Source organism: Bombina bombina, chromosome 1, assembly GCF_027579735.1.
Source record: "Bombina bombina isolate aBomBom1 chromosome 1, aBomBom1.pri, whole genome shotgun sequence".
Taxonomy (NCBI): domain Eukaryota; kingdom Metazoa; phylum Chordata; class Amphibia; order Anura; family Bombinatoridae; genus Bombina; species Bombina bombina.
Genome location: NC_069499.1, coordinates 853,769,421 through 853,840,006, shown reverse-complemented (window position 1 = coordinate 853,840,006; position 70,586 = coordinate 853,769,421). Strand labels below are relative to the sequence as shown.

Below are 70,586 nucleotides of genomic sequence, written 5' to 3'. Positions count from 1 at the left end.
AACGCAAACTAGAGAGGTCAGGCACCTCATCATCCTATAAGAAATACACTGCCACAGCCCCAATTTCTAAGGAGTCTGAAACACCTATGGAGATTGGGTTTATGCGTGGTCCACTTTCTACTGAAGAGAAAAGTAGAAGGCGCGCGTTAAGATTGTGCATGTATTGTGCATCCCCAGAGCATGATGTGAACGCCTGTCCTCTTCTGAAAAAGACAAAACTCGGTAAGACAATTTCTAATTCTCTTAGCCTATGATTAAACAAAAAATCTAATTTCCATATAACATTGCCACTTATTTTACAGTGGGATCTCCATCACATTGAAGTTGAAGCATTAATCGATACCGGGGCTTCAGCAAGTTACATTGATTCACAATTTGTTAAACTAAATAAAATTCCCTTCCTAGCAAAACAGTCTTCCGTCTCAATTAATTTAGTTGATGGGTCATCTCTCTCTACAGGTCCTATAACTCATGAGACTACAGGGAGTGCAGAATTATTAGGCAAATGAGTATTTTGACCACATCATCCTCTTTATGCATGTTGTCTTACTCCAAGCTGTATAGGCTCGAAAGCCTACTACCAATTAAGCATATTAGGTGATGTGCATCTCTGTAATGAGAAGGGGTGTGGTCTAATGACATCAACACCCTATATCAGGTGTGCATAATTATTAGGCAACTTCCTTTCCTTTGGCAAAATGGGTCAAAAGAAGGACTTGACAGGCTCAGAAAAGTCAAAAATAGTGAGATATCTTGCAGAGGGATGCAGCACTCTTAAAATTGCAAAGCTTCTGAAGCATGATCATCGAACAATCAAGCGTTTCATTCAAAATAGTCAACAGGGTCGCAAGAAGCGTGTGGAAAAACCAAGGCGCAAAATAACTGCCCATGAACTGAGAAAAGTCAAGCATGCAGCTGCCAAGATGCCAATTGCCACCAGTTTGGCCATATTTCAGAGCTGCAACATCACTGGAGTGCCCAAAAGCACAAGGTGTGCAATACTCAGAGACATGGCCAAGGTAAGAAAGGCTGAACAAGACACACAAGCTGAAACGTCAAGACTGGGCCAAGAAATATCTCAAGACTGATTTTTCTAAGGTTTTATGGACTGATGAAATGAGAGTGAGTCTTGATGGGCCAGATGGATGGGCCCGTGGCTGGATTGGTAAAGGGCAGAGTGCTCCAGTCCGACTCAGACGCCAGCAAGGTGGAGGTGGAGTACTGGTTTGGGCTTATATCATCAAAGATGAGCTTGTGGGGCCTTTTCGGGTTGAGGATGGAGTCAAGCTCAACTCCCAGTCCTACTGCCAGTTTCTGGAAGACACCTTCTTCAAGCAGTGGTACAGGAAGAAGTCTGCATCCTTCAAGAAAAACATGATTTTCATGCAGGACAATGCTCCATCACACGCGTCCAAGTACTCCACAGCGTGGCTGGCAAGAAAGGGTATAAAAGAAGAAAATCTAATGACATGGCTTCCTTGTTCACCTGATCTGAACCCCATTGAGAACCTGTGGTCCATCATCAAATGTGAGATTTACATGGAGGGAAAACAGTACACCTCTCTGAACAGTGTCTGGGAGGCTGTGGTTGCTGCTGCACGCAATGTTGATGGTGAACAGATCAAAACACTGACAGAATCCATGGATGGCAGGCTTTTGAGTGTCCTTGCAAAGAAAGGTGGCTATATTGGTCACTGATTTGTTTTTGAATGTCAGAAATGTATATTTGTGAATGTTGAGATGTTATATTGGTTTCACTGGTAAAAATAAATAATTGAAATGGGTATATATTTGTTTTTTGTTAAGTTGCCTAATAATTATGCACAGTAATAGTCACCTGCACACACAGATATCCCCCTAAAATAGCTATAACTAAAAACAAACTAAAAACTACTTCCAAAAATATTCATTTGATATTAATGAGTTTTTTGGGTTCATTGAGAACATGGTTGTTGTTCAATAATAAAATTAATCCTCAAAAATACAACTTGCCTAATAATTCTGCACTCCCTGTATACCCCTATTACTCTGCATTAATTCACGTCACAGAGAAGTAATTCGTTTTGACATAATTCCTAGTCCATTATATCCAATCATCCTTGGCTTATCATGGTTACAATTACACAAACCTAATTTTGACTGGCAACACTCGACAGTAAATTTATCTTCCACATATTGTACACAAACTTGTTATCCTCTTGACAACATTTTACTCACTACTACTGAAAACATACCTACTGAATATCAGGACTTTCAGGATGTATTTAATAAAACTGAGGCACAGGTTCTTCCACCACACAGGCCATACGATTGCCCCATTGACCTCCTCCCTGGTGCAACTATTCCTGTAGGTCACATATATCCGTTGTCAAAACCTGAATTAGATCATTTGAAGTTATATCTACAAGAGAATCTAGCAAAAGGTTTTATAAGACCCTCTACCTCCCCGGCTGGGGCTGGTATTTTCTTTGTTAAAAATAAAGATCAGACTCTCAGGCCTATAATAGACTATAGAGAGCTAAACAAAAGAACAAAGAAAAACCGATATCCACTCCCACTTATACCCGAACTTATAGAGAGGTTACGCACTGCCAAGATCTTTACAAAATTGGATCTCAGGGGTGCTTACAATCTCATACGAATGAGGGCTGGAGATGAATGGTTGACAGCATTTAGAACTCGGTATGGCCTTTACGAATATACTGTCATGCCATTCGGCCTTTGTAACGCTCCAGCAACATTTCAATGTTTCATTAATGACATTTTCCGTGATATCTTAGACAATTTCGTAGTTGTATATCTAGACGATATACTCATTTACTCAGACACTGAACAACAACATATCACACATGTTAGGACTGTTTTAGCACGATTACGAGAACATAAATTGTATGCTAAAGTAGAAAAGTGTGAGTTCCATAGTACAAGGGTCTCATTTTTGGAATATGTAATTTCTAACTCTGGAATCATGATGGATGATTCAAAAATTCATGCTATAACCCAATGGCCAACTCCAAATACCAAGAAACAGGTACAACGGTTTCTTGGATTCGCCAACTTTTACCGTAAGTTCATTTGTAATTTCGCACATACAGCCAGACCTCTTACTGACTTGACTAAGCTAGGAAAGCCTTTTAAGTGGACCAATGATTGTGAAAAGGTCTTCCACAAGTTAAAAAAGGACTTTACTACAGCACCCATACTGCAGTTCCTAGACACTAACAGACAGTTTATTGTCGAAGTTGACGCTTCTGATTATGCTCTGGGGGCAATCTTGTCGCAGAAAAAAGTCCTTACCGATAAAATGCATCCGGTTGCCTACCTGTCTAGGCTTCTCACACCTGCTGAACGGAATTATCCCGTTGGGGAAAGGGAATTACTGGCAGTTAAGACTGCATTTAAGCAGTGGAGACACCTACTTGAAGGTGCTACATGTCCTATTGTAGTAATAACGGACCATAAAAACTTACAGTATTTACAGCAAAATAGAACTCTTTCCACCAGACAACTTCGCTGGAACCTGTACTTTTCCCGATTTGACTTTATCATTACTTATCGACCAGGTAGTCGAAATGGTAAGGCTGACGCCCTTTCCAGAAGGGACTCCAGACCACTTGCTCCGGAAGCACCATCTACTATCATTCCGAAATCCAAAATCATAGGGTTACTTATAATCTCACATCCAGATTTCCAAAACTTCCTGTTAGGTGTCTTCCCAGGGGGGTAAGTGTCAGGTCAGGCCGAAGCCACGGGGCCAGTGTACCACCTGAGGCATATGTAGATTATCTGATAAGGGCCCCTTAGAATGACTCAGACCACGCAGCATTATGATCGAAAGCCAATTCTGTTTATTGCACAGTGCAAGCCTTTCTTATAGTGACATACAGGGTTAAGGGGATGACACGTTAGGACCGCGTCATCTTACACAGTTATACAGAGCAAAATACAAGGTAAAGCTGGAATATGAGTTTCTCATAACAATACTTACATAGTCATAATAAACTACCATCTGCAGAGACAACAAGGTTTCTGAACCATCTTGTTGACATTATCTTATTCTATCTTATTCTGGGCGTAGGGCCAGGGTACATTGACAAGGCCGAACAGCTAAGGAAACTATCATAACATGCACATAGTTCTCACTACAGAATAACCCAGTATAATAAAAGTCTAATCATTACAAAATGGATGCTAATCATCACAAGATGGCTGCGAGGAACAAGATGGCTGCCATCAGGTTCATATTACCCCTAACATACCATCCTTTTATTCTAACAGAATAACATAAAAATAGACAGGCATAGAAAGTTAGTAAAGCCTTATATTATGGTAACAGAACTCTATAAGAATACTAAAGAGAAAAATATTCCTATGTCGTGATATACTTTTATAGGCTAATTGTCACTGCATATAGGTACATCCCCTCCAATACCCTCCATCTATCTTCCAGCCTTCCCAAGACTACCGGTCTACCGGCACAGAGACCCAACCAGCCTCCCATCTACCCCCAAACAACGCTGCATTGTTTATTTCTCCACCTGCATTGCTAGCACCCCCCAATATGTCCAACAGTTCCTTTTGCACAGTAAAGCATGACATAGCAACAGCACAACTGTCTCTAGGTGGCCTCTGAACACTTTAAGAACAGTCTTTGTCCATTTGAGAGCGCTGAACCTTGACACTTTGCTATAATACAGTTCTCCAACAGTTCATTTGCAGTAGGGGTGCTTATCCACTGTTCTTCCGCAGGGAGATACTGGAAATCTGATGGTTTGTTCATGGGGTAGACAAGGCAACCAGTGGATACCCATGGCAAGCAAACACTCGAGTCACAGGGAGTCTAGGAAGCAAACAGAAACAGTACAGGATGAGTACACACCGCAATACAATCACAATTATGTCCCAATAAAACGTCACTTTCATCCTATGTCATTTAAAATCAAACAAAACATTGTTGATATATAATACAAACTAAATACATTGACATTTCTCAGAGAATAATTTACAACTTCCCTATACACTTTTAAATGATACTTCATGAATACTAAGCAAGTGAAAACCTGTCAGACTTCATCAAGGGCCTGAATGGTTATGCTAAAACCTATGCTAAGGCCTGCCCTGTAGTAAGAATGGAAAAAAGAAAACAGTCAATAAAAATAAATGAATTTCTTTACACTGTCACTTTGAACTTCTAAAAAATAAAAGAACCTTGTGTTGCTTTATTCTGCATGGCTGCTATCTATAATGTTTATAATTCTCCAACCATGATCCTAATATTCAACAATCTCATCTGATATAAACACTACTAGTTTACTAATTATTTTATGCAACCTAAATTCTCTCACACTCCTGTATGAGGAAAGCATACAAAAAGAAAATCATTTAAAACTACAAGTTCTTTTAAAGGTAAACACATCTTTATAGTAAGAATTACTCTATTTGACAAACATCAGGAATGACCAAATTCACTTTGCAGATACCATACTAATTGATAAAAGGGAAAAATACATTTGCTTTCATAAACTATAATTATGCTATTCCCTGAACAAACATTTCTCTGTATATTTACTATAAACTTCTAGCTTAGACGTGTCCTCCTTATGTTCTAAAGGGTGAAGGGTCTAAAATATTATGCTATGTTGCAGCATTTTCCTTAAACCTATTTTCTATACTCAGTGGGCCATTCAATAGAGTACAATACTGCGAAGTTCACAGTTACATTTATCTAAAGGGTTACTTTGTTAAGCACATAAACTACCATGTGCACTAATACCAATGAAGCATATGATGTCTTATACCCAATATGATCAATAAAAATAAAACAAATACAAGAGAATACAAAACAAGCAATATAAGGAATGGAGTTAAAACAATACTCCCCTAATTTAATTGGTTGACCCTGTAACAGCATAACAGGACCTCCATATAGAGCGGTAAGGCACAGTCCAGAGAAGGATAGTCTTTATGTCCTGAAGACACACATCAGAGGAAACAGTCATGGATTACCCAGAGTCCAGTTCTGGGGCTGGTACCAGCATGCAAAGCAAGAATGGAACCAAAGATAGTTCAGCAACTTTTACTGCAGTATGGTGGTTAAAACAAGCTTGACTAAAGGTCTTTCATCTTCATCTTTTCTTTCTTTAAAGGTTTACTTGCTTTCAATCTTTAATCTTTTGAAGAGTGCACTTATGGAATTTTGCCTGTACAGATTTTACCTAAATATGGAAACTCAAAAATAATTCAGTTAGTGTGTTTCAATCTCTGAAGACAGCTGCATACTCTCATCCTGCAAATACATATATAGTGTTAAGAACCAAATAGAAAAATAAAACATTTTAGGCATCTGAAATTAACACAGAAAGATAATAAAAAGATCTAATCCACCAGGGAGGGAAAAAAAAGGAGTGGGGTGTGGGTGTACAGGCTACGACCGGGGTGGCCATCAAGGTAGATGCTTTTCCGTGGCCAGATTCCCAATGAAGGAAAGTTCTAGACAATCCTAGGGACGTAGTGCATCCTGCATAGGGGTAAGACAAGGAAATTTAGGGCACAACTGGTGGTTAGACAATAACATTGTACGAGGAGATTCAAAACGTTTTAGGTTCACCTCCTAAAAACAATCACCCCCATTACATAAAGATATTCATCAATACTCATCAATACTTCCCCCATGTTTGCGTGAAACATCTCATGTGACACGCAAACACAAGATAACAAGAAACCAAAAGGCAAATCATGCACTCCACTCATGCAGAGACAATTCTCAATAGCAAGCAAAAATGAAATACACTTCACTATTCACTATGCTGTCCATACACATGCTTCCACACGTAGTCACAAAAGAGAAAAACATAACAAACAAACAGTGAAAACTAATCGTTCTTGTCTTTCACAAAACAAAACATTAGCTGCTGATACAAATTTCAAACAACCACAATTAACTTAAAATGCAACACATATTCTGACATTCACTGGAATGCAACACTCTCAGAACACTACAAACAATTAAAAACATCCACTATGTACAAAACTTTGATATCACACAAAGAAAACAATCACAGCAGATGCCCAAGAAACTTCAGTTGCAGATTGCACAAATAAAATTGCGCTTATTTGGGAACGATCAGATAACCATAGTAGCCACTGTTAAAGGGACATTCTAGGATAAATGAAAATGTCATTATTCAGATAGGACTTTTAATTTTAACCAACCTTCCTAGATTAAACCAAACATAGGTAGGCTCATATGCTAATTTTTAAGCCTTTGAGGACTGCCTCTTATCACAGGCTGTATAAATCTCATTACAACGCCAAGAGACAAAATACACGTAAGCCATATAAATAAAACTAAAACTGTGATCAGATAAATTAGCAAGTTATATAAATGCAGTAGAATCAGATAAAATGTGCATCATTTGTTTTAGGGGTATTTATTTGTAGACACCTTATAGACCACGGCTTAGCTGTTAAGCAGCAATCAAAGTCATTGCAATAATAGTGGTAGACTAGTTAATAACCGAATAACTATATATATTTTAAAGTGTCACTGAAATCACTTCATTAAATAATATCTCATTTATTTATTGAACGCAGTGGGGGTTATTTTAAATAACAAAGAGTTATATCTGTGAGATACAGTTTGACAGCCACAGAAATAAAATTATCATTTTTAAGCTATATTCTGTGACAGAATATAATATAAATACTTGTTTCTTTGTAGTGAGCAATTTATAGTTATCATTTTTATAACATAGAACACCAGTACTGCCGCTTTAAATGTAAAGTGCAAATCGTTCTCTCTGCAACAAAGCCAAACACAAGAGAGAAACCTTTTTTTTTTTTTTTAAAGAAAAGCAAAACATGCACAGTGTTATCAGTCTTTCTCAAGGATAGTAAGGCAAGCTCAAAGTTTCATTTTTACTTAAAGGAGAAACACTGTTTACTGCTTGAAAATATAAAATTCCCACTAAAACTTGATAAATGCTAATTAGTTTAACCACAACAACAAAATTATTGGATTTAATATTGTGTATAAATTGATATTCACCATTCTGCAGCTCTCCAGCCAAATATAACAACCGTATATAACACAAAAATAAGCTTTCTACAAAAGAATACTAATACAATTTCCCCTTTAAATTATTCCCAATGATCCTTATAATAAAAAATGTATACTGACATTCATTAAATAACCTAAACAAGCATAAGCAGCATAAGAACGCACTCACAGTAGGATGCAGGCTAGTTAAAGGGACATTTTGCCCAAACTAAAAATAATCTTTAATTGAAACTGCTAACACAGTGAAATATACTAGTGTTAGGCTTACAGTAAACCTCATCATCTTTTATGTAAATATTCCCTTAAATTCTCAGATGTTATATCAGTTTGCCTGTATCCCTTTAAATATTTTCACTCCTCTTTTTTTTCTCGTTTTTTTTCTTTCTGTCCGCTAGTCTCACGGATCCCTACACTAAAATTGTAGACAACTTATCACTTCAGTTTGCATTACAGAGAGAATTGAGTTATGCTGCAAAAAGAAATATCTGCTATCTAAACGGCAGATTTAAAATAAATATATACAAAGAAAGGTCTCTTAAAATACATTTAGCAAACTACTAATACAGTGTTATTGCACTGGTTCTTTAAATAATAAAATGACAATTTTCTATTGCTCCGTCTACGCACTGAGCTCTGATTTTACAGACAAATATAAGATAATGAGATATTCTTATTATCTAAAATTCAACCCATTGCAATCAACTGTGTTTTGAAAGCATAAAACCAGCTACTTCATATATATACAAATAAACTTGCAAATGCAATTTCTCCTATATGTTATACTATGCAGCTTGTATAACAAGTCATGGACAATACATTAATAGCAACACCTTGTCACAGTGAACTGTCCCTTTAAGGACTAACCATTCATCACGTAAATTACATATGTATATCCCAACCATAATTTAGGCTGCTTGTATGATTTACCACACAAATTTCACCTCTGTACTGTAGCATGACCTGCAGATTAATTTACTTGCAACAAAAACGGACGCACTTTTAGATACATTTTCAACTACAGCCTACAACTATATCTCATTAGGTGCACTAACTCCGTGCACAGACCTTACAAATACAACATATGTTAACCCATTAATCATACCCGAAACAGTTTCATATTTACCAGAGCGTGACAAAAAAAATCACACACACCATCGCACTTTCAAAGCCACTTTCAAAGCCGTTACTTCACTTGCAAAAACAATATCATATCTTTACATGCTGAAAAACAATTATCCCTTAAAACTAAAACGGCATATGAATACCACATACTTAAAACATGCTGGTGACTTTAAAATACAGGTATATAAAATAACATTTACCAAATATCTTCTAAAAACGTCTGATTTCCCAGCAGAGAAACAGAAAGAAACAGTTTTACATTTGTACAGCGATACAGACAAGCTCATTTCATCTCGCATACCAGAGATTCACTCCCTTTTTTCCTTTCTCAGAAAAGCATCTATTTCATAGCGTACGACATACATATAAAATTTACCAGATTAACTTGTCACCAAGTTCAAAATGTATTTTTTTTCAGAAACCCCGCAAAATGGACACTTTTGCACGGCTTGGGACAATCATTTTCAAATAATACATTCTGTTTTTGGTTTAAAGTAAATCTGTTACACGCATACCACAGTGAGAACCTACAGACCATCACACATTATGCATCTCAATATACAAAATTTCCTTACTGCAAGCAAACAAAAAGTCTTACAAACAGAGCTGCTGTAACAGTTTCTTCTCTCTTTTTTTTTTCCTTTTTTCTGATCTATATGCGCGCTCAGTGGTGGCCCCCCTTCTTTGCCTGCTACATTTTTTAACACAGAGATTTCTCTATTTACCACACAGCAGTACTCACTGACAGTGTTTTAAAAAAATATTTCTGTCTTTTGCAGAAACTATTAACTCTTCTTTTCTTTTACCTTATACATGTAATTTTCTCTGTGCATTCTTATCTATAAGCAGATCCCATTTCTCAACACAATAATAGCCACAATAATAACATGCACAGGCACTTAATATTTTCTACGCACAGCATCAAAAAACACAAACAAAACAAAGCAAAGCAAGCATCAGATATCAACATGAGCTTCAGGTGGGTAACAAAACTCTATTATGGGAATGAATATGGGAAACTTTAACATACGTGAGACTCACTCACTGCCACCTTGCCCGGAGGAGCTTATCTTAAAATCTCTCTGTCAACTGGCATTCATACATTTCTTGCGTGCTTATCACAGACAGGACTCACAATACCTGTCGTATCCCAGCACAGGACTGATTACCTGTCGGGAGGGGTATCCCAACTGCCGGCAGGACTATAACCTCTGCAAACCTGTGCTTCAACCATAGGAACCCCTTTAACCCTTTATCATATATTATCAACACCTATTACCAGACTAAATTTAGGTTCAGATTCACAGAAGGAAAGCATGGTAAAAGCACCCATACTTACTCACTGCGAATCCCACAAACTGACGCCAAAATTGTTAGGTGTCTTCCCAGGGGGGTAAGTGTCAGGTCAGGCCGAAGCCACGAAGCCAGTGTACCACCTGAGGCATATGTAGATTATCTGATAAGGGCCCCTTAGAATGACTCAGACCACGCAGTATTATGATCGAAAGCCAATTCTGTTTATTGCACAGTGCAAGCCTTTCTTATAGTGACATACAGGGTTAAGGGGATGACACGTTAGGACCGCGTCATCTTACACAGTTATACAGAGCAAAATACAAGGTAAAGCTGGAATATGAGTTTCTCATAACAATACTTACATAGTCATAATAAACTACCATCTGCAGAGACAACAAGGTTTCTGAACCATCTTGTTGACATTATCTTATTCTATCTTATTCTGGGCGTAGGGCCAGGGTACATTGACAAGGCCGAACAGCTAAGGAAACTATCATAACATGCACATAGTTCTCACTACAGAATAACCCAGTATAATAAAAGTCTAATCATTACAAAATGGATGCTAATCATCACAAGATGGCTGCGAGGAACAAGATGGCTGCCATCAGGTTCATATTACCCCTAACATACCATCCTTTTATTCTAACAGAATAACATAAAAATAGACAGGCATAGAAAGTTAGTAAAGCCTTATATTATGGTAACAGAACTCTATAAGAATACTAAAGAGAAAAATATTCCTATGTCATGATATACTTTTATAGGCTAATTGTCACTGCATATAGGTACATCCCCTCCAATACCCTCCATCTATCTTCCAGCCTTCCCAAGACTACCGGTCTACCGGCACAGAGACCCAACCAGCCTCCCATCTACCCCCAAACAACGCTGCATTGTTTATTTCTCCACCTGCATTGCTAGCACCCCCCAATATGTCCAACAGTTCCTTTTGCACAGTAAAGCATGACATAGCAACAGCACAACTGTCTCTAGGTGGCCTCTGAACACTTTAAGAACAGTCTTTGTCCATTTGAGAGCGCTGCACCTTGACACTTTGCTATAATACAGTTCTCCAACAGTTCATTTGCAGTAGGGGTGCTTATCCACGGTTCTTCCGCAGGGAGATACTGGAAATCTGATGGTTTGTTCATGGGGTAGACAAGGCAACCAGTGGATACCCATGGCAAGCAAACACTCGAGTCATAGGGAGTCTAGGAAGCAAACAGAAACAGTACAGGATGAGTACACACCGCAATACAATCACAATTATGTCCCAATAAAACGTCACTTTCATCCTATGTCATTTAAAATCAAACAAAACATTGTTGATATATAATACAAACTAAATACATTGACATTTCTCAGAGAATAATTTACAACTTCCCTATACACTTTTAAATACAAGGTAAAGCTGGAATATGAGTTTCTCATAACAATACTTACATAGTCATAATAAACTACCATCTGCGGAGACAACAAGGTTTCTGAACCATCTTGTTGACATTATCTTATTCTATCTTATTCTGGGCGTAGGGCCAGGGTACATTGACAAGGCCGAACAGCTAAGGAAACTATCATAACATGCACATAGTTCTCACTACAGAACCCAGTATAATAAAAGTCTAATCATTACAAAATGGATGCTAATCATCACAAGATAGCTGCGAGGAACAAGATGGCTGCCATCAGGTTCATATTACCCCTAACACTTCCAAATTAGAGATCCCTCTAAACCGCTTCACCTTCTACATACAAAACAAAATGGTTTGTACTATTACGGTAACTTACTTTACATACCTCCTAATTGTAGGTCTGAACTCCTTCACTCTTGTCATAACTCTCCACTATGTGGACATCTAGGTCTTAGGAAAACATTGGACTTGCTTCGCCGACACTATTGGTGGCCGGCAATGACCACATCAGTTCAGAATTTCATCACACAATGTACAACTTGTGCAACTTCAAAACCAAGTCATCGATTCCCAATAGGGTTGCTCCAGTCATACCCGGTTCCTGAAATTCCATGGTCACATATTGCAATGGATTACATTGTCGACCTACCAACCTCTAACTGCTATACTTCAATACTTGTAGTGGTAGACCTGTTTACAAAAATGGCACATTTTGTTCCTGCTGTTGGTTTACCTACTGCTCAAGAGACCTGTGATATGTTCATTAAAGAAGTAGTCCGTTTACACAGACTCCCCACGGTGATATTGACGGATAGGGGTCCTCAATTTACATCTCGTTTCTGGAAAACCCTCTGCCAAACCCTGCAAATCACTCAAAAACTCACTACATCCTATCACCCTCAGTCCAACGGGCAAGCAGAACGAACTAACCAATGGTTGGAACAGTATCTGCGTTGTTTCTGTTCTAACCAACAAGACACATGGGCAAAGCATCTAGCTTTGGCAGAATTCGCTTATAATAATTCCACTAACTCCTCCACCTCTTTCAGCCCATTTTACATCAACTATGGTATACATCCAAGAATATCTTACCTACCCTACACACCTTCGTCAAACCCGAAGGTGAATGACGCTGTAAACGATATCTCCCAAACCTTCACCGTTGCTCATCGTAATATTCAATCTGCTCAAGCTTCACATAAAAATATTACGATTTACGTTGTACACCCCAACCAAAATACCAAATTGGTCACCTGGTAGGAATCTACGTTTGCATACACCATAGAGGAAATTGAGTAAGCTTTTCATTGGTCCTTTCCCTATTGTGGACATTAAACATCCTACAACTGTTACTCTTCAACTACCTGATGTCTATAAGATTCATCCCACTTTTCACGTGTCCCTGGTGAAACCGTGTCTTGTCGACAACTTAACCCCCAACTCAGTGTCCCACAATGTCACTCAGGATCAGGAATATGAGGTACAATCTATTGTTGATTCCAGACGTAGGAGGGGTGTTCTCGAATATCTCATTAATTGGAAGGACTTTGATCATTCTGAAGACTCCTGGGAACCAGCTACATCCGAATCTGCTCCTAGGTGTGTATCCTTGTTTCACCATAGAAACCCCGATAGTCCTGCTCCATGAACACTCGTGGTGCGTTCCTTTTTTGGGGGGGGGGGGGCTGTGTCAGATCCTATCTGTCTCCTGTTACTGTCCCTTTAAATTTCTCCTGACTGCCTATAAAACCCCATAGCTCCACCAACACTTTCCTGGATTATTTTTCTAGACTCTGACGTTTCAAAGTCCTAGTGAGCCAATCCGGTTCTCACCTTACAGGAAGTCACTTCTCCTTGTGCACTCGCTTCTCCTTGCAAGCATCTGCATCCTATCTCACATGCTGCCTGTCTGCACACGCTGCCACGTCATCAGCTACGGCCGCAACCGTTACCGCTCTCTCAGTTCCAGGGTTCAGTGGTAAATTCAGCTGCACAATATCGCTGGCATCAGTCTGACTACTTTTACAACTACCGCAGGTCGTATATATACAAACTGTTGAAGTACACATGTACATGAACGCTGTTCCTCCTGTCATACTTACTTAAATCTGCAGTAATACTCCATATGGTTATATTGTGTTTTCTACTATTCTCCCACGCCTTAGCATATTGATACAGACTCCAGTGACTGTCTATCACTATTGCTCCTGGCAGATATCAAACTCAGATTCTTTAACTACAAAACTTCCAGTTGTTTATAGTTAACTCATCTGAAACATACTAACAATTGTTAACCAAATTAAGCAGTTGTATTTACTACTGCATTTATATAACCTCACATTCATCTTGCTGTTCTGAAGTTTTGGTAAAACATTACTGTTATTAATCAGACTTTTGTAAGGTGTGATATATATACAGTTGTATGCAAAAGTTTAGGCACCCCTGACAATTTCCATGATTTTCATTTATAAATAATTGGGTGTTTGGATCAGCAATTTCGTTTTGATCTATCAAATAACTGAAGGACACAGTAATATTTGAGTAGTGAAATGAGGTTTATTGGATTAACAGAAAATGTGCAAAATGCAAATCAAAATGAAATTAGACAGGTGCATACATTTGGGCACCCTTGTCATTTTGTTGATTTGAATACCTATAACTACCTAGCACTGATTAATTGGAACACACAATTGGTTTGGTGAGCCCATTAAGCCTTGAAATTCATAGACTGGTGCATACAATCATGAGAAAGGGTATTTAAGGTGGCCAATTGCAAGTTGTTGTTCTCTTTGACTCTCCTCTGAAGAGGGGCAACATAGGGGCCTCAAAACAACTCTCAAATGACCTGAAAACAAATATTGTTCAACATTATGGTTTAGGGGAAGGCTACAAAAAGCTATCGCAGAAATTTCAGCTATCAGTGTTGTGAGGATCATGGTGAGGAAATGGAAGACCACAGGCACAGTTCTTGTTAAGGCCATAAGTGGCAGGCCAAGTAAAATATCGGAGAGGCAAAGGCAAAGGATGGTGAGAACGGTCAAAAACAGCCCACAGACCACCTCCAAAGACCTACAACATCTTCTTGCTGCAGATGGTGTCATTGTGCATCGTTCAACAATTCAGAGCACTTTGCACAAGGAGAAGCTATATGGGAGAGTGATGGGGAAGAAGCCTTTTCTGCATACACGCCACAAACAGAGTCGATTGAGGTATGCAAACACAAATTTGGACAAACCAGCTTCATTTTGGAAGAAGGTGCTGTGGACTGATGAAACAAAGATTGAGTTATTTGGTCATAACAAGGGGCATTATGCATGGCGGCAAAATAACACAGCGTTCCAAGACAAACACTTGCTACCCACAGTAAAATTTGGTGGATGTTCCGTCATGCTGTGGGGCTGTGGGGCCAGTGCCGGTACTGGGAATCTTGTTAAAGTTGAGGGTTGCATGGATTCTGCTCAATATCATCAGATACTTGAAAATAATGTTGAGGAATCAGTCACAAAGTTGAAGTTACACCGGGGCTGGATATTTCAACAAAACAACGACCCAAAATACTGCTCAAAATCTACTCTGGCATTTATGCAGAGGAACAAGTATAATGTTCTGGAATGGCTATCCCAGTCCACAGACCTGAATATCATTAAAAAACTGTGGGGTGGGGGGGCGGAGCTTGGCCACACTTGTAGATGGCCGCACATTAATCCAGCTCTGAAGCCTCAAGACTCTTGTAATAGGTTTAGATAGCTCTCAGCAAGTTGGAACCTGTTTAAGCTGTGACATATAGCACCTAAGGTCGAGCTGGACACATATGTCTGTGATACTGGAGGTTATAGCGTGGACAGAAGGTCTGCATTAAGCAAAGTGCATTGAGGCCTTGGCTGGGGAAAAAATAAAGCAGCAGCAACGGAGAGCACATGTGACTTGCAACGGCTCATATCTAGTTTAGGCTAACACTGCCGTTTGCTGCTGACCGGATTGGGCTGGATGTGACCCGGAATCGCCGCTGCTTGACAGTCCTAGGCAGCATGAGGCGGTAATACGCTGCAACAGAGACCGGAGATACTGAGACGCACTGAGCCTCCGGCTTTCCCCTACGTCTGAGAGCGGTCCGGAAGACTGAGGTAGCCGCACAGAGGCAAGACAGAGACAGCCGGCAAATAACACAGAGCAGTGGGTCCGGAGCTGGATGGGACTCAGCAGCGGCGATTGCATTAGGAGCCGCATTAGGTGAGGAGTCCCCACGCCACACTGCAGCTAAGTGCCGGTTAACCTGCGGCTGATCCGACCCGGAATACCTCTTGGCCTGGACAACTTCACTAAGACAAAGAGGCAAAAGTGAATAGACACGTTGTAGAGAGGACCGGGAAAGCATGAAGGTTAGACCCTTATAGGGCAAGTGGCACTGTATAAGTGTTGCAGGCTTTGCTGACAGCCTGCAAAACTAAATAAGAGCTTAGGGGAACTGGAATAATAAAAGAATTTAAAACTTCCCAAGCTCATAACTCTATACAGACTCTGTTTTGTGGCAGCCTAATTTCCTTTGCTGAGTCAATTTGATTGTAACAACTAGCAGAGCCTGGCAGAGGCAATAGGACACTTATAACTAGACCCCACAGGAAGCAAAACAACTAGAGTGTACAAGCTTATCATCCCTGCTTTTATAATACTTATAGGTATACAGGCATACACTTGCTATTGTTGCACACTAAGGAACACTTCCCCGCCCTGTTGTACTGCCCTGAATCCTACAGAATGGCTAGTAGGCGTATTGTCAAGCCACCCAAGAGCTCACAATCTTCTAATATGGAGAACTATTTAATTTCAACTGATACTAACCCTGGTGCTCATAGAGAATCGCAAGACAGCGGTAAGCACTCTACAGCTGTGCAGACATCTAATCTGGAACCTCAACAATCCTCCTACCTTACCAAAGATGACATTAAGCACCTGTCATCCAAACATGACATACACGAAGCTATGATGGATGTTAAGCTCATGTTTGGGGAACTGAAAAAAGACATAACAGCAATTGATCATAGAGTTTCCCAGGTGGAAGAAGTACAAGAAAAAATGCGTTCAGATCTCCAACACCAGGCCAGTTGCATACAGTCCCAAGACGCAACGGTCCAGACCTTGACTGACCGGATCGAGGACCTGGAAAACAGGAGCAGGCGCAATAACTTGAGATTGCGCGGAGTGCCTGAAACGGTGAATCCTCCTGAAATAGGCCAATACATACAGGACTTCTTCAAATTTCTTAAAAGTGCACCTGCCGCTGCAGATATACAAGTTGAAAGAGCACACAGGGCCCTTAGGCCCAGACCTCCGGCCAGGGCCCCTCCGCGGGACATTATTATCAAATTACTCTCCTATAAAGATAAAGAAGATATCCTTCGACTGGCCAGAAACAAGCATCCTCTTACATATGAGGGAACAGAAATTCAGGTCTTCACAGATCTATGCCCTGCAACTCTCCAGAAATGGAGAGAATTACGCCACATTACTTCCTGCCTTAAAGAACAGCAAGTGCAATACAGGTGGGGATTCCCCACCTGCATTATTGCCTCGAGGAATGGCTCAACAGCGATCTACAGGTCTCCAGAGGATCTCCATATACTAAATCATACCTTTGGATTACAGATCAAAGCACCTAATATGCCGGTAGCCCCTGCCCAACCTGATCCTGAAGTTAACAGAGAGGAAGCGGCCCGGGGCCAAGTTTAGGCTATATGCAGCCTGATCTCCGGTTCCAGCGACCTGTATCTGGCATATTGGATGACCTATACCTTGCATAGACAGCCCTGCCCGGGCGGAACAGCCCCACTTTCTTCAAGAACAGATAAGTTAAAGACTACCTATTCCAATCTGTGAAATTTGCTTTATTTATAATTTTTCCCTTTCAGCTTTTTATTTTGGTGTCTAGTATTGGGTATATCTGACACCTCAGTTGGACAGTTTAAGCACTGAGAGACACGGACAGAAACTTGGTTCTGATATATTGCATATAAATATGTATCTCTATAGCGCTACACTAACTGTTTATTTGTGCTTGGTAGTCACTATTGATTTAATACAGATGTTCAAAATATCTCACACACCGAAATAATTTCTGCTTATAAATGTGATCTATGGGTCTACCGACTGTTTTTCTCTCTCTCCCCTTAGGTTTAGCAAGGTGCATATATAATAGAATAATATAGGATATAAGCACATGGTTCACACAGGGCTCGGCGGAGGAGGGAGGTAATAGACACGTGGAACTATTATCACCAGATATGAAGCATCAGACTTCTTATATAAGCTAAACTGGAGACTTAAGGTTCCATAATATATAATGACTATAATCAAAAAAAAAGAAAAAAAAAAAAAATATTAAAAAAAAATAAAAATAAACATAAGTTGAGGAAATTACTGGCCCAATTGAAGCATCTTATGGGGATAAACAAAAAAAAAAAAAAAGAATTTAGCAAATTATAAGCTGAAGCATGTTGATTGGGTTTTCTTGTTTAGGTGCTGTTCAGAATATATAAGGTACCAAGTGGGAGCTGTGTTGATAGACGGTCCTTATACTCGTCCTTAGTTTATATCTAAGTTCTGACAATGTTATATGATATGTTTTTGAGCTATTCTACCTACAAAGTTCATATATCTGTTAATATATTGTAACAAGAGTGTTGAGGCTAATACCTCCTATTGATTTATTTGTTTGACACAGAGATACTAATTCCCTTTCTTTTAGTCCTATACCCCCAGTTTCTATTGTGCTTCGTGTGAGGATCCGACCCTTCGCTGCCTGGTCCCTCGCGAAGTCCTCCTGATCTGCTTTCTTCCCTTTCTTCTTTACCTAACATTCCTCCCCTCTTTGAACCTTCCCTATCCCTCTGAATCCGCCCTTACCTCCTTGCTTCCTTCTAATCGCCCTCCTCTTTCTATACCTATAGTCTTTCCTTCCAGTCCCTCTACTAACTCCCCTCCCTTATCCCCTCTTGCTTCCCACCCACCCCCCCTTTTTTTTTTTTCTTCTCCCCCCCCCACCTATCTCAATGGCGCTCCAACAACCACGGAATAGAGCCCATAATTTGGATTTACTCACAATAAACGCTAAGGGTTTAAACAATCCGGGGAAACGTTCAATTATCACAAGAGATTTGCATAGAATGGGGGGTGATATCATTTTTGTTCAGGAAACCCACTTCTCTAAATATAGGGAACCCAAGTGGTTTAATAGATACTACCCAACAGTAGATTTCGCATCAGGACCATCCAAAAAGAATGGGGTCGGCATTTTGTTCCACCGCGGTGTCCCCTTTCAGGCGGAGCAAACGCTGAAAGACCCTAACGGAAGATATATAATTATGACAGGTAAATTGTATGGCAGACCCATGACCCTGGCCAACCTATACTTTCCAAATAAAGCTCAAGATGTGTTCTTTAAGAAAGTAATGCAGCGTATTTTAGAAGTGCAAAAGGGTGTCCTCTATCTGGGAGGCGACTTCAATGTTTCACTAAATCCCAGCCTGGACACGTCGGATGGCCTCTCAAGTGCCCCTCAAAAAGTAGCAAAACATCTGATTCGGTCTTTAAAAGACTTAGGCACCCATGATATCTGGCGTACTTTCCACCCTCTGGATAAAAACTATACTTTTTATTCTCATCCCCATAGGAAGTACACCAGAATTGACTACCTTTTTACCGACTCTGCGGGCCTAGGAGTAACAACGGGCTGCAGTATTAATGCAATCACGTGGTCGGACCATGCTCCGGTGAAATGCTCTATTAGCTGGCCAGATACTCCAATTGTCCCTTTTGTCTGGAGACTCGATGAGTACCTCCTAGACGACAAAATCTTAACACTAGACCTACATAAAAACATTGAGGAATACTTCCTCCTGAATGCTAATGACGCTATGGATAGCTCGGTTATATGGGAAGCCCACAAAAGTGTGATCAGGGGGTGCCTGATTGGTTATGGTGCTGCTAAACGCAAATCTAAAAGAGAAGCTTATCGCGGGCTACTAGCACGCGTAACCCAAACAGAACTAGCGCATAAAGAAAAGCCCGCCGACCGCACTCTGCAAACAGAGCTAGCATCAGCTAGATCGGCACTGCTACATCATCTGCAGGAAGAACAGCACAAAAAAGCGCTCATACTACGGCAAATGTTCTTTGAACATAGTAACAAAGCAGGGAGGTTCCTGGCTCGGGCACTGGCACGAAAAAGACTGTGCTCGTACGTCTATGAGTCTATAGACGAACAGGGGACAACGCATAAAGATGGTCAGGCCATAGCAAACATCTTTGGCAACTTCTATAAAACCTTATACAACATACGTACGGCAGAGGCCATACAGGGAGACCCCCAAAATAGATTAATTCTTGAGCGGGAGACCCTGGACTATATTGAAAAGGCAGAGGTACAATCGTTATCTGCTGAACAAGCGAGTCATCTTGAAGCGCCTATAGCAGTTGAAGAGATACTGGCAGCCATCAAGTGTCTTCCAGCAGGCAAGAGTCCTGGCCCCGACGGGTTTGGTATGCGTTATTACAAAAAATTTGCTGACATATTGATACCTCACCTCCTTCGGGTGTTTAACCGTCTTTTTGAAGCCCTAAGCCGGGCAAACCTGAAAACCTGCCTGGCAGTTATAGGCCAATATCGCTGCTTAACTCTGATGTTAAGATCTTGGCTAAAATAATAGCGAACCGCCTCCAAAATTTTTTGCCCCAGCTGGTCTCCACGGACCAGACAGGGTTTGTCCCAGCCAGAGAAGCGCGGGATAATACCCTCAGAGTGATCCAGCTGATCGCACATGCACAGGCCAATTCCGCTCCGTTGGTACTGATATCAACGGACGCGGAAAAAGCCTTTGACCGGGTCAATTGGACCTTCATGCGACATGCTCTAAGAAAAATGGGCTTCGGACCGCGTTTTGTAAATTGTATATTCTCTTTGTATTCCAATCCAAATGCCAAAGTGCGGGTGAATGGATTGTTCTCGGAAGCGTTTCAGATTTCAAACGGAACGCGACAGGGATGCCCCCTTTCGCCCCTGTTGTTTGCTCTGGTCATGGAGGTCCTGGCCTGCAGAATGCGCAAGAACCCTGAGATTCATGGATACCGAACAGGAGGTGTGGAACACAAATTGGCTATGTACGCCGACGACGTGCTTCTAACTTTAGCTGACAATGATATATCTTTGCGGGAGGCTCTAGCTGAGTTTGAAAAATTCGGGAGGGTGTCGGATTTTTCGCTCAATCTCTCCAAGTCTGAGATGTTGAACGTTTCAATACCTGGAGACATTTTTGCGTCCCGCAATGATCGTTACCCCCTAAAAATTGCATCAAAACATTTAAAATACTTAGGCGTCATCCTGGCCCCCTCAGTCAGAGAAATAGTAAATATAAACTACAAGCGTATAAGAGAGGAGGTAACTCGGGACTTGGCATCTTGGAAGAATAAGACCATCTCATGGATGGGTAGAATCCAAGTGGCAAAAATGAACATCTTACCCAGGGTCCTCTACATTATGCAGGCGATCCCTCTTTCATCAGCAGAGCACATAATCCAACAAATTCAGTCAGCACTAGAGGCCTATGTGTGGAATGGTCTGAAGCCAAGGATTAATAAAAGAACGATGTACCTCCCTAGAGATCGAGGAGGAGCGGGAGTCCCTCACCTACGCGAATACCTTAAAGCCATTCAACTGCAACACTTGGTGGAGTGGTGTCATGGCTCATCCAACAAGGCTTGGATATGCCTAGACAGAGAGATCCTTCGGCGGGGCAATGTCGGCTCTCTCGCGTGGATCAGCCCAGCGCAGCGCCCTAATTGGCTCTCGCAATACCCTCTGATCGACGATGTTTTGCGTAGCTGGGATAAACTGATTAAGTCAAAACCGCATATCTCCACCTCCCTCTCACCGGTGACGCCTGTTCGAGAAAACCCAGATAACGGGTTGGCAAATAAAAACTACTCTCTGGGAGTTTCCTATGCACTGGCGGAGACTGCGATCTCAAGTGCCCTGGTAGGGAGTAAAATCAAGCCACAGGCGGAACTGGCCGATTGGGATTACGACCTATTCTCATCATGGTTCAGAACGGCGCAATTTACCCACTATTTTAATGCTCTGCAGGACAAAGAGCCACTAAATAGACAGAAAACACCTTTCGAGATCCTTTGCACCTCACCAAACTTGCCGAAACGTCTTATTTCGACTCTCTACAGGCTGCTATTGGAAGAAGGAGATGTTGCACTCCCTTCCTATGTGATTGCTTGGCAACAAGAGCTGGAGCTAGAGCCTGACTCCAAGGCGTGGATTTCTATATTTCGGAAAGCAAAACGGGCATCGGTCTCGATGAGACTTCAGGAACTACATTTTAAGTTCCTGAGTAGATGGTACCTCACGCCACAGAGACTGAAAAAAATGTACCCGTATACAGACGGTGGATGTTGGAGAGGTTGCGGAGAAGAGGGATCTATGTTGCACATTTGGTGGCATTGCCCTTGCATACAACCCTTCTGGTGCGAGATGTTCCGGGAGTGTAGCAGGCTGCTTGAAGTTATTATACCCCCGGACCCCAAATATCTGATATACCATGAGCTACCTAAAATTGCAATGGATGCAAAATGACATTTGCTTCTCCTGATGTTAAACTGTGCAAAAGGGCTTATTCCAAGATATTGGAAGTCACTACGCACACCCAGCCTTGAAGAATGGAAGGCCGGGGTCTGGGACTTACTGAACCTGGAGAGATTCCATTACATGAGGACAGGGAGGTTGGAAGTACATTAATACATGGCTCTGATCTGGGAGGGTAAGACTATATAGATCATGACACAATAGGGGCATTTGTATGGAGCGTGGTAGTGGAACCTGTGGCAGAGTTAGTTCCCCTAGGACAAAATTGATCTAAATTTATTCCCTTTTTTTTTTTTCTCTCTCTTCCCCTTATTCAGTTGCCCTCTCCCTCCTCCATTTACTAACATGCGTCCTCCCTCCTCCCCTCCCCCTCCTAACATTCCCCTTTCTCTTTCCCTGCTCCTTTCCATGTCTTCCTTAAAATATTCAAAGTCCACCCAGAGTTGACGTGGTCGGGCTCATCCATTTCTAACATTATAGTAACAGCCTTGCCGGGCTGTGGATATGGCGCTTTTGTGCCCGATGGCGTTAGCTTCAAAATATCTATGTATATAATTGCCAACTTACTAAGCTGCATGTATAAGCATTGAACATACCAAATGTAATAACATGGATATGTAACATTCCTTTATCTCAATTTATTTCTCCAGATATGCTGTTAATATCTTGGCTATATTTATGTTTATTGTCGCACTTAATGTAAAGGATGTCATTCTATATGTGTTCATTCAATAAAGCTTTAAAAAAAACAAAAAAAAACTGTGGGGTGATTTGAAGTGGGCTGTCCATGCTCGGCAACCATCAAACCTAACTGAACTGGAGATGTTTTGCAAGGAGGAATGGTCCAATATACCTTCATCCAGAATCCAGACACTCATTACAGGCTATAGGAAGCATCTAGAGGCTGTTATTTCTGCTAAAGGAGGCACTACTATATATTGATGCAATATTTCTGTTGGGGTGCCCAAATTTATGCATCTGTCTAATTTTGTTTTGATGCATATTGCACATTTTCTGTTAATCCAATAAACCTCATTTCACCACTGAAATATTACTGTGTTATCTGATAGATCAAAATGAAATTGCTGATCCAAACACCCAATTATTTATAAATGAAAATCATGGAAATTGCCAGGGGTGCCTAAACTTTTGCATACAACTGTATGTATATAAATATATACATATATATATATATATATATATATATATATACACACACACACAAATATATATATATATATATATATATATATATATATATATATATATATATCTCCATCGCAGAAAAGGCACTCACTGGTCTTTAACAAAATGTCATATTTATTTCCAAAAGTATTATAAAGACATAACGTTTTGGTGTATTATTAACACCTTTGTCAAATGTCAAAAAGCACAAAACAGAGCGTGTCCCCCCTGGCGGTTGTGACAACTGTGTAAGTCTGTGCTTATCTTTTACGGGAGATATATATATATATATATACACATACATATTAGTGCCGCACACAAGCGGTATCGAGCCTGCACACAGAAAAAAGTTATTGCCCACAAGGAAAAAAAATTAGAGGGAACATTGCAGTGGAGAGTAATCTAGGTAGCCTGCCACGTGCCACCTGTTTAGCCCCAATGGAGGTATTCCTTGATATTGTATATATTAATACGTAATTTCTGATGTCCCTTACTTGGACTCAGAGATAGCATAGTCATATCTTCCAGTTATGCAGACTAGGTTATTATGTTTGCTTTTTTTAACACATATACAGGAACAAAGGTTGTAATCTGCAAAGCCGCAAACTGAACCTTGACTGATGGTATACTAGATAATGGCTTTGAAATTCAGATAGTAATTATCATCATAGACAAACCCCCCATATGCACTCACTGAAACTCTTAGAAGGGTTAAACGATAAGAAATACTTCTCATAACGAAATAGCTCCAATAAAGTAAATGCAGCATATTAAAGAGAAAGGTTTTGCTTAGCCTGAGTAGTTTCAATTTCTTTCAGACTGGACTGGCCGATAAGTTGAGCCGCATGTTCCAACAGGCCATTGGATGATTTGCTCTTCATTGGCCCCCCATTATGCAGAGACCTCCCTAAGAAAAAAAGGTTAGCTCCTTTAAAGGGACATTAAACACTAAATACATGCTAGATAGAATGATGCATTCAAAGAAAAGATTAGTCCATGCCTAACATGTAGATGCATGTTTCTTTAGTTGTTTAAAAAGTGACAAAATAAGTGTAAAGTTGTAGTGTCTATAAAACACTGGGAGCTGCCATGTTGTAACTTGTGTTACCGTCTCTGCTGTGGCCAATTAGGGTCAGTTATAAATAGGTCACTAGAGTGTACAGCCAATGGTTGTGCTGGATTTAACAGTGTTCTGCACTTTCATTTCTAACAGGAACTGAAAAGCTCACAATTTCAGAATGGAATTACAGGCAAAGAGGACACAATAAATAATGAAAGTATATGGCAGAGTTGTTTTATTATATATAATTTATCATTTTATATTACCATCTCAAAGTGTTTAATGTACCTTTAAAGGGACACTAAACCCTATTTCTCTTGTTAAGTGTATCCAGTCCACGGATCATCCATTACTTATGGGATATTCTCCTTCCCAGCAGGAAGTTGCAAGAGGATCACCCACAGCAGAGCTGCTATATAGCTCCTCCCCTCACTGCCATATCCGGTCATTCTCTTGCAACTCTCAACTAAGATGGAGGTCGTAAGAGGACTGTGGTGTTTTATACTTAGTTTATTTCTTCAATCAAAAGTTTGTTATTTTTAAATGGTACCGGAGTGTACTGTTTATCTCAGGCCGTATTTGGAAGAAGAATCTGCCTGCGTTTTCTATGATCTTAGCAGAAGTAACTAAGATCCTTTGCTGTTCTCACATATTCGGAGGAGTGAGGTAACTTCAGAGGGGGAATAGCGTGCAGGTTTTCCTGCAATAAGGTATGTGCAGTTAAAATATTTTTCTAGGGATGGAATTTGCTAGAAAATGCTGCTGATACCGAAGTAATGTAAGTAAAGCCTTAAATGCAGTGATAGCGACTGGTATCAGGCTTATTAATAGAGATACATACTCTCATAAAAGTGTATTTTAAAATGTTTGCTGGCATGTTTAATCGTTTTTTATATATGTTTGGTGATAAAACTTATTGGGGCCTAGTTTTTTCCACATGGCTGGCTTGAATTTTGCCTAGAAACAGTTCCTGGAGGCTTTCCACTGTTGTAATATGAGTGGGAGGGGCCTATTTTAGCGCATTTTTGCACAGCAAAAATTACAGACACAGACATCCAGCTTCTTCCTGCATGTTCCAGGACTTCTCTGAAGGGCTCAAAAGGCTTCAAAAGTCGTATTGAGGGAGGTAAAAAGCCACAGTAAAGCTGTGGCAGTTGTTGTGACTGTTTAAAAAACGTTTTTGTCATTTGTTATTCCGTTTTTGGTATTAAGGGGTTAATCATCCATTTGCAAGTGGGTGCAATGCTCTGCTAACTTGTTACATACACTGTAAAAATTTTGTTAGTGTAACTGCCTTTTTTCACTGTTATTTCAAATTTGGACAAACTTTGTGTTTCTTAAAGGTGCAGTAACGTTTTTTATATTGCTTGTAAACTTGTTTTAAGTGTTTTCCAAGCTTGCTAGTCTCATTGCTAGTCTGTTTAAACATGTCTGATACAGAGGAAACTACTTGTTCATTATGTTTGAAAGCCATGGTGGAGCCCCATAGGAGAATGTGTACTAAATGTATTGATTTCACCTTAAACAGTAAAGATCAGTCTTTATCTATAAAAGAATTATCACCAGAGGGTTCTGTCGAGGGGGAAGTTATGCCGACTATGGCCTCGCTTCCATTGAGTCGTTAAAAATGGAGCCGTAAGCTACCGAAGCGGCCGACAGCTAAAAGTAATTTACGGCTGCATTTTAGTACCAGGTTTCCATTGAAAAGATTAGCGTGTTGCGCGCAGTCGCTCTTTTCGTGTAGCTGTAAGTTAACGTTGTGTTAATGCTTCCATCTGACGTCAGATTTCTTGAAAATCAATTAGTTGCTAAGGTAACCCGACCTTACGCTATAGAATTTACGTTTAACGTCAGTGCTTCTTACCTGTGATCGCCTCTCAAGAAAAATAAAAAAACACTTATCCATATTTTTAATAATCAAATACTATTTTCTAATATAATTATATTTAACACTTCATAAATATAAGTAATATTTCTTGCTGCCCTAGGCATAGGTCTAGTTTGCATTCTGTAGATATGTTCTTGCATATATTATTATATTTAAATATATACTGATATTTCTATTAGAATATAAGTTCAACTATTTCTATACATGAGACAACAATAAATATTACTTATAACAATTTATTTCTACATTAAAACACTTGCATTATTTGCAAGTTTTATAATTTCAATAGAAAATAGGTCTCAAAAAGCACAATTTTCCTCTTTTACCCCTAGTTGAGCTGGGGGTAATATATCTCAATGTATCGACAGCCTCCGACAATGTATTAACGGTTAGCGCTTTCATTGGAAACCTGGTATAATTTATCGATTAACGGCTTCTATTACTTTCTATGGGACGCGAAGATCTTTTCGGCAGCCGAAGTCCGGCTGCCGATATCGAGGTATAACGCGCCATTGGAAACAGTCGATAAACGATATTGCTTCCGACAGCATATTTATCGGTTTGCGAGTGCACGCAAACTGAATTATGACTCAATGGAAGCGAGGCCTATCTCTCCCCACGTGTCAGACCCTTCGCCTCCCGCTCAGGGGACGCACGCTAATATGGCGCCAATTACATCAGGGACGCCCAAAGCGATTACCTTGCAGGACATGGCATTATCTAGATTGCCTGAATTAAGAGGCAAGTGCAATAGCTCTGGGGTTAGGAGAGATACAGAGCGCGCAAATGCTGTAAGAGCCATGTCTGATACTGCGTCACAGTATGCAGAACATGAGGACGGTGAGCTTCATTCTGTGGGTGACATCTCTGACTCGGGGAAACCTGATTCAGAGATTTCTAATTTTAAATTTAAGCTTGAGAACCTCCGTGTATTGCTTGGGGAGGTATTAGCTGCTCTGAATGACTGTAACACAATTGCAATCCCAGAGAAATTGTGTAGGCTGGATAGATACTATGCGGTGTCGGTGTGTACTGACGTTTTTCCTATACCTAAAAGGCTTACAGAAATTATTAGCAAGGAGTGGGGTAGACCTGGTGTGCCCTTTTCCCCACCTCCTATATTTAGAAAAATGTTTCCAATAGACGCCACTACACGGGACTTATGGCAGACGGTCACTAAGGTGGAGGGAGCAGTTTCTACTTTAGCAAAGCGTACCACTATCCCGGTTGAGGATAGTTGTGCTTTTTTAGATTCAATGGATAAAAAATTAGAGGGTTACCTTAAGAAAATGTTTATTCAACAAGGTTTTATTTTGCAGCCCCTTGCATGCATTGCGCCTGTCACTGTTGCGGCGGCATTCTGGTTTGAAGCCCTGGAAGAGGCCATCCATACAGCCCCATTGGAGGAAATTATTGACAAGCTTAGAACGCTTAAGCTAGCTAACTCATTTGTTTCTGATGCCATTGTTCATTTGACTAAACTAACAGCTAAGAATTCCGGATTCGCCATCCAGGCACGTAGGGCGCTATGGCTTAAATCCTGGTCAGCTGACGTGACTTCAAAGTCTAAGTTACTCAACATTCCTTTCAAGGGGCAGACCTTATTCGGGTCTGGCTTGAAGGAAATTATTGCTGGCATTACTGGAGGCAAGGGTCATACCCTTCCTCAGGACAGGGCCAAATCAAAGGCCAAACAGTCTAATTTTCGTGCCTTTCGAAATTTCAAGGCAGGAGCAGCATCAACTTCCTCCGCTTCAAAACAAGAGGGAACTGTTGCTCATTCCAGACAGGCCTGGAAACCTAACCAGTCCTGGAACAAGGGCAAGCAGGCCAGAAAACCTGCTGCTGCCCCCAAGACAGCATGAAGGAACGGCCCCCTATCCGGAAACGGATCTAGTGGGGGGCAGACTTTCTCTCTTCGCCCAGGCGTGGACAAGAGATGTTCAGGATCCCTGGGCGTTGGAGATCATATCTCAGGGATATCTTCTGGACTTCAAAGCTTCTCCTCCACACAGGAGATTTCATCTTTCAAGGTTATCAGCAAACCAGATAAAGAAAGAGGCATTCCTAAGCTGTGTGCAAGACCTCCTAGTAATGGGAGTGATCCATCCAGTTCCGCGGACGGAACAGGGACAGGGGTTTTATTCAAATCTGTTTGTGGTTCCCAAGAAAGAGGGAACCTTCAGACCAATCTTGGATCTAAAGATCTTAAACAAATTCCTCAGAGTTCCATCATTCAAAATGGAAACTATTCGGACCATCCTACCCATGATCCAAAAGGGTCAGTACATGACCACAGTGGACTTAAAGGATGCCTACCTTCACATACCGATTCACAAAGATCATCATCGGTTCCTAAGGTTTGCCTTTCTAGACAGGCATTACAAATTTGTAGCTCTTCCCTTCAGGTTGGCTACAGCCCCGAGAATCTTTACAAAGGTTCTGGGCTCACTTCTGGCGGTTCTAAGACCGCGAGGCATAGCGGTGGCTCTGTATCTAGACGACATCCTGATACAGGCGTCAAGCTTTCAAATTGCCAAGTCTCATACAGAGATAGTTCTGGCATTTCTGAGGTCGCATGGGTGGAAAGTGAACGTGGAAAAGAGTTCTCTATCCCCACTCACAAGAGTCACCTTCCTAGGGACTCTTATAGATTCTGTAGAGATGAAAATTTACCTGACGGAGTCCAGGCTATCAAAACTTCTAAATGCTTGCCGTGTCCTTCATTCCATTCCACGTCCGTCAGTGGCTCAGTGCATGGAAGTAATCGGCTTAATGGTAGCAGCAATGGACATAGTGCCATTTGTGCGCCTGCATCTCAGACCGCTGCAATTATGCATGCTAAGTCAGTGGTATGGGGATTACTCAGATTTGTCCCCTCTACTAAATCTGGATCAAGAGACCAGAGATTCTCTTCTCTGGTGGCTATCTCGGGTCCATCTGTCCAAGGGTATGACCTTTCGCAGGCCAGATTGGACGATTGTAACAACAGATGCCAGCCTTCTAGGTTGGGGCGCAGTCTGGAACTCCCTGAAGGCTCAGGGATCGTGGACTCAGGAGGAGAAACTCCTCCCAATAAATATTCTGGAGTTAAGAGCAATATTCAATGCTCTTCTAGCTTGGCCTCAGTTAGCAACCCTGAGGTTCATCAGATTTCAGTCAGACAACATCACGACTGTGGCTTACATCAACCATCAAGGGGGAACCAGGAGTTCCCTAGCGATGTTAGAAGTCTCAAAGATAATTCGCTGGGCAGAGTCTCACTCTTGCCATCTGTCAGCGATCCACATCCCAGGCGTAGAGAACTGGGAGGCGGATTTTCTAAGTCGTCAGACTTTTCATCCGGGGGAGTGGGAACTCCATCCGGAGGTGTTTGCTCAACTGATCAATCGTTGGGGCAAACCAGAACTGGATCTCATGGCGTCTCGCCAGAACGCCAAGCTTCCTTGTTACGGATCCAGGTCCAGGGACCCGGGAGCGACGCTGATAGATGCTCTAGCAGCTCCTTGGTTCTTCAACCTGGTTTATGTGTTTCCACCGTTTCCTCTGCTCCCTCGACTGATTGCCAAAATCAAGCAGGAGAGAGCATTAGTGATTCTGATAGCGCCTGCGTGGCCACGCAGGACCTGGTATGCAAACCTAGTGGACATGTCATCCTTTCCACCATGGACTCTGCCTCTGAGGCAGGACCTTCTAATACAAGGTCCTTTCAATCATCCAAATCTAATTTCTCTGAGATTGACTGCATGGAGATTGAACGCTTGATCCTATCAAGGCGTGGCTTCTCCGAGTCAGTCATTGATACCTTAATACAGGCACGAAAGCCTGTCACCAGGAAAATCTACCATAAGATAAGGCGTAAATATCTTTATTGGTGTGAATCCAAGAATTACTCATGGAGTAAGGTTAGGATTCCAAGGATATTGTCCTTTCTCCAAGAGGGTTTGGACAAAGGATTATCAGCTAGTTCTTTAAAAGGGCAGATTTCTGCTCTGTCTATTCTTTTGCACAAGCGTCTGGCAGAGGTTCCAGACGTCCAGGCATTTTGTCAGGCTTTGGTTAGAATTAAGCCTGTGGTTAAAACTGTTGCTCCCCCATGGAGCTTAAACTTGGTTCTTAAAGTTCTTCAAGGAGTTCCGTTTGAACCCCTTCATTCCATTGATATTAAACTTTTATCTTGGAAAGTTCTGTTTTTGATGGCTATTTCCTCGGCTCGAAGAGTCTCTGAGCTATCTGCCTTACAATGTGATTCTCCTTATCTGATTTTTCATGCAGATAAGGTAGTTCTGCGTACCAAACCTGGGTTTTTACCTAAGGTGGTTTCTAACAAGAATATCAATCAAGAGATTGTTGTTCCATCATTGTGTCCTAATCCTTCTTCAAAGAAGGAACGTCTCTTACATAATCTGGACGTAGTCCGTGCCTTGAAGTTTTACTTACAAGCTACTAATGATTTTCGCCAAACATCTTCCCTGTTTGTTGTTTACTCTGGACAGAGGAGAGATCAAAAAGCTTCGGCAACCTCTCTTTCCTTTTGGCTTCGGAGCATAATTCGCTTAGCCTATGAGACTGCTGGACAGCAGCCCCCTGAAAGGATTACAGCTCATTCTACTAGAGCTGTGGCTTCCACCTGGGCCTTTAAAAATGAGGCCTCTGTTGAACAGATTTGCAAGGCTGCGACTTGGTCTTCGCTTCACACCTTTTCAAAATTTTACAAATTTGATACTTTTGCTTCTTCGGAGGCTGTTTTTGGGAGAAAGGTTCTTCAGGCAGTGGTTCCTTCCGTTTAAATCCTGCCTTGTCCCTCCCATCATCCGTGTACTTTAGCTTTGGTATTGGTATCCCATAAGTAATGGATGATCCGTGGACTGGATACACTTAACAAGAGAAAACATAATTTATGCTTACCTGATAAATTTATTTCTCTTGTAGTGTATCCAGTCCACGGCCCGCCCTGTCCTTTTAAGGCAGGTCTAAATTTGAATTAAACTACAGTCACCACTGCACCCTATGGTTTCTCCTTTCTCGTCTTGTTTCGGTCGAATGATTGGATATGGCAGTGAGGGGAGGAGCTATATAGCAGCTCTGCTGTGGGTGATCCTCTTGCAACTTCCTGTTGGGAAGGAGAATATCCCATAAGTAATGGATGATCCGTGGACTGGATACACTACAAGAGAAATAAATTTATCAGGTAAGCATAAATTATGTTTTTTTTTTCTTTCAAGATTCAGATAGAGCAGGCAATTTTAAGCAACTTTCTAATTTACTCCTATGAATTTTTCTTCGTTTTCTTGGTATCTTTATTTTAAAAGCAGACATTGATGCAGTCCAGAAGGATGAAACTAATACCAAACTTGAAAGGAGTGACTGCATATAAAGAAGTATTCTCTGCTACAATAGTACAATTTAGTACCAGATGGGGTGATATATTGTAGATATTAACATACAAACTCATGCACACTGTGTAATAAACCACGGAGAGATATAGTTCAATACCATTAGCTAATTTATGATCAGTATTTAAATATAACACTGTCAATCTCTAACAGTGTAGATATAGCCGGTATATTGTCAGGACTAGAAACCACTGCACAGGATACTCCACTTTGGTTGTTCTCAAGTATTAAGCAAATGCAGATTTTATGCAGATTATCTCTGAGATCTTGAGCAGTAAACAGTCTTGCGACATATCACGTCCGCTGCCCACAAATTCCCTTGATTTGTGGTATTTTTTGACGTTAAAACCTTGTGTAAGATTAAACATGTTTTAAGTAAGAATAATATCCTTTAAACAGTTTAACATCATTAAACATCTTTTTTTTGGGGGGTGGGGATGTATTACAATCATATTTGAGCAACAATATTTTATATTTGATTAAAGCCTTTATTCAAAAAGTCACCTTGCATATTTTCAAGCAGGTATAATTTTATCCGTGTTGTATTTTTAAGCGCAGTGAGTTTTCAAGCAGCACTTGAAAAAAAGACAAGCAGAGAAATTTGGTGTGTTTTTTTTTCTGGGGGTTTTCTTTCACTTTTTTTTTTTAATTTAAGCATTTATTTTTCTAATTTTTCACTATTTTTGTTTGTAACTTAAAGGGACAGTCAAGTCCAAAATAAACTTTCATAATTCAAATAGGACAGGTCATTTTTTAAAAACTTTCTAATTTACTTTTATAACCAATTTTGCTTTGTTCTCTTGGTATTCTTAGTTGAAAGCTAAATATATGCTAATTTCTTAGACCTTGAAGGCTGCCTCTAATCTGAATGCATTTTGACCACTAGAGGGCGTTAGTTCATGTGTGTCATATAGATAACATTGTGCTCATGCACGTGAAGTTACCTAGGAGTTAGCACTAATTGGCTAAAATACAAGTCTGTCAAAAGAACTGAAATAAGTTTGCAGAGGCTTAGATAGAAGGTAATCACAGAGGTAAATAGTATAGAAAGATAACTGTGTTGGTTATGCAAAACTGGGGAATGGGTAATAAAGGGATTATCTATCTTTTTAAACAACAAAAAATCTGGTGTTGACTGTCCCTTTAACTTAAGGTGTCCTTTGTGTGCCTAGAGATATAAAAAAAAAACATTTTTTTATTAGACATAAAGTGATGAATTCTGCATGTACGAGAACTTTTGTTTTCTCCTTTTGAAAAGACATAAAAATATGACAGATTAAAACAAACATGCTTGCAAAATGCATGGTACAGCAAAATTCACTTTCAACCCTTGTGGTCTTTGAGGGAAAATTAAGATTTTTTTTTTTTTTTTTTTTTTTTTAAATATTTTTTATTGAAGTCGTAAACAAATACAGAATATAGGGTATGCCCCAAAACATTTACAAGACAATGTATACACAAGATAGTTTAGAGAGTATTGCATTCTAGCATCTCAAATATTACCGGAGAATGTGGGCTATCACCTGGAAAGACTTCAGTTTTATATTAGAGTGTCATAAACGTGATACAAACAAAAAAGATCCTCTCCTAGCTGTGTGCAAAAAATAGAGTAGGGTATCTGTTCAAATAAGGGTGAGACTAGGGAGGAGGTAACTCTATATATTTATGGGGGAGGGGGATGCAGCGGGCAAGAGCCGCTCAAAATGTAATAAAGGGAATGGGGGGGGGGGTTGGAGGGCGGAGCCAGCCAATATTTGCAGTGTGAGCTAAACAATAGTAGATAGGTTATATACCAATAGTGTGCGTGTGGGAGCTTGATATTATTGGTAGTGGTAGAAATACATCTGAGCAGACAATTAGGGAAATGGTAGGAACATAGAGCATAGTCACAAATTATAGTTGAGTTCCACCTGGCAGAAGTGATAATCTGGATCACAGTACCATAGTAAGCTACGTGATGATACGTATATGAGGGGACAAGACTATTAAGAAGCAACTATAAACCATTTGGCTTTTCCTGAACAACTCTCTAAGTACTTCCACGTATGAGAACATTTGAGTGAACAGAGATATAGGGTGGTAATGTTAACTATAAGTAAGTGTGAACTATTATAAACTGTCTTATAAAAGTTAACAACTCCTGGTATATGGGGATCACAGCACTTCACTCAGAGTAACAGCTTTGTACAACTTAAAGCTAAAATTAGTATTGAGTAGTTAACATAATTCCGCTAAACATTCTGAACATTATTAGAACCTCTTGTAAACTAATAGAAAATGTAAATGTAACGACCAAGGGTAACACTTATGGGCTCAGACATACTATCATCATACTAGTGGGTCCTCAGTCGCATGTCAATTGCATTGTGTTGTGGGATGCCTTATAATAATATAAAAGGAATGTAAACCCCATTAAGAATATCATATGTGTGCTTAGGGGCTGACTGGTTATATCTGCTGAGGACTAAAGGCAACTGCCGTAAGCTATTGTGCAATAGCCTTTAACTTATATCTAGCCTTGGGTAAACTAACAACTAAAACCATATCTGCGTATAAATGGTACCTTAAATTCTAAAGAGCTTTGGGTTGTAGAGTAAAATGGCAATTGGGCTGCATACTTCCTACTAACTTTAAACATATAGCACAATGTAACGTGTAAACTATTATTGTGCATGAAACTAAACTTAATGATAAAGTTGGTGACTTAGAAAGTGATCAATTTAAAAAAAAAACCAACAGTGTACCATGGAAATGTAGGAAAATATAACAGGAGTCTTGTATAAGACACATTAATATGGGAATGAACTCCATTGTAAACTGCGCCTGCATGGAGCACAATTGTAAAACCTTATGTTCAATTTGCGAGACAGCATAAATTAAGTAAGATCTGTACTGGCTACTATACGTCTATAACTGAACAGTTGAGATAAGGCTTGAGCTAATACTCCCTCCTAGTTATATGAAATTAAGCTATTGACATCGAATTTTGAGGGGTAGATGTTACAGAAATATATGTGCTATGATACAAGGATTTACAAGACAATCTGTGCAAACTGACAAACATTATGAGAGTATAGTCATGAAATTGTAACAATTCCTCAGTCCCCTATTCCTATTCCGGGGCAAAGCTGATCTCAAATATAAATGTTAATAGGTCTAGATGCATGTGTTGTATATTATTGTAGATAGGGGACATGTTGGAGCATACAATTCAGTCAGCTAGGTTACATCTCTCTTTTTCAGTTGACTATAAGTAGTAAAGGACAGTCTAATACATAGATTACTTGGTTGCTATCAGAATCACCTCCATAACATTCAATGTAACATGTAAAACCAAATTATGGCAAATTAGTGCAAGTTCCCTAAAGCTTAATGCTGTACAATTCCAACATACACAGTGTGTCATAAAGGCAATATATATAAGATCAAAACAGATCCTGGGGATATCATGGTTATGAGCTGTCCCCTCTCCCTCGTACTGGCAACGAGAGAGAAAAGAAAACAAACAAAAAATAAAAAGGTAATTAGGGAGTCTTGCCAACATAAACAGTACAACGTAAGGATATGGCTTTACAAGAGCTGAATATTGTGCAACGTCCTGAAGCAGCTTCACATTTATGAGCCATACAATTGGAGCAGTATAAACGATGAAATTCTTGTGGGGGAACCTGTTAAACCCACAAGCAAACCTGAAAGGTAACCGCCAGGATCAAAAGGTCTGTTCAACTGACTGATGCGAAGTATGGCGTGTTTCCCTTGCGATCCGGATAATGACATGTTCTGAGCGCACAGCGCTGGGAAGGGGAAACATTGCTCCATGTCCTCATTATGGAAGGGCGGGCGACCATCCAGATCGCCAGTCCCTAGAGCAAATATTTCAAAATATATGGAACGGCTGTAGCCCCACAAGGTCTCATAATGTCTGTGTAGCTTCATGGGAATTAATCTCACCTCTTGCTGCGCAGTGTCATCCATAACCGAGCTGAAAATTGGTGATGTTGGCTCTCTCCAGATCTCAACCGCAGGGGATATGCGCCCAGGTAGCTCCCTCTGCTTTGACAAATGCGTGACTTTCTGCCCCATCTTGCCGGATACTTCTTCTAGTACAGGGTCATAGGAGCGCACATTGGGTGTTGCAGGGACACCGCGTGCGTCTGTAGTAAATTCAATCGCAGTCTCGCCCGATATATCTTCCCGCATGCTAGGTTGTTCTATGCGCACTAAGATATCCGGATAGCTCGGTCCGTCCTGAATCAGGATCACCTTTTGTGTCATAATAGCTCTTAAGCTGCTTGAAATGTCCTTGTAACCCGCTGACATTTGCAGGGTGAGTTCCCATAGAGCCTCACGTATAGCCAATGAACCTTCCTCCATATTTATCGGTATTGCTGTAATAGGCCGCAGAATCCTGGGAGTTTCTTAGTTGGCAGAGGGAGAATCAGGCATGAAAAAGAAGTAAAAACAAAAGTTCACAGATAGAGCTGATGGAGTCCTGCTTGCTCTAAGTTAAATTTGGGGCAAGTTGCAGAGGATTAATCCCAATTTGCCGTTATATTAAATGCATTTCTGCAGGAGCTCTCTCACACACGTCCACTCAGCTTGGCTGTTGGCTCCGCCCCCCAAGATTTTTATTTTTAATATAATACATTTTATTGGTGTGCTATAGATTATATTACTATATAATAGGATGGACTGATATATCTAAAGATTATTTTTTTTTTTTTAGTTTATTTGTTAGGTTCAGTCTGAGTTTTGATAAATATATGGGTGGAGAAAATATTGAATGTTTTTCTTGTTTTTGAGGATGAAGCCACACCTAAAAATAATTTTAGAAAATATCTTGATTGCAATAAATATTGATATTCAGTGGCCACTACTGAAAATGATGTGATAATATACCACTGGGAGTGAAAAGATAATGGGCGAGATTACATATGCGGTGCAGGCTTCAGCGCAACTGCTGAAACCTGCGCCGCCCGTAATTTAACCTTGCACATCGGGGAATCACATAAACCCCACCGGCAGTTCATAAAGTGCCGTAAGTTGGATAAACTAGCGATGTCCAGAAATGTGCGTAAATACACATTTCCTGGAGTCGCCAGTGACTTACGGCACTTTAGAAACTGCCGGTGCATAAGAAAAAAAAAAGTTAAATCTCCTGGAAAAGTCTAAACCGCCTCCCAAAAATAAACCTGACACATAAAAACCCATATATCTGCAATCCCCGCACATTGCAACTAATAATAAAAGTATTAAACCCTAAACTGACAACCCCCCACAACGCAATATGGCTAATTAAACTATTAACCCTAATCTGCCATTCACCCACATCTCGATCTACCTAATAAAAGTATTAACCCCTAATCCGCCATTAATCACAATTAATTAATTGCAATTAACCTAATGAGGCCTATTTATCAAAGCGTCAACTGAAAATACGCTGGAATTTGGCATCTTAATTGTCGCGAGATTGATCAGCCGTAGTTATCAAAGCTTCAAGATCGGCAAATGTTGAAATTTGTGACATAACATACGATCCCGCAATCTCAATCCGATGCACATCATTGCGAGTTATAAACCCGTGGAATTCAAGTGGATTCGTGTTCATTCGCCCTCCTATTCAACACTATTTGAAGCTCTCACAAAGTTATCAAAATTTCTACTGTTACGCTCGCGTCTTTTCCAACTCAGCGTACCTGGTTTTCAATCTGCCACCCTTCAGGTCGCGGATGCCATAGAACTCAATGCGAGTTGGAAAACACAGAAAGCTTATGTTCGATGCTGCAAGAGTATGAAGTATATTACATAATAAAAGTAAATTAGAAACTTTAATACAATTGTATACCCTTTTCAAATCAAACAATATGATTGCTCCACATTTGGTGCACTAGTAGATATAGGGATAAAAATGAAAAATACATTACTACTGATGGAGTATGCTACAAATTTGTCTCTCATTACAAATCAAAGGGACAATATTATTTCTACATATTTGGTGCAAAGTTTTCCCCAAACTTGTCGCACTAATAGATATACAGATAAAAATGAAATAAATACACAACATAATATAGCTAACTTCCTTTTTAATTTTTTTGAAAAATCTATGTGCACCATGTTTAAGCCATGTAATACAACTCCCACTCTCCACTTCGCGCCATATTTGCCGCAACACTTTTCGCACCAATTTTGACGCAAACTCATAAATAACCCACACACAAGTGAATTTTTCCACCACTTTTGTTTGGAATATGCATAATCACATGATTTATGACATCAGCCAAAACTTTAACTAATGAATCAAATTGCTCAATATTTCTGTCATCGATCACTCATTAGAACTTGTAAGTGCCATTTGTTACATTGTGTATTATACTTTGAAAGTATGTATATGTGAAATTAGTATTAAAGATAAACATTGATGTTGACATTAGGACACACAGGGGGGTAGTTATCAAGCCGTCTACTTTTCTGGCTTCGCCGGCCCAATACGCCCGCCTAAGCTCGCCTACCTTTGCCGCCGCGGACCTGAAAAAATACGCCTAAGTTATCAAATAAAGCTGTCAAAAAGCCACGGGGCGATGAGCAGCGGACTGTGACAGTTATCACTCATCCGATCTCGCTGCCCTTCGGCTTTTTCCCAGCTTTATTGCTAGCCTGTCACTAAGCACTCACACTAAACTGCACTGTTCTACCCCCTATACCGGCGCCGCCGGAGCCCCCCGCAACTAAATAAAGTTACTAACCCCTAAACCGCCGCTCCTAGTCCCCGCCGCAACTCTTATAAATGTATTAACCCCTAAACCGCCGCTCCTAGACCCTGCCGCAACTCTTATAAATGTATTAACCCCTAAACCGCCGCTCCCGGACACCGATGCCACCTACAGTATACCTAGTAACCCCAATCCTGCCCCCCCTACACCGTCGCCCTCTATTATAAAATTATTAACCCCTATCCTGCTGATCCCGCACCTCTCCGCAACTAAATAAATAGTTTAACCCCTAAACCGCCGCTCCATGAACCCGCCGCAACCTATATTAAACCTATTAACCCCTATCCTGCCCCCCCTACACCGTCGCCACCTATAATAAATTTATTAACCCCTAATCTGCCCCCCCTACACCGTCGCCACCTATAATAAATTTATTAACCCCTATCCTGCTCCCCACTACGCCGCCGCCACTGTAATAAAATTATTAACCCCTAAACCTAAGTCTAACCCTAACCCTAACGCCCCCCTAACTTAAATATTAATTAAATAAATCTAAATAAATTAACTCTTATTAACTAAATGAATCCTATTTAAAACTAAATACTTACCTTTAAAATAAACCCTAATATAGCTACAATATAAATAATAATTATATTCTAGCTATCTTAGGATTTATATTTATTTTACAGGTAACTTTCAATTTATTTTAACCATGTACAATAACTATTAAATAGTTATTAACTATTTAATAGCTTACCTAGCTAAAATAAAGAGAAATGTACCTGTGAAATAAATCCTAACCTAAGTTACAATTACACCTAACACTACACTATACTTTAATAAATTATTCCTATTTAAAAATAAATACTTACCTGTAAAATAAACCCTAAGATAGCTACAATATAATTAATAATTATATTATAGCTATTTTAGGATTTATATTTATTTTACAGGTAACTTTGTATTTATTTTAGCTAGTTAGAATAGTTATTAAATAGTTATTAACTATTTAATAACTACCTAGCTAAAAGAAATACAAAATTACCTGTAAAATAAATCCTAACTTAAGTTAAAATTAAACCTAATACTACACTATCATTAAATTAATTAAATAAACTACCTACAAATAACTACAATTAAATACAATTACATAAACTAACTAAAGTACAAAAAATAAAAAAAGCTAAGTTACAAAAAATAAAAAAATAAGTTACAAACATGTTAAAAATATTACAACAATTTTAAGCTACTTACACCTAATCTAAGCCCCCTAATAAAATAACAAACCCCCCCAAAATAAAAAAATGCCCTACCCTATTCTAAATTAAATAAATTTCAAAGCTCTTTTACCTTACCAGCCCTTAAAAGGGCCATTTGTGGGGAAATGCCCCAAAGAAAACAGCTCTTTTGCCTGTAAAAGAAAAATACACCCCCCCCCAACATTAAAACCCACCACCCACATACCCCTAATCTAACCCAAACCCCCCTTACAAAAACCTAACACTAATCCCCTGAAGATCATCCTACCTTGAGTTGTCTTCACTCAGCCGAGCAGCGATGGAACTGAAGAGGACATCCGGAGCGGAAGAAGTTAATCCTCCAAGCGGCGCTGAAGAAATCTTCCATCTGATGAAGTCATCATCCAAGCGGCGCTGAAGAAAAGTCTTCGATCCGGCCGATGTCATCTTCAAAGAGGCGCTGAAGAGGTCTTCTATCCGGGCGAAGTCATCTTCCAAGCCGGGTCTTGAATCTTCCTTCCGCCGACGCGGAACCACCTTCTTCACCGACGGACTACTTTGAATGATGGCTCCTTTAAGGGACGTCATCCAAGATGGCGTCCCCTCAATTCCGATTGGCTGATAGGATTCTATCAGCCAATCGGAATTAAGGTAGGAAAATCTGATTGGCTGATGGAATCAGCCAATCAGATTCAAGTTCAATCCGATTGGCTGATCCAATCAGCCAATCAGATTGAGCTCGCATTCTATTGGCTGATCGGAACAGCCAATAGAATGCGAGCTCAATCTGATTGGCTGATTCCATCAGCCAATCAGATTTTTCCTACCTTAATTCCGATTGGCTGATAGAATCCTATCAGCCAATCGGAATTGAGGGGACGCCATCTTGGATGACGTCCCTTAAAGGAGCCGTCATTCTTCGTAGTCCGTCGGTGAAGAAGGTGGTTCCGCGTCGGCGGAAGGAAGATTCAAGACCCGGCTTGGAAGATGACTTCGCCCGGATAGAAGACCTCTTCAGCGCCTCTTTGAAGATGACATCGGCCGGATCGAAGACTTCTTCAGCGCTGCCTGGATGATGACTTCATCGGATGGAAGATTTCTTCAGCGCCGCTTGGAGGATTAACTTCTTCCGCTCCGGATGTCCTCTTCAGTTCCATCGGTGGCTCGGCTGAGTGAAGACGACTCAAGGTAGGATGATCTTCAGGGGATTAGTGTTAGGTTTTTGTAAGGGGGGTTTGGGTTAGATTAGGGGTATGTGGGTGGTGGGTTTTAATGTTGGGGGGGGGTTGTATTTTTCTTTTACAGGCAAAAGAGCTGAACTTTTTGGGGCATGCCCCCACAAATGGCCCTTTTAAGGGCTGGTAAGGAAAAAGAGCTTTGAAATTTATTTAATTTAGAATAGGGTAGGGTTTTTTTTTATTTTGGGGGGGTTTGTTATTTTATTAGGGGGCTTAGATTAGGTGTAAGTAGCTTAAAATTGTTGTAATATTTTTAACATGTTTGTAACTTATTTTTTTATTTTTTGTAACTTAGCTTTTTTTATTTTTTGTACTTTAGTTAGTTTATGTAATTGTATTTAATTGTAGTTATTTGTAGGTAGTTTATTTAGTTAATTTAATGATAGTGTAGTATTAGGTTTAATTGTAACTTAGGTTAGGATTTATTTTACAGGTAATTTTGTATTTCTTTTAGCTAGGTAGTTTTTAAATAGTTAATAACTATTTAATAACTATTCTAACTAGCTAAAATAAATACAAAGTTACCTGTAAAATAAATATAAATCCTAAGATAGCTATAATATAATTATTAATTATATTGTAGCTATCTTAGGGTTTATTTTACAGGTAAGTATTTATTTTTAAATAGGAATAATTTATTAAAGTATAGTGTAGTGTTAGGTGTAATTGTAACTTAGGTTAGGATTTATTTCACAGGTACATTTCTCTTTATTTTAGCTAGGTAAGCTATTAAATAGTTAATAACTATTTAATAGTTATTGTACATGGTTAAAATAAATTGAAAGTTACCTGTAAAATAAATATAAATCCTAAGATAGCTAGAATATAATTATTATTTATATTGTAGCTATATTAGGGTTTATTTTAAAGGTAAGTATTTAGTTTTAAATAGGATTCATTTAGTTAATAAGATTTAATTTATTTAGATTTATTTAATTAATATTTAAGTTAGGGGGGCGTTAGGGTTAGACTTAGGTTTAGGGGTTAATAATTTTATTACAGTGGCAGCGGCGTAGTGGGGGGCAGGATAGGGGTTAATAAATTTATTATAGGTGGCGACGGTGTAGGGGGGGCAGATTAGGGGTTAATAAATTTATTATAGGTGGCGACGGTGTAGGGGGGGCAGGATAGGGGTTAATACATTTAATATAGGTTGCGGCGGGTTCAGGGAGCGGCGGTTTAGGGGTTAATACATTTATTATAGTTGCGGTGTGCTCCGGGAGCGGCGGTTTAGGGGTTAATATGTATAGAGTAGCTTGCGGTGGGCTCCGGGAGCGGCGGTTTAGGGGGTAATAACTTTATTTAGTTGCGGCGGTGTAGAGGGGGTCAGATTAGCGGTGTTTAGACTCGGGGTACATGTTAGGGTGTTAGGTGTAGACAGCTCCCGTAGGAATCAATGGGATGTCTGTCAGCAGCGAACTTGTACTTTCGCTATGGTCAGACTCCCATTGATTCCTATGGGATCCGCCGCCTCCAGGGGTGGCGGATTGAAAACCAGGTACGCTGGGCCGTAAAAGTGCCGAGCGTACCTGCTAGTTTTTTGATAACTAGCAAAAGTAGTGAGAATGTGCCGCACTTGTGTGCGGAACATCTGGAGTGACGTAAGAATCGATCTGTGTCGGACGGAGTCCGGCGGATCGATGCTTACGTCACAAAATTCTACTTTTGCCGGTCTCGAGCCTTTGATAACTAAGGCGTATCAGCCTCGCCACAAATACGCTGCGGAATTCCAGCGTATTTGAGGTTGACGGCTTGATAACTAGGCCCCAATGTGTAATATTTTAGACAAGGATTTTAAAATTTTAATTGATGTTTGATTCAATAGAATCTTAACATGATAGCTCAAAGGGATAGCCCACCTAACTTTAAACTGTCATGAATCAGATACAGCAGAAATTAAATTCACCTCTTTACTGTCATGCTATTTTCAGTGTATTTCTTCCTTCTCTTGAATTTCTTTTTCAGTAAGAAAAGTCATCTTATATGCCAGTCCATTTTATAACACCTGTGAAGGGGTGTTTTTTTAAAAATAGATTGCAATCAGGAGGGGTTAGACAGGTGCAGAGAGAAACCTGGCCCAGCTCTTAAAGGGACAGGAAACCCCAAAATATTCTTTCATGATTTGGATAGAACATACAATTTTAAACAACTTTCCAATTTACTTATATTATCAAATTTGCTTTGTTCTGTTGTTATTATTTGCTGAAGGAACAGAATTGCACTACTGGAAGCTAGCTGAACACATCTATTCAACCAATCACAAGAGACAAATGTGTGCAGGCACCAATTTGCAGCTAGCTCCCACTAGTGCAACTTAAATTTTTACTTTCCTATGCCTTTTGAACAGCCAATAGGATTTCATTTGCTCTCATCCACATCGCGATGTGGGTGAATGGCGGATTAGGGGTTACTAGTTTTATTAGGTAGATTGCAATGTGGGTGAATGGCGGATTAGGGGTTAATAATTTTATTGGTTATAGCGGTGGATGTTGGTGGTTGACAGGTAGATAGATATTGCGCATGCGTTAGGTATTTGTTAATATTTTCAGGCAGTTACATGAGTTACGGTGCTCACAAGGCTTGCTGCGCTTGCCTATGTGTGGTGAGGTGAAAATGTAAAATGTCTCCATTTTCGCAGCGTAAGTCCTTGCACTGAATATGTGATACCAATTTGTTAAGCGGTTCTATGTTAGCTTATGGGAGTAAAAATAGCGTCCGACGGGTGAAATATATGCGCCGCATTTGTATGCGGCACCGTATACTGTATGTGATAGGAAAATCAAACTAAGCACCGGCGTCGCCGGCTTTTGCGGGCGATGCCGCATATGTAATCTCGCCCAATGAATGATGCTTGCAATGTCAGATTGGTGAAGAGTCATAAGTTGTTAGAAAATTAGGCTGAGAGGAAATTGAGTGATTGGCCAGAGGTGATGTTTGTGACATACTACAATGAAGAGCGCCGTTGCTTTAAAAAAAAAAAAAAAAGGCTTTGGAAAAAAAAAAAATTGTATCTATATTTTTAGGATGGCCCTGACTTTTATAGAAAATGAGAACCTTAAGAGTTATATTGCCTCTACAGAGCATCTTATTAACGTGCCAATATTTTATTGATTATAGGTATATATAAATTAGCTACAGGAGAGGGACACATTTAAAGGGACATTCTAAAGCAATTAATTTGCACCACAAATTAATAATATATAAAATAATAAAAATATATGAAAATGTTCCTTTGCAGTTAAGGATTGCAGGAGGTGCCATTAACATTTTATTTTCACATTTATTTATTTTTATATAATTATATTATCAATGTGTCATTTGCACATTTTTAGAATACTCAAATAATATATTTTCACATCACCTGACATGGAGATTTTATTGGATTTTGTTTAACAATGTTACTTAAGTAAGTTTATCAATATTGTTGCATACTAAGTGGTGTAATGAACATTTTTGAACACTAGATGGCATCAATCACTTTTGTATAAAGTGAAAATTCACATTATTGGACCAATTTTCATATAACTGCATGTAATAGACACTACTATAAAGAAGAATATGCACAGATGCTGATCTAAAGTATAAGCCTTTTAACAACTTACTTAGAAGTTCACAGTTTAGCACTGTTGATGAGGTTAGGCTGGAACACCCACTTAAAGGGGCTGAGAAAGGAGTCAGAGCAGACCCTCCCTCTCCCCTGCATATAAGAAGACCCATTACACAAGCAGGAGCCAGCAGGAATCTGTAAACTTCAGTTTACATCTGATACTTTGGGGCTTGGTTAGGAGTCTGAAAATCAGCACAATGTTATTAAAACATTAAGCAAAACTATACATTGTTAGAAAAACACTCCCAGATAGGTCATATAAATGTACCATCTAGAAAACATTAATGTAAAGAAAAATCTAGTGTAGAATGTCCCTTTAATGAAATGCAGCAAAAGTGTCTTATAGTTGGTTTGAAGCTAGTAGTGTAAGGGATTAGGAACTTTATAGGAGTCCATGCACAAATAATTACTCAAACAGTTAATGTATTAGCAGTTTATATTAAAACTTTGCTTTTAGGGGGCGTGTTTGAACTGCAATCTTACATGGTCACATTTTACCTAAGCTCCTACTGAACACTCAAAATCCACCGGTTAAAAGAGAGATCCTACAGCACAACAACATAATCAACTGTCTACAAGGGTAGACTGCCTAACAGCACTTTAATTCAAGAAAAATTGCTCTGTATTTATGAAGTTTGAGCCTGGCATCGGAAGCAGGAGGCCTAGAGTGGTGGCTCATACATAGGCAAAGCCACCCCTCTCGGGCAATCAAGGGTATTTGCCCTAATTGGCTTACTACAAATTAAGCCTGACATATACACTCCTCTGCTGAACTAAATTAGCTGCTTAGCGCTCGAATAAGAGAAGATATAATTTACAAATTCTTCGCTACTATCCCGCAAAAATGACTGCCGCACAGGAAACAGGCCTGCAAATTTGTATTAAAGGGCCATAATACCCAAATGTTTAAACACTTGAAAGTGATGCAGTATAGCTGTAAAAAGCTGACTAGAAAATATCAGCTGAATATCTCTATGTAAAAAAAAGAAAGATATTTTACCTCAAAAGTTTCTCAGTAGCCACATCCCATTGTAAAGGACTTCTAAGCAACAAATCAGTATGTCTGTCCCCGGACAGCGGAAGTAGCGAGCTTTCGTGCACACTCATTTTATTTCCCTATTCAGTGTAAGGAAGTTTACAATGAAATCTCATGAGAGTTAAGTGAAATCTCATGAGATCACAGTAAAAGAGTTCATGACCTCAGCACTGTTGATGCTGATTGGCTGCTGTTCATTTCTTCATTTATTTATTTTTGTACCTGCAGCTGAGCAGCAGCTGAGTATAACTTTTTACACAGAACTTACTCTGCTGAGCTGAGGAAATTGTGAGGTAAATAGCTTCCTTTTTTACATAGAGATGCTCAGGTGATAGTTTCCTGTCAGCTTTTTACAGTTATACTGCATCAGTTTCAAGGAATTTAGCTTATGAGTATTATGTCCCTTTAATCATAGCATGGAAAAACTAGAACTCTGTTTCCAGAACCTGCTTGTAAGAGCTCCATGGGATTTTTTAATGCATGACTATCAAATACGGCAACAACTTAATCACTCTACTGAAGTCATCAATGTAAATTCTGCACAAGATATACCTGAAGTTGCAGATCCTCCAATGGTGCTTATACACACACTGAGGCTTTTGCCACCTACTTTACAGCCGACATACCGCATAGCAGGACCCAAGAAGGAGAGCTACTCTTTGCTATGTTAACTCTGCCGTTCAAACGGCCAAGAAGCTGTCTGAAACTGGATTGAGTCCCAGCATTATTGCAGCGGAGCCGACAACAACCAATGCAGCTCAGGAATATCCACTACCAGATGGGATTTCAATTGGAACTATAACGGTGTGGGAGCTTGGGGGATATTCCCGCGTTGTCTTATACACCAAGATGATCTTCACTCCATCTAGCCTTTGACAAACCAGATATCCCTGGGCATCTCTGCCCATTAGTAGCCTGTAGATTCTCTTTCACAGTGCTCATAGGCAGGGTTACCAGCTGTCTACAACAAAAATCCTTGACAATCTGTAGGTGACTGGGCATGATCGTAGGTGGGGGTCACATGATCGTAGGCACCTACTCCTGATGCCACCATGTATATTTTTCACAACTGAGTAGTCATTTTACCCTCTGTTGGCCAGTAATAAGCAAATTATTCATTTTACCAAGTAACAAACGTAAATAATAATATGACCACCTTGACTGCTCGTCACTTTTTTTTGCTACTCTCTAATTTATTTTTATTTATTTTTTGTGGAAAATGCTTTCAGCTTCCACTTTATCAAAGGGACAGAAACCCCAAAATTTTATTTAATGATTCAGATAGAACATACAATTTTAAACAACTTACCAATTTACTTCTGTTATCAAATTTGCTTCATTTTGTTGTTATCCTTTGCTGAAGGAACAGCATTGCACTACTGGCAGCTAGCTGAACACATCTAGTTAGCCAATGAAAAGAGACAAATGTGTGCAGGCATCAATCAGCAGCTAGCCCATACTAGTGTAGGATATCTGCATATTCTTTTTCAACAAGGGATACCAAGAGAATGAAGCACATTTGAAAATAGAAGTTAATTTCAAAGTGTTAAATAACATGCTCTATCTGAATTATGCAAGTTTAATTTTGACTTTCCTATCCCTTTAAGTCCCTTCATATATTTAAAGGTTTCTATCATGTCATCTCTTTCCCTTCGCTTCTCTAAACCATACATGTTTAGAACATAAAAACTTTCTTTGTCCATATTTATCTCTCTCTCTCTCTCTTGATCTCTCTATATATACCAGTATATATAGATAAATAGATGATAGATAGATAGATAGATAGATAGAAAGTTTGACAGTATAACAACTTTGAGGTACACTCTCATTATTTATCCCCCCTTTTTCTGTAATTTAAGTAATTGTGGATTTTCTATTCCTGGAAACTGAAAGAGCACATGGCAGTCTAATTTTGCTACATATTAGTTCCTAGTTTGCAGTCTTATCATTTCTACTGAAGGCAAATAATGGAGACTACACAATCACCGTGGCTAGCCCTGTCTTCTGAAGAATCATGTCTGGATTGGTCTCAATTGAGACTGGGCCCAAACATCTAGATGACTTATCTGGCCAATCAGTAGAGACGTTGCTACATAGGGCTGCTGGGGCTTGGACTCCACCTACATCCTGTCTGTGTTCCCCCCTCCCTGCAAATCAGAGCTTATAGTGTACATAAAGTGAATGGATTTAACCTTACAAATATAATGACAGGGTTTCCAAGATGGTTTCCAAGGTAGTTGAGACACTTAGTTGATGAAGGGAAAAATTAAGCTTTACTTGACAGTGACACTTGTGATTACCTGTTAGTAGAAAATCCCAACTGTACCTTCCTTTAATCATCTACCTAAGGTCATAAGTCCCTTTCTAATGTGGAGGGAAGACCGATAGCTAGTGAGATAGGGTCCATTTTCGAGCATCTGTCACAGTGGCTGGATGAAATTCTCCAACCCCTTGCGGAGAACCTGTCTAGCCATTTAAGACATACCAAGAAACTCCTATATGAAATGGAACATTTGCAATGGAAGGGTTCCTACAGTTTGTTCACAATGTGAAGGCTTTCTATTCATCCATACCTCAATCCAAATGTCTGGAGGCTATTGATTTCTTCCTATAGAGATCATCTCTTTATAGTTCTGAATTTCGAAAGTTTATATTGAGAGTTACTAAATTTTTATTAAGTCATAATTATTTCTGTTTTGAAGGGATTTTTTTACCTCCAGAGATGTGGGACAGCCATGGGGGCGAAGTTTGCCCTCTCATATGCAAACCTTTTCATGGGTTGGTGGGAGCTGTCCCATATCTATGGAGGTACACACCCTTTCTTACACCATGTCATATACTACTAATGCTACATTGATGACTTGCTCTTCATTTGGGAAGACAATAGGTCAGAAGCGGAGGACTTTGTACATTATTTAAACAGGAATGAAGCAGGTATTGAATTAACTTTTGAATTTTTGAAATATACTATAACCTACCTGGAATTAGCTCTCAATGGAGCCCAACATGAGAAAGTCATCACAGATATCTATAGGAAACCAATAGCAGGTAAAACGCTGCTTTATGCTCATGGCTGTCATCCCAAAAGGGTGTTCAAGTCGATGGCTAAAAACCAGTTTATTCGCTTGAAGCATAATTGTTAGAAGGAGGAGAGCTATGAGCATCAGGCAGGTCTCCTGAACGACAGATTATTGGAGAGAGGTTACTTACAAAAGCTCTTAACACAAGTGAAAACTGATGTTAATAAACTGAATAGGGATGACCTACTAAGGACCAAAACAAAAAAAACGGACATTAGAGAATTGAAATCATAGGGAAACAATATATTAGCCAATACCACCAAATTTGAAATATAATATGCCGACACTTTGCAATATTATCAGTGGACAATCTGTTGACTGAAGTGTCCAGAAAAGGCTGTAGGTTTGCATTCAAAAAAGGAAAAAGTGTTGGCAATTGGGTGGCTCCTACAAAACTATGAAGTATATCGACAGGGCAGAGCTCATGGTTACATCATAGGGGTACCTTTAAGTGCAGCATCTCTCAGTGCAAAGCCTGTGAACACCTTCAGATGGGTGAACATTTTCAAAGTGTAGTTACAGGAGAGGTTTTTCAGCAGAAAGAATATACATTTGCAGAACGACTAATGTAATTTACCTTTTAACTTGCACTGTATGTAAATTACAATATGTGGGGCTAACTACACATGAGTTACTATACTTAGTCAGCATAAAGAATGGGTCCCTGACAACGCCCCTGGTTTAGCACTTTAAACAGTGTCATCAGAGTAATGCGTCCTCATTAAAATGGAATGTAATTGAGAGAGTATGGCACAAAAGAGGTTATTTGGATATGAAGGTGATTTTAGCCAGAAAATAAATATATTGGATACTCAGGCTTAGAATTAGAGTACCGCAAGGATTTAACTCTGAGTATGATGTGATAAATTGTTGGCAATAGGATATTTTTGACAGCTCCTCAGGGCTCATTTTTCCTTCTGTTAGTCCTTTATCTATTATTTTTCTATTCACTAACTATCAGTCATTTCACTTATTTATTCAGTTATTTTTCATGAGATCATGTATGAGACTATGGATGTAACCATGAATTGCATCTGAATAAGAAAGAATGGATCAGTAGAGAGAGAATTATGAAGGGGTAATTGGTACCTTAAGATCACTTATTAAAGGTATATTGTGATTTGGTAAACTTTTTTAATAATAAGGTAATAAATTGACAATCTAATAGTAGTTATTTCATAAAAAAGCAGTAAAAAGTATGACGGCAATTATTTGCAGAGTGATAGCCCCTTCATCAATTCTCAGTCAACCTTAAGAATTTCAAAGTAGTAGAAATGTCCTCACTGAATACCTGAAAAAATGATTTTAAATCTTGGGGTATTAAAGTTCACTTGTTGTTAAGGTCACTCACAGCTAAGAGTACAGTGAAAACCGAAACATGTCAGCTGAGTGAGCCCTACCATTTTGCATTGGCATTGTACAGTATTCTTTTAAGCCACTGGAATAAAAGTTATGTTTTAAGGTCGTTTTTAATGTTACTAAGTTTTGTTTTAAGGTCGTTTTTACTGTGTTTCCAAGATGGTTGCCACAGCGATGTTGTACTGAAAAACCTGCAGCCATATTTGTACAGAAATGCCATGCAAGTGCATATCCTCTGGCATGGACTAACTAAGGGAGAAAATTTACTCCCAGTCACTTAAAAGTAGCTCCTATGCAGTTGCCGGCTTTACCTCCATTATTGCAAATAACCCGAAAGAGAGTTATTAAAAGGGGGGGTTCTTAACAGCTTTTGCCCTAGGGCCCAGCAAGGTCTAGTTATGCCCCTGGTCTTACAATATATTTCTGTTTTGAAGGGATAATAAAGACCGCCAAAAAGGAGCAAGAACTTTAAAAATAAAACCAATAAGAGGTGTTTGTAATTGATATGAGCATTATATAGCAGCTGGATGGACACAAGAACAATTATTTAAAACATGAGGATTGCTGCTTTTCTAATGAGGGTGTCAATTTTGCTTTTTTATTGTGGAAGACAACATGGTTAGCAATCCTCTCTCCCTCCATCTGTGTCTTCTCTCTCCCTCTCTCTGTGCCCACGACCTCTCTCTGTGCCCTCTTCCCCTGTCTGTGTCCTCTCTCTCTGTGTCCTCTTTGTGTTATTTGGGCAAATAAGGGAAATCCTTGGAAATAACAGACAATTGGCAACCCCCTTTGTGATGTGAGTCTCTCTACTAAAAATGCTTGAGTTTAAAGGGACATTAAACTGCTGGGCACAACTACCCAGAGTTGTTACTACTTACTATATTATTGCATTGCATCCTGGACCTGCAGCTCTTTTCAAACCGGTTCTCCTGTTGTAATAGCTTAAAGGTGCCAGATACTGAATCTCCGCCTCTTTGTACTGGGGGCTGCCATCTTGAAGCTCATGTATACTCACAGCCTGTGACATGAGCTGCGCACACTCACAGATCAGTAATATTACACACTAACCTTAAGCACATTATACAGCTGTAAAAATAGGCAATATCACTGATCTGTGAGTGTGAACTGCTTCTGTCACAGGCTGTGAGAATACCTGAGATTCAAGATGGCGGCCCCCCAGTACAAAGAGGCGGAGCTTCAGTATCTGGCACATTTAAGCTATTAAAAGAGAACTGATTTATAAAGAGCTGCAGGAACAGGATGAAATCAGTGGTGGGATTAACCTGTTCCTAAAATTTAGAAAGTGTATAGGTTCTGTATTAAAGAGAAGTAAGAGAATATGTTACTAAAATTTCAGAATCCCACCACTGGATGAAATGCAGTAACATGGATGGTGAGTAGTTACTCTTCTTTAGTAGTTATGCACAGTAGTTTAATGTCCCATTAATGTATACATGGAATATTACAAATGACCACTAGAGGGCTCCTAAAACTAGGCTTCAACAGTCTTGTATTCATTTTAAGACAAGAAATATGTACAGAAGATAAGCTTGTAGGATAGCTCAATGTTAATGGCAAATTATTAAAACTTTATATTGTACAGATATAGAAAGTGAGTTGATGGAGGAGGAGAAGGTTGATTTAATCAGGCACTACATCAGGCTTATCCAAACACTTTCTAGTGTACTGTGATTGGGAATTTAAAGGGAAAGTAAAATCTTTGAGATTTTTTATATAGAATGTTTAGTTATGCATAGCAAAACACCTTTCACTACACTTTCATTGATTATTGTGCCCCTGTTAAAGGACGATTAAACACAAATGGTAAACTACACAATTTTGAACCTTCATATCTGAGAATAATTTTACAATAAAAACTGCAGCTTTATTTTGTCAAGTGAGTATATTAATTTATGTTTGTTTATTTCACTGATTTCCCTGTCCTCCAGAACAAAAGAATCCTTGATAACCAATTGCAAGCTAATATTCAGATATAGAACAAACTCTGTTTCCCTTATCTCTTCCCTTAAGGTGGTTTAGCACTGATTCAACCTAAAGTTACTATTGCAAAGAATGCTTCTCCTATCATGATTGTTGATGCAATACTGATAATCCACCCTTTACAAACATGTCACTGCTGAGAATCTTAGGGGCGGTGAAGTAAACAAAATCTTACTTAAATTGCCTAAAAGTATTAACCTAAACCTCCCTGGGAGAAAATAAATCAAGCACAAATTTTAGATGTATTTTACAACAAAAGGCAGCAAAATAAATAATGAATGTATATTTCAATAATGTTGCACTTGCAATAATAATACATTGTGGCCCAGATTACAAGTGGAGCACTAAATTATCATGCACCCGCAAACGGACAAATTTGTCCATTTGCGGGTGGGTGATAATTAACCAGTCATTATAAGTGACTGCGAGCTCACAGTAGCAATTAGCGCTCAGAAAATTAACCAGAGATCTGATCTCTGGTTAATTTTCTAAAAGTGCCCCAAATGCCCTCAATATAGAGGGCATTATACTTTTTTATTTAAAAAAAAGTAGCATTTTGTTTAATTAAAAAACAACTGCTCTAGGCAGTTTTTGGGGTCTAAAGTTGGTGGGAGTGGGATGTTAGAAAAATAACCAGCACTGAAAAGTGCCTTTACTTTGCGCTCTATGGGAACTATGTGTTCCCAGTAAATATATATGTATATGAATATATACCTATATATTTATGTGTTAATATGTTATATACACATATTAACACATAACTATATATGTATATGGTCATATACATATTTATTTAAAAATATGCTGCCATCGCTGCGCTACTTACCCCTTCACTGCACGAAGTTCTGATGCCATCTCTGATAGCATAAGAATGAGGCTCCCATTGGAGCCTATGGAAACGAGCTCTCGTGAGCTCAATGCTTCCCAGCAATGCAAGCGTGAGCTTGCGTTCGCATTGCAGTTAACTTGTAATACCAGCGCACATTAGTGTGTGCTGGTATTACACAGTGTAGTGCAAATATCGTTTTCACGAAAATGATATTTAGCATTCCATTTGTAACCTGGCCCATAATGCATTGTCGAAATGTCACGTTTAGTGGCCTTTTAATGTAATTTACATTTGAAAAAGGCAAAATTTTGAATTCTCACAGCTGGAAATGAACACTGGAGACTTCAGAAAGCTAACCCTGCTACATTTTCCCTAATTAACTTAATCTGCACAATAAAGCACTTTATACTAACACAATGACCTTGGTTAGCTTTGTCTGCAGACTCAAATCTGTATTGGTTAGTCCAAATAAGGCAAGTGGTGGGTTGAGTCTGGAGTTGAAAACCAACTGCAGCAAGCAAGATGTTCATGTGTTTAACAAAACATGTTTAGACCTGGCTGATATGTTATTTTATAGCAAGACGACAGATTTTTTTTACTGTACCTTTAACATAACAAAATACATGAAAATACCAAATTCTGCTGCTTGAAACAGGCCAAAATGAGTTTTAGAGCTTGAATTTGAAAAGTCTGCAAATCATGTGAAGAACTACTTAACCCTTTCCCGCCGTTGTGCCGTTGTATTCCGTCACAACGGTGCTGGGCTTTAAAGCCGCTATGACGCAATACGTCATAGCCAACGGCTGTCCTGAAGCCTACTGCGCTTGCAGGATTTGATCGTGGTCTGGAGGGCGTTCCTAGAGTCATAGGGATGCCCCCCAGACCCGATCCCATAATTGAAATAAAATTTCAATTTGCCTACATCTGAACAGTTGTTCCGATGTAGACACTTTAACTCAGTCACAAAAGGGTTAAAAAGCATTTTTTTGGTATATTTATTCTATTAATGCTGTTGCATTGACCACATGCAAGTTTCAGGGGTTGTTCTTACACCACAAATGCATTTGAATAGCAAGTAATACATGAGTTATTGCAGGATTTTCATATGGATTGCAATGTCTTTGATAACTAGGGGAAAGCCTTACAAAGCATAAGAATTATGGACTGGAATAGAGGTCATAGGCTCAGTCCTTTATTGTTCATCATTGTCTTCCTGGGTAATGGATCCCTCACTGTTTAAACTAATCTACAGAAAGATGATATTCTAAGTTAGGTAATACACAGTGAATTACACTGAGATTTGCATTACTTTGAAGGTATTACACTAACATTGAAATTACCCTCCGGGTTACACATGCAGAGGGGAAAGGAGCATTGGAGGTAATATTTCCTTTTACTATCAAGTGCAAAGGAAAATTAATACCTAAAACAGGATTTGTCTAAGGATTATCACAAATACTGCATATGGGATTTGAGTGTTTTTCTAGCAGAACTGTTTGGAAGAACCCCAGTTGATACAAACTTAAAATCAAGTATTCCAACAATTAAGTTGCAAGTATGGAACTGCTGTAACATTATTATTATTATTATACTTTATTTATGAAGCACCAACATATTCCGCAGCGCTGTCCATGGATACAAATCTTTTAGATAAAACAATGATAAAAAACTTGTAGGAGACAGACAGGACAAAATTTACAAACACATACAGGAGGAATTGAGGGCCCTATTCCCATGGGAACTTACAATCTAGAAGGGTAGGAGGTTGAGAAACAGGAGGGGAGGATTGCAAGATTAAGAAAGATGTTAATGTAGAGTTAGATGAGGAAAATGTTGTTAGGTAAGTGAAATTAATTTGTTATTGAGTTGGGTGGTAGGCTTCTCTGAACAGAAAAGTCTTCAGGGAGCATTTAAAGGAAGAAAGATTAGGGCAAAGCCTGACAGCATGAGGAATAGTGTTCCAGAGGGTAGATGCTGCACCACAGAAGTCCTGCAGTCTAGCATGAGAAGTGGTGATAGTCGCGGATGCAAGGAGCAGGTCATTGTTGGATCTTAGTGGGCGGGCTGGAGTATACTTGTTTATTAGAGAGGATAGATAGAGGGGAGCGGCGTTGGTGAGAGCTTTGTATGTAAGGGTAATAATTTTTAATTTATTTCTGCTGTGAATGGGGAGTCAATGAAGGGAGAGAGGTGCAGCAGATACAGAGCGATTGGAGAGGTGGATTAGCCTGGCAGAGGCCTTTAGAATGGATTGAAGGGGGGAGAGGCGGGAAAGAGGAAGGCCAGTAAGTAGGTTATTGCAGTAGTCAAGTCGGGAAATAACAAGGGAGTGGATTATTAGCTTTGTGGTGTTAGCGCTCAGAAAAGGTTGAATCTTGGAAATATTGCGTAGATGGTTGTGGCAGGATGTAGAAAGCGATTGGATATGGGGGAGGAAGGATAGATTTGAGTCTAGTGTAACTCTGAGGCAGCGGATTTGGGGCGATGGTGAAATGGTGATGCCGTCAACAGGGATAGAGAAGTCAGAAGTCAGCGTAGAGCTTGAGGGGGGGATAAAAATGTAGCTCAGTCTTGGACATGTTAATCTTTAGATGGTGGGAGGCCAGGATGACATATCAGATAAGCAGTCGCTGACATGAGAAAGGACAGATGGAGAGAGAGCAGGGGTGGAGAGGTAGATCTGGATGTCAGCAGCATAGAGGTGATATTTGAAGCCATAACTGTTGATAAGTTTACCCAGCGAAGAAGTATAAATGGAGAAGAGTAGAGGATCCAGAACAGATCCTTGAGGTACTCAGACAGACAGAGGCATTGGAGAGGAGGAGTCGCCGGCAAATGACACAGAAAAAGACCTGTGAGAAAGATAGGAGTGAATCCAGGAAAGAGCGGTGTCAAAGAGACCAAAAGAGCTAAGGGTCTGTAGGAGGACGGGGAGGTCAACTGTGTCAAAGGCAGCTGAGAGGTTAAGTAAGATGAGTATAGAGTAGTGGCCAATATTTTTAGCAGAGAGAAGTTTGTTAGTAACCTTGATAAGGGTAGTCTCAGTTGAGTGTTTGGGGCGGAATCCAGATTGCAGGGGGTCAAGCAAGGAGTTGGTGGACAGGAAGTGGGTTAGGCAATTGTAAACTAGTTTTTCCAGGAGTTTTGATGTTAGTGGAAGCAGTGATATGGGGCGGTAGCTTTCAGGAGAATTAGGGTCGAAGGAGGGTTTTTTGAGTATGGGAGTGACTTTTGCATGTTTGAAAGAAGATGGGAATGAGCCAAGAAAGATAGGTTGAAGATGTGAGTAAGAGGAGGAGTGAGGGTGGAAGATAGGGAGGGTATTAGATGGGAAGGGATAGGATCGAGCGGGCAGGTAGTGAGGCGTGAGGAAGATAGTAAGGAAGTAACTTCATTCTCAGTGGCTGGATAGAAGATGCAGAGGGAAGCAGAGGGAGTAACTGTTGTTGGAATATTGCAGGTTGGTGTTGGGATGTTGCTTCGAATAGTACGTGTTTTGTTTAAAAAGTAGTCTGCCAGGTCTTGAGCACTAAAGACAGATGGGGGGGGTGGAGCAGGTGGGTAGAGGAGAGAGTTAAAGGTGGAGAAGAGTTGTTTAGGGTTTCAGGAAAGAGTAGATATGAGAGAAGAGAAGTAGGTTTGCTTGGCTAAGTGAAGGGCAGAAGTGTATGAACGAAGAATAAACTTATAGTGTATGAAATCAGGTTCAGAGTGAGTTTTCCTCCAGACATGCTCAGCAGTATGGGAGAAGTTTTGCAAATAGCGTGTTTGCTGAGAGTGCCAGGGCTGTAACTGATGGTGTGATGTTTTGCGCAGTTGGGGAGGGGCAAGTGTATATAGTGCAGAGGCGAGAGTTTTCTTATAGTGGGCTGTAGCAAGATCAGGACAGGTTATAGTGGAAGTGTGAGGGAGGAGATCTTGAATGATTTTTGAAAATTGGAGCGGATGCACAGCATGTAGATTTCTACAGGTGCGGGGGCGGGATGGAGAAGTGGGTTTAGCTGTTGCATTAATATTATAGGTGACCAGGTGATGGTCTGAAATGGGAAAAGGACGACAGGTGAGGTCAGATATAGAGCAGCGGTAGGAAAATACCTGGTCGATGGAGTGAGTAGGGAAAAGGGTGGATTGTGAGAACCCAAAGAAGGATGTGAGTGAAAGAAGTTTAGAGGCCGCAGGGGCAGATGGGTTGTCAATGGGTATGTTGAAGTCCCCAAGAATTAGAGTTGGTATATTTGTAGAGAGAAAGTGAGGAAGCCAGGAGGCAAAGTTGTCAAGGAATTGGGAGGTTGGTCCAGGGGGGCGATAGATGACTGCCACTTTTAGGGAGAGTGGGGAGGACAGGCAAATACAGTGGACTTCAAAGGAGGAGAAGGAGAGAGATGGGATTGAAGGTAGGTACTGATAAGTGCAGGAGGGGGAGAGCACCTGGCCTAGGGGTATGGCTAAAGTGAAGACCAGCATGTGTGAGAGCAGCAGTGGAAATGATGTCGGAAGAAGATAGCCAGGTTTTGGTAATTGCTAAAAGGGTGAAAGCAATTGAAATAAACATGTCATGAATGGTTGTAAGTTTGTTGCTGTAAGGAGTGTGCGTATGGGATGCATTGGATGGAAATGAGGTTATGTGTGTTGCTTTTGTTAAAGTTTCTATAAGGAGTGCGTGATTTGGTAATGGTGGGAATGAGGGTGGGCCCAGGATTTGGAGAGATGTCACCTGATGCTAATAGCAGCAAGATGGAAAGTAAGAGTAGGTGAGAATGAGATTTATAGCATTGGGGGTATTTTTGTGAGGTGGTGCAGTTTAGTGACATAGATTTTAAAATAGAAAGTAGTTCATGAGAGCTAAGGTAAGGAGAGGAAAGGAGAGAGGGGCCAATATAAACTGCATGTGGAGAAGGGTAAGGTATAAGCATGTGAGCTTGCTTGTGGAATAGGCATGAGACTGTTGTAAGGTAAAGCAGTCCCGAAAACATGGTAGAATATTAAGTGCAAAAGATTGTTTTTGAAATGAAAATATTTAGCTTGCCTCAAATCTTCTTCAGATCTTGTTCAATTCTTGTCTAATTCTTAGTGCTGCCACTTAAAGATGGTCACTTAGACAGATGGGAGCTTAGAGAGATGGGAAATGCTCAGACCCCAGCAAACGCTACCCCTTAGCTGGTCTGAAATTTATAGGGCTTTTACAGTCAACTGATATTACTAAAGTTAATTGATTGGAAACATGGAGATAAGTTACACCCAGGTGAGGAGACTAAGAATTACAACAAGATCAGAGGGATAGATTTAAGAAAGGAAATTGGATGGGAATAAATAAATAAATTAATTAGTTAAGCAAAGTTAGAGAATAAAGAAGTGTATATGCTGGGGACAGGATAAGAGCAGATTAAAGGTAGGCTAGACAGTGGGTTAGCGTGACACACAGGGGTTAAGAACAGTGAAATAAATCCAGAAGAAACAGAGGTTTTAAACATGGTTGTGTCTTGAGTTCTTAGAAACCATATGATGGTAAACATATATAATTTTTTTGCGCTTTGCTTTATTGCGCTTTGCAAATATTGCTATTTTTACAAACTAAAGGTTTGTGGCAACCCATGTGTCGAGCAAGTCTATCAGCGGCATTTTTCAACATATATACTCATATAAACATATAAATGCACATGAATACACATATATACACACACCTATATATACACACCACCAGCAAAAAGATTATGGGCTTGATTTATCAAGTGTCTAGCGGACATGATTCGCTATAGATATTGTTTGCATTCAAGCGCACCCGTTCACTTTCAACTTGTAATATGCTCGCAAGTTATTGCGTTCGCAGTATTGCTTATAGTGTTCCACACTAACAATAGCACAACACTTGTAATATAGCCCATAATATACTATTTTACAGTATAATTATATATAGAACACAACATATACTGTACACATGTACAATATACCCACAATCCCCCAGCTCATAAAGGTTTGAATGCACATTATATGTTGTGTAAATATATTTTGAAAACATATCCTCTACACTGTTGAGATCCGCATTCACTGGTGATGTGTTTGGAATGTTTAAAGGCAGCGAGCCCTATACTTACCTATGGAAGGCACTGGGAACATTTCTCCAAGTGAAAGCTTGACAAGACTGAAAAGAGTGTTTCTTAGTGGAACTGGAGATCCTTTTATCATCAGACCCCTATGAGAGGATATGACACACTATTTGGGTTCTGTTCTTTAGATCAAACCATGAATAAGCATTTGCACACTATGAAATAAAGGTCAAAAATCATGTTTCACATTTCACAAAGCCTCAGAAATCAGCAACATTTTGTCAGCCAGGTCCGTCAATACTGTGTTTGCAGAATGGGCGTGACATTTTGAGCTCCCAAATGCCTATATAATATTTGCTTTTTATTTTAATTTTTTATTCCAATATAAAACATTTTGGGCCAGATTACAAGTGGAGCACAAAATATCTCTGTGGCGAGGGCAATATTTGCTCTCCATTTAGTAATACCAATGCATGCAAATGTTTGCTGGTATTACAAGTTATGTGCAATGCGAAAGCAAGGTCACAAGATCGTGCTTCCATAAGCTCCAATGGGAGACTCGTTCTCATGCAGTGAGACACGGCATGAAAACCTAGTGCAGCAAGGGGGTATGTCGCACAGCAAATATAAATATATATGTATATTAGCATATACTTGTATATTTACAGAGAACAGTTCCCTCTAAACCGCAATGTAAAGGCACTTTTCACTGCACCCATCCTATGTTAACCCCTTATAACTGCTTCTTGCAGTTATATTTTTTTAAAATAAAGTTACTCTTTTTTTTAAAAAAAAAACAAAAAAAACACACCACTCTATTTTGGGGGCAATTGGGGCACATTTAGAAAATTAACCAGAGATCTGATCACTGGTTAATTTTCAGAGCGCTAATTGCTACCGCAAATTCATGGTAGCAATAACCAGCCACTTGTAATGGCTGGTTATTTATCATGCACCTGTAAACAGATGAATATGCCCATTTACGGGCATGCAATAAATTTGCGCTCCACTTGTTATCTAGCCCTTTGTTGGTGCACACTATGGGATGTTTTTGGAAGTTGTCGGGTCTGGCATTGCTTATCACCACGTTTTTAAGCATCCGCTGTTGTACTTTTTGATACATTGGGGCCTATTAACAAAAGGTCTGTCAGACCTGATCCAACAGTGCGGATCAGGTCTGACAGACCTCGCTGAATGCGGAGAGGAAAACGCTCTCCGTATTCAGCATTGCACCAGCAGCTCTTGTGAGCTGCTGGTGCAACGCCGGGGGTGTCAATCAACCCGATCGTACTCGATTGGGTTGAATTGCGGTGATCTCTGTCTGTCTCCTCAGAGCAGGAGGACAGGGTTATGGAGCAGTGGTCTTTAGACCGCTGCTTCATAACTGGTGTTTCTGGCGAGCCTGAAGGCTCGCCAGAAACACAGGCCCTCAAGCTCCATCCAGAGCTTGATAAATGGGCCCCATTAGCTTAATTGTCTTCATACTTAGGAAATAATTTCTTTCTATTTTTTACTGTTTTGTCATATTAGTTTTCGCTCATTGTTTTCATATTAGCAAGAGACTCCCAATCCATTGCAGTTACGTAATTACTATATTTTTCATAAAATACATTAGCTTTTCATCTAATCATGCCGTGCACAGATTTCCCTGGCTTTTCACAGTCGATATTACACAGCAAGATTTATCATTAAATGCCCCCAATCTGATCCATTATCTAACAGTGACAACATTTCATTATCAGCTCTATTTTTTATGACATTAAAATTCATTAGAAGCATCTACATTTGAAATTACGACACAAATGTCCATTTTAATTTGTTGCCTTTAAAATAGAACTTTTTAAAATGTATTCATTTTTTGTTTTTATTTAAAACAGATATTCGTAAAATACAATTTTGTTTTTCTTTTTATGCTTGTGAGGGAAATCAGCCAATAATCATTTGGTCCTAAAGGCCCAACTATACACAGCTACACAATCGTAATCTTTTTTTCCATACAAAGAAATATTTTTAACATGCATAAACAGTGCTTTTTCATATGCACAATATCATTTTTTTTTTTTACCTTTTAAGTCAAATCTAGTGTAAAGTCCATTTTTCTTCACATATTGTTTTCTTAGGAATTTCAAGGTTGTTTTTCTGGGGGTTTCCAGACACCTATACTAAACCGAAATACACACAGTGAATTAGAAGGTAAAATAAGGTGACTAATTGGTGGAGTATTTGTAACAGTTGCCTAATGTGTTTTTTTATACTTTTTCATGATGTGAACCTAAAATAATTTTGCATATTTGTTATTAATAGATTTTAAATGTCCAAACAATTATTAGTTATTTTTAATCTAATAATGATATGTAATGTGAAAGAGGATAGCCAACATGTTTTCAACAGCTCAATGCTTTTGAAATAATAACAAACACTACAAAAAGCATTGAAAAAGCTGCATGAAAAATGTTTTCTAATCGATTGGAATACTGCTTTTCACATTATTACTGTTAAAAGTATTGATGGAGTTTATATAATATCAAAAACAAACTTACATAAAACTCTGACAAGTTTATGTAACAACAATATGGTAGATACAAGTAATACAAAATAAAATAAAAATTAAACTAACCAAAATATACCAGATAAAAGGTCAAAATGTCACAAAGAATACAAAATACTCCCCTCGGGTTCAAAGAATCGCTGCCATCCAACGGATTCTCCCAAAGCCGTTGTAGATATATGTGTACAAAGGAGGCGCTAATTCACAGAGGATATCAAACCAAGTGAATGATGTGTGACTTTCTGTAGGAAGATTTCACAATAGAGTAGTACTTCCAGATTTGGTGAATATCAATAATATATACTCACACATTAGAATCTGAAGTTCAGCTTCTTTTTATTAAAACTCAAAAACAACTTGGTGTACAGAGTAAAAACAGGAAATGTATTCTTGCTGAACGCGTTACAATGGATTAAACCATCTTTTTCAAAACACAGTTCCACCCACAAAACTCTGGTGTACCTTTGCCTACAAGTCCCCCTCACCTCCCTGTCCCGGAAGTGGCGGGGAGATATGCCTTTAAAGGACCAGTAAATACTATAGATTTGCATAATCAACAAATGCATAATAATAAGACAATGCATTAGCACTTAGGGGTAGATTTATCAATGTGTGGGCGGACATTGATAAATGCCGAAAGCATACGCTGTTGGCATTTATCATTGCACAAGCATTTCTAGTGAAATGCTTGTGCAATGCCGCCCCCTGCACATTCGCAGCCAATCGGCCGCTAGCAAGATGTGTCAATCAACCCGATAGTATCTGACCGGGCTGATTTCTGTCTGCCGCCTCAGAGGTCATGGACGAGTTAAGAAACAGCGATCTTATGACCACTGCTTCTTAACTTATATTACCGGCAAGCTGGAAAATACGGTGGTAGATAGCAGCATCCGCTGCTTGATAAATCTACCCCCTGGTCTGAAATTCAATTGGGTAGTAGATTATTTTCTGACAAATTTCAAAGTTATGTCTATTTCCACTCCCCCTGTATCACATGACAGCCATCAGCCAATCACAAATGCATATACGTATATTCTGTGAATTTTTGCACATGCTCAGTAAGAACTGTTAACTAAAAAAGTGTAAATATAAAAAGACTGTGCACGTTTTGTTAATGGAAGTAAATTAGATAGTTGTTTAAAAATGCATGAGCTATCCGAATCATGAAAGTTTAATTTTGACACGAGTATCCCTTTAAGTATTGTTCACTCTAAATTCATATAGCAAATTGCCAATAGTTGAGAATCTGAGAAAGAACTGAAACATATTTATATAATTATAATATTTAATAATTTATATAATTTCACTTTTAAATGTGCATTGACATTTCTCATGTATAAAGATTTCTATTCCTATCTGGTCACAAACAATGCCAGTTTTCAAGTGGACCCTAAACAGTAAAAGTCTTCTAGTAGGAATCACGCTTTATTAGGCCTGCGTTTACTGTCTGGAGAAACAAGCAAAATAATCTTTCTTTTAGACTTTAAATGTTAAAAGAATATCTGGGACACAAACATGTTCCTTCTATGTCCCCTTATTATTTTGTTAAGAAGTTTCTGTGTGAGATTTAATCTATAGACAGTCTGCTTGTCTAGAAATGATCATGTGACAGTGTAGATGAGAAGCAGATGCTTAGAACAGCTGCATAAAACAAACACGCAGAGTCCCAAACAGAACAGATAATAAAACATAGCAGTGTTACTGTAACATGCACTTACACTGCCGTCCTTACCCTTCACTTAGCTTGAAAGCCTGTCGTACAATATACAAACAATATGAGGGGCCAAACTAAATATGGGACTATGCAGAGAGCGTTTAATGTCAAAATGTTTTCTACGCAAATGCTTTATATCAGTTAAGTGAAAAATGATCATAAACTTACAACAGTATTAAAGGGACGTAAGGCTGATTTAGATATTTTTTTTTCCAGTGTCCTTACTGGCACCACATGCATGTGTGCCGATCTCTGTACTAACAGAGAGCTGATTTAGGGCCAGATTACGAGTAGAGTGCTAACAGTTGTGCACAAGCGATATCGGGTTTCTTGCACCTGTTTGCGCAAGTCGGCAGTAGCGCTCGTATAACAAGTTGAAATTAAACGCGATCGCTTGAGCGCAATTGAAGTTAACTCGCATTGGGTTAGGGAGACCTCAGAGTTCTGGTTAACTGTTACGCTTGAATAAAAAGTTGCACAAAACAACTCAAAAATACATGTAAAAGTACAGTTACACTCATAATAACGCTATCTAATGAAAAATATTTTTAAAAAATGTATAAAATGTTATAAAGGCTCAAAGATATGAGATCTCAAGTGTTAGAAGAAGAAAAAAGGCTGCAAAGGGCTTTAACATAGAGATACATACATATACATGTCTAATATGTCTATGTATGTGTGTGTTTTATATATATATATATATATATATATATATATATATATATATATATATATATGTGCGTGTGTGTACATATGTATTTATATATGTATAGGTGTATATGTACACATATATAGATATATATAGAAGTGCATTGGAGCCCTTTGCTGTCAGGTAGATGAAAGTATATTAAAGCATATTTATGCAATATTCATATTTAATAAAGGTTTTGACTATGTATTTACTGTAAATATTTCACATTCCAATGTTCTACACATAGCAGAATATGTTCTATATATTTATAAATAGATATTGTATATATCTATACTTATATATAACCATGTACCAAAATACTATCATATATATGTAGAAATATGAATTATGAATAAATAGAACATGTTATTCTATGTAAAGAACATTGGAATGTGAAATATTCATATTTTCATGTCGCATTAGAGTACTTGAGAAAATGCGTTCGGGTTAGCGCATGAGTAGGATGTTTTTTCCCCCACTTTATTTTGCTCCATTGACTTCTATGGGAGAATATGTTAACGAGCACACAATATTCTAAGTTTGGCTTTTTGCGCGCATTGGGTTAGTGCAGGAGTGAAAACTTTTAACTTGTAATACGAGCGCTACCACATGCATTCAAAAAGATTACTTCTAACAGAATTAGTGAGCGAGCTGGAGTGATAAATAGCACTCCACTCGTAATCTATCCCTAAATCTTTATTTAACGTATTGAGGCCCATTTATCAAGTTCCGTATGGAGCTTGTGGGCCCGTGTTTCTGGCGAGTCTTCAGACTCGCCAGAAACAGCAGTTATGAAGCAGCGGTCTAAAGACCGCTGCTCCATAACCTGACCGCCTGTTCTGATGAAGGTGGACAGAAATCGCCACAATTCAACCCGATCAAGTACGATTGGGTTGATTGACACCCCCCTGCTGGCGGCTGATTTGCTGAATACAGAGAATGTATTGTTCTCCGCATTCATCGATGTCTGTCGGACCTGATCCGCACTGTCATTTGATAAATAGGCCTCATTGCCTGTACTTTCCATTGTAAAGTAACTTACAATAGTATACTGTTGTTGTAAAGACCTGTCAAACTTTTCATTTTTATATTACTTAAAGTGAAGGTAAAGTTAACAGGTATTGAAGACACCAAAGCATTTATCAATAGTACATTAATGCAGTCGCTAACTTCATTTTTATGTTACACCTATAGTTTTTATAATATCTATATATTTATTTTTTATTGAGGAACAATATAAATTTAACAAGAAAGACAAAACAGAAACAAGGGTGTTACATGGTTTGAGCCGTCATACAACTTCAAGTTATCATGGTGTAGAATTTTGTAACACCTTATAACAGTTACAATAGTTTAATTGGTACAGTGGAGAAAAAAACACAATTTATGCTTACCTGATAAATTTATTTCTCTTGTGGTGTATCCAGTCCACGGATCATCCATTACTTGTGGGATATTCTCATTCCCAACAGGAAGTTGCAAGAGGACACCCACAGCAGAGCTGTTATATAGCTCCTCCCCTAACTGCCATATCCAGTCATTCGACCGAAAACACGCAGAGAAAGGAGAAACCATAGGGTGCAGTGGTGACTGTAGTTTAAATGAAAAAATTACCTGCCTTAAAATGACAGGGCGGGCCGTGGACTGGATACACCACAAGAGAAATAAATTTATCAGGTAAGCATAAATTGTAAGGTGTATCCAGTCCACGGATCATCCATTACTTGTGGGATACAAATACCAAAGCTAAAGTACACAGATGAAGGGAGGGACAAGGCAGGTACTTAAATGGAAGGTACCACTGCCTGTAAAACCTTTCTACCAAAAATAGCCTCCGAAGAAGCAAAAGTATCAAATTTGTAGAATTTCGAAAAAGTATGAAGTGAAGACCAAGTCGCGGCCTTGCAAATCTGTTCAACAGAAGCCTCATTTTTAAAGGCAAAAGTGGAAGCCACAGCTCTAGTAGAATGAGCTGTAATCCTTTCAGGAGGCTGCTGTCCAGCAGTCTCATAGGCTAAGCGGATTATACTTCTTAGCCAAAAAGAAAGAGAGGTTGCCGAAGCCTTTTGACCTCTCCTCTGTCCAGAGTAGACAACAAACAAAGCAGATGTTTGACGAAAATCTTTAGTAGCTTGTAAGTAAAACTTCAAAGCACGAACCACGTCCAGATTGTGTAATAGACGTTCCTTCTTTGAAGAAGGATTAGGACACAAGGATGGAACAACAATCTCTTGATTGATATTCTTGTTAGATACCACCTTAGGTAAAAACCCAGGTTTGGTACGCAGGACTACCTTATCCGAATGGAAAATCAGATAAGGAGAATCACATTGTAAGGCAGATAACTCGGAGACTCTACGAGCCGAGGAAATAGCTACCAAAAAGAGAACTTTCCAAGATAAAAGTTTGATATCTATGGAATGAAGAGGTTCAAAAGGAACTCCTTGAAGAACCTTAAGAACCAAATTTAAGTTCCATGGCGGAGCAACAGGTTTAAACACAGGCTTGATTCTAACTAAAGCCTGACAAAAAGCCTGAACATCTGGAACATCTGCCAGACGCTTGTGCAAAAGAATAGACAGCGCAGAAATCTGTCATTTTAAGGAACTAGCTGACAATCCTTTTTCCAAACCTTCTTGGAGAAAGGATAATATCCTGGGAATCCTGACTTTACTCCATGAGTAACCCTTGGATTCACACCAATAAAGATATTTACGCCATATCTTATGATAAATTTTCCTGGTGACAGGCTTTCGTGCCTGTATTAAGGTATCAATGACTGACTCGGAGAAGCCACGCTTTGATAAAATCAAGCGTTCAATCTCCATGCAGTCAGTCTCAGAGAAATTAGATTTGGATGGTGGAAAGGGCCCTGAAGAAGAAGGTCCTGTCTCAGAGGCAGAGTCCATGGTGGAAAGGATGACATGTCCACTAGATCTGCATACCAGGTCCTGCGTGGCCACGCAGGCGCTATTAGAATCACCGATGCTCTCTCCTGCTTGATCTTGGCAATCAGTCAAAGGAGCAGAGGAAACGGTGGAAACACATAAGCCAGGTTGAAAGACCAGGGCATTGCTAGAGCATCTATCAGCGTCGCCTTGGGATCCCTGGACCTGGATCCGTAACAAGGAAGCTTGGCGTTCTGTCGAGACGCCATGAGATCCAGTTCTTGTTTGCCCCAACGATGAATCAATTGTGCAAACACCTCCGGATGGAGTTCCCACTCCCCCGGATGAAAAGTCTGTCGACTTAGAAAATCCACCTCCCAGTTCTCTACACCTGGGATATGGATAGCTGATAGGTGGCAAGAGTGAATCTCTGCCCAGTGAATTATTCTTGAGACTTCTAACATCGCTAAGGAACTTCTTGTTCCCCCTTGATGATTGATGTAAGCCACAGTCGTGATGTTGTCTGACTGAAATCTGATGTACCTCAGAGTTGCTAACTGAGGCCAAGCCTGAAGAGCATTGAATATCGCTCTTAGTTCCAGAATATTTATTGGAAGGAGTGTCTCCTCCTGAGTCCACGATCCCTGAGCCTTCAGAGAGTTCCAGACTGCACCCCAACCTAGAAGCCTGGCATCTGTTGTTACAATTGTCCAATCTGGCCTGCGAAAGGTCATACCTTTGGACAGATGGACCCGCGATAGCCACCAGAGAAGAGAATCCCTGGTCTCTTGATCCAGATTTAGTTGAGGGGACAAATCTGTGTAATCCCCGTTCCACTGACTGAGCATGCATAGTTGCAGCGGTCTGAGATGTAAGCGTGCAAACGGCACTATGTCCATTGCCGCTACCATTAAGCCGATTACTTTCATGCACTGAGCCACCGAAGGGCGCGGAATGGAATGAAGAACATGGCAGGAATTTAGAAGTTTTGATAACCTGGATTCCGTCAGGTAAATTTTCATTTCTACAGAATCTATCAGAGTCCCTAGGAAGGAAACTCTCGTGAGTGGGGATAGAGAACTCTTTTCCTCGTTCACTTTCCACCCATGCGGCCTCAGAAATGCCAGTACTATATCCGTATGGGACTTGGCAATTTGGAAGCTTGACACGTGTATCAGGATGTCATCTAAATAAGGGGCCACTGATATACCCCGTGGTCTTAGGACCGCCAGAAGCGACCCTAGAACCTTCGTGAAGATTCTTGGGGCTGTAGCTAATCCAAAAGGAAGAGCTACGGACTGGTAATACCTGTCCAGAAAGGCAAACCTGAGAAACCGATGATGATCTTTGTGTATCGGAATGTGAAGATAAGCATCCTTTAGATCCACTGTAGTCATATATTGACCCTTTTGGACCATAGGTAGGATAGTACGAATAGTTTCCATCTTGAATGATGGAACTCTGAGGAATTTGTTTAAGATCTTTAGATCCAAAATTGGTCTGAAGGTTCCCTCTTTTTTGGGAACCACAAACAGATTTGAGTAAAAACCCTGTCCCTGTTCCTCCTTTGGAACTGGATGGATCACTCCCATAACTAGGAGGTCTTGTACACAGTGTAAGAATGTCTCTCTCTTTATCTGGTTTGCAGATAATTGTGAAAGGTGAAATCTCCCTTTTGGGGGGAAGCTTTGAAGTCCAGAAGATATCCCTGGGATATAATTTCCAACGCCCAGGGATCCTGAACATCTCTTGCCCACACCTGGGTGAAGAGTGAGAGTCTGCCCCCTACTAGATCCGTTACCGGATAGGGGGCCGTTCCTTCATGCTGTCTTAGAGGCAGAAGCAGGCTTTTTGGCCTGCTTACCTTTGTTCCAGGTCTGGTTTTGCCTCCTGACCGTCTTGGACTGAGCAAAAGTTCCCTCTTGTTTTGCATTAGAGGAAGTTGATGCCGTACTTGCCTTGAAGTTTCGAAAGGTACAAAAATTAAACTGTTTGGCCCTTGATTTGGACCTGTCCTGAGGAAGGGCGTGACCTTTTCCTCCAGTGATATCAGCAATAATCTCCTTCAAACCAGGCCCGAATAGGGTCTGCCCCTTGAAGGGAATGTTAAGCAGCTTAGATTTTGAAGTCACGTCAGCTGACCATGATTTAAGCCATAGCGCCCTACGCGCCTGTATAGCAAAACCAGAATTCTTAGCCGTTAGTTTAGTCAAATGAACAATGGCATCAGAAACAAAAGAATTGGCTAGATTAAGTGCTCTAAGTTTGCCAAGTATGTCATCCAATGGAGTCGCTACCTGTAAAGCCTCTTCCAGAGACTCAAACCAGAACGCCGCAGCAGCAGTGACAGGAGCAATGCATGCAAGGGGCTGTAGGATAAAACCTTGTTGAATAAACATTTTCTTAAGGTAACCTTCTAATTTTTTATCCATTGGATCTGAAAAAGCACAACTGTCCTCGACAGGGATAGTAGTACGCTTTGCAAGAGTAGAAACTGCTCCCTCCACCTTAGGGACTGTCTGCCATAAGTCCCGTGTGGTGGCGTCTATAGGAAACATTTTTCTAAAAATATGAGGTGGAGAGAACGGCACACCTGGCCTATCCCATTCCTTAGTAATAATTTCTGTAAACCTTTTAGGTATTGGAAAAACATCAGTACACACCGGCACTGCAAAGTATTTATCCAGTCTACACAATTTCTCTGGCACTGCAATTGTGTCACAGTCATTCAGAGCAGCTAAAACCTCCCTGAGCAATACGCGGAGGTGTTCAAGCTTAAATTTAAATGTAGAAATATCAGAATCAGGTATCTTTCCTGAGTCAGAAATATCACCCACAGACTGAAGCTCTCCTTCCTCAGCTTCTGCATATTGTGAGGCAGTATCAGACATGGTTCTTAAAGCGTCAGTATGCTCTGTATTTCGTCTAACCCCAGAGCTATCTCGCTTACCTCTAAATTCAGGTAGTCTGGCTAATACCGCTGACAGTGTATTATCCATGACTGCCACCATGTCTTGTAAAGTAATCGCTATGGGCGCCCTAGATGTACTTGGCGCCATTTGAGCGTGAGTCCCTTGAGCGGGAGTCAAAGGATCTAACACGTGGGGAGAGTTAGTCGGCATAACTTCCCCCTCGTCAGATTCCTCTGGTGATAAATTTTTTAAAGACAGAATATGATCTTTATTGCTTAAAGTGAAATCAGTACATTTGGTACACATTCTAAGAGGGGGTTCCACCATGGCCTTTAAACATAATGAACAAGGAGTTTCCTCTATGTCAGACATGTTTGTACAGACTAGCAATGAGACTAGCAAGCTTGGAAAACACTTTAAATCAAGTTAACAAGCAAATATAAAAAACGGTACTGTGCCTTTAAGAGAAAAATTTTTGTCAGAATTTGAAAAAACAGTGAAAAAAGGCAGTTACACAAACGAAATTTTTACAGTGTGTATAATAAGCTAACAGAGCATTGCACCCACTTGCAAATGGAAGATTAACCCCTTAGTTCAAAAAACGGATCAAAAAAACGACATAGACGTT

General features: G+C 39.7%; 1 long non-coding RNA gene across 1 annotated transcript; it reads right to left on the bottom strand.

Annotated features, from left to right (window-relative positions):
* Window positions 1–11,262: 11,262 nt before the first annotated feature.
* On the bottom strand, window positions 11,263–61,363 carry LOC128640141 (uncharacterized). The gene is made up of 3 exons (XR_008399298.1): window positions 61,271–61,363; window positions 59,254–59,351; window positions 11,263–11,691 (listed from the first exon to the last, which is right to left on the bottom strand). It is a non-coding gene; the product is annotated as an uncharacterized LOC128640141 (long non-coding RNA).
* Window positions 61,364–70,586: the final 9,223 nt, after the last annotated feature.